General features: G+C 40.4%; 1 protein-coding gene across 1 annotated transcript; it reads left to right on the forward strand.

Moving 5' to 3' along the window:
- The first annotated feature begins 22686 nt into the window (after positions 1-22686).
- Positions 22687-37014, forward strand: FCRL4 (Fc receptor like 4). The gene is made up of 8 exons (XM_012935343.2): positions 22687-22690; positions 24744-24995; positions 27094-27366; positions 27703-27987; positions 32300-32336; positions 34897-34979; positions 35193-35261; positions 36887-37014. Exons 1-8 carry the CDS (start codon positions 22687-22689, stop codon positions 37012-37014), a joined length of 1131 nt encoding a protein of 376 aa, XP_012790797.2.
- The last annotated feature ends 21351 nt before the right edge of the window (positions 37015-58365 follow it).

A 58365-nucleotide genomic window follows, 5' to 3' on the forward strand; every position in this document is an offset into this window, starting at 1 on the left:
CATTGTGAGACTTGTTACTGTTTTTAGCATATCGAATATGCCATGACTTGCCAGACTCTGCCGTGCGGGCAGGATACTCTTGGTAGCTTGCTGGGCTCTCCAAGAGGGATGGAAGAATTAAACCCAGGTTGGCCTTATGCAAGACAAATGCCCTACCTGCTGTGCAATCGCTCCAGTCCATTTCACAGTATGATAAAATATTAAATCATTACATCACACACAAATAAGTGAAATTAATATTTCATATGTCAAATATAGTGCAATAAAAATAACAGTAAACAGTAAATGTTGCTTGTCATGTATCCCAAACTATTATCCTTTTTTAGCAAACATTAACAATTTAGTCTTAATTTGAGAGGTAATATCCCTAGTTTTGCTGCCCATACTTTACAGATTCAGAAATAAAGACACAGGAAGGTTATTTAACTTACCTAAAAGGAATAGAAGCAGGCTAAGGAGATGGTGCTCAAATCTCACACTCTGATGCATCACCTTAAAGACACCAAGATTGACAGAAGTTGAGTGGCTCACTTAGATAACTCAGCCAGAGAGATCATTGAATTTTCCAAGGAGAAAGCACCTGCTATATGCCCTTGAAAAGACAGGCATTTCACATTTTTCATTTATTCCACTAACATATATTGAACACTGAGTCTGTTCTATGTACCATGCCAGAAATGAGAGAAACACTGGGCAGACTCAGAAACCTACTGCCGAAGAGACCATATGTCCTGTGTCCTGTGAAATATGCTTATCTGAATTGTCAACCTCTGAGCAGGGGGCCTTTCAAAGCTTAATCTACCGCTACCTCATATAAGTGGGCTCATTATATCCTAAACCTATTCTAGAGTTTCCTCTTGACTGACACTAATTCTTAGCATTTCAGGAAAACATGGTGGAGTTAACTCCACAGGCAAGGCCTTTTATCTTACCTGCATCTACATGTTGGCCCATTCATTCAACATTAATTGTACATGTACAATGTGTTAAGAAATTTTGCATTTTGGCTTACTTATAACTCAAAATGAAAAACTTGAGAATGACTCAATAAAATTTTAGGCAAGTCACATTCTACTCCCCTTTCTTGGGATTAAGTATATTCTGACATTTAATTCCCACTTTGTCAAATTTTAGCTTAAATATCATTATCTCTGAAAAATCTCACTGGTCTCTATTTTATCTCACCTGCAGAAATAACCATAAAAAAACACAATTTCTGGTAATACTAACAGTTAATCCTTAACATAAAATTGCTATGTACTAGCCACTGTTCTAAGTGAAAACCGATTGTCTACTTATAAAAGAAATGACACAGAAGGGTAAAAACATTAGCAAAGGTGACACATCTAGTTTTGAACCCAGAATCTATTAAAAATGTCACATACGTACATATATATGTATGAGAGCAAGTGAGTGAGTGAGAGAGAGAGAAGGAGAGAGAGAGAAAGAGAGAGAGAGAATTGGTGTGTATATGCTTTTGAACTCCCAAGTTGTTATCAGAGAGCCCTAGGTCACTTTCTGTGAGTCTTAGCCAACCAGCCCATCAGTTCAATGTAAGGATGCTTCTCCAGCCCTGTGGCACTAGGGAATACCTGGGCCACTCTGTGGTACTCAGGAGGTCATGTGTTGCTTTGGTCCAGGTTTGTCACCTGCCCTGACCCCTATACTAAATCCCTGTGCCCTAGAACTATATATATATATAGTTTTATATATATATATAAAAGCAATATATATATATATATTGCTTTTCAGGTCACACCTGAGGATACATAGGGATTACTCCTGGCTCTGCACTCAAGAATTACCCCTGGCGGTGCTCAGGGGACCATATGGGATGCTGGAAATAGAACCTAGGTTGACCGCGATCAAGGCAAACGCCTTACCTGCTGTGCTATTGCTCCAGCCCCTAGAACAATATTTATGATGTATTTTGGGATACGAAAAGAGTATACTACATTAAATACATAACAAAAATTCATGTTAATTAATGTATATGCACCTAATTGTATCCCATTTTTTTCCTGGTGGTGTAAACCTTCTTTCACTCAGAGTTGGAATCTCCTTCAAACCTTCTTGGCTAGCAGCAATATACAAAGACATCTTTGAATCTGACAATATAATTTCAAGGCATGTCAGAATACAAGCTTTATTTAGAGTCCACGTTTGATTAAACTAGGTGTAATAGAATCTTTATATTATAAAAATATTCTAATACATGAAGGAATCTAAGAGCATAAAGATGTTCTTTGTATTATTATCAATTTTCAAAGAATCAAATAAAATGTATAAAAAATTAACATTTAAATTTTTTCAGGGCCAGAGTGATAGTACAGTGAGTAGGACATTTGCCTTGCCAACCCTGATTCAATCTTGGCATCCCATATGGTCCCCTGAGCACTGTCAAGAGTAGTTCCTGAGTGCAGAGCCAGGAATAACTCCTGAACAACACTGGGTGTGACCAAAAAAGTCATCATGATCATGATCATGATCATCGTCATTATCATCATCATCATCATCATCATCCAATTGATCATTGAATTTCTCAAGTGATCTCAGTAACGTCGCCATTTGTCCTAGCCCTGAGATTTTACAAGCCTCTCTTTACTCATCCTTCCCAACGATGCCACATTGGAGGCCCTTTCAGGGCCAGGGGAATGAGATCCAGCATTGTTACGGGTTTTGGCATATGAATACACCATGGGGAGTTTGCGAGGCTCTCCCATGTGGGCAGGAAACTCCTGGTGGCTTGCCAGGTTCTCCAAGAGGGAGGACTAGGCTATAAGATGTCATGGCCGCACGCTTCTGGGAGCTTGGTTTTAAGTCTCTGGATGTTGGCCATTGGTGGGATTACACGGCACCAGGGGCAGTCCCTGGGTGTGACCACCTAGCTACTGGAAAATGGGAAATCTGGGTGGAAGAGGCCCAGTCCTGATCCGAGCAGACTTGGAGGTCTCAGCCCAGGTTCCCACACACCTGGGTTCCTTTGCTGGTACCTTCATGCGTGAGGCTCGTCCGAACGTGTGGAGAGGGGCCTTGAACATGGCTGTGGCTAGGCTCCGGAGGTCTTTGGCTGAGGGAGCTCTGCTTGAGGTGGGAGGGAAACTGGAGCCCACCCCCTCCAAGGGGCCCCTGGAAAGAAAGCAAGAGACTCTTGCCCAAAAAAGTAAAAAAAATATATTTTTATTCAAAGTATCAGTGTGGGGAGAGGAGAGATAAGACAGTTGATAAAGAACTTGTCTTATAGGCTGGTTTGATCTTGGTTTGATCTTCAGCACCACCAAAGTAGGAGTAGTCTTTGAGCATAGAGCTAGGAGTAATTTCTACATACTGCCAGATATAAACAAAAAATGCCAAATGAAAATAGAGTTTCAGTGTAGATTTGTGTTGGCCTATAGAGCTAATAACTGGTGAAAATCTTCAGAGCCTGGTTTTAGACTTCTGATCTGGTATCTGATATTTTTCATCCCCTGACAGAATTGTTTTAGGGATCTGTGGATCTGGCATTGGGCAAACTTAAGAGATGTGATTTTGTTCTGACTTGGCCAGGTTTTGAGCAAAACAATCTGTATGTTCAGAAAGACAGAAGAGTAAGATTTTGGCTATTGTGAACAGTGCTGCAAAGAACATTTAGGTACAGATGTCATTTCTACTGTTCTTTTTTTCATCCTTGGGATACATTCCCAGAAGTGGTATTGCGGGGTCATATGGAAGCTCAATTTATAGTTTTTGAAGGACTGTCCATATTGTTTTCCAGAAAGGCTGGACTAATTGGTATTCCCACCAACAGTGAAAGAGCATCTCTTTTTCCCCACATCCATGCCAGCACCGGTTGCTTTTGTTATTTTGAATGTATGCCAATCTCTGTGGTGTGAGATGATACCTCCTTGTTGTTTTGATTTGCATCTCCCTGATGATTAGAGATGTGGAGCATTTTTTCATGTGCCTTTTGGCCATTTGTATTTCTTTTTTGAGGAAATTTCTGTTCATTTCTTCTCCCCATTTTTTGAAGCTAAAAGCATCCTTAAGGATGAAACAGCACTGACTAAGCAAGTGGAAACAAACATAAAAAATGAGAGTACATCAAACTAAGAAGCTTCTGCACTTCAAAAGAAACAGGGACCAAAATACAGAAAGAGCCCACAGAATGGGAAAGAATATTTACCCAATACCCACCTGATAAGGGATTAATATCCAGGATATACAAGACACTAGTAGAATTGTATATTTTCCCTTTCTGAAGTCACTCTCAAGACCACCAATCTTAAAGAACCCCTAATGGAAGAAGTTGGAATAATTTGAGAAACAGAATCAGGTAATGTTGAATTATATTGGATAGTTATTCAAAGAATAAAACAAATATTGAACTTAGGATAAGCTAATGGGATATTGGCATAGAGTGATTGAGATGTCCACAGTGTTTTTCAAAGAAATAGGTTGTACAGATTACGATTTAAAAAGAAGTAACGTGCAGTCGCCGCTTCTGCAGACTGGTTCAGCCCTTTTGGAAAACAATATGAACGTTTCTCAAAAAATTAGAAAGTGAGCTCCCATTTGACCCAGCAATACCATCTCTGGGGATATATCCCGGAGAAGAAAAAAGTATAGTTGAAATGACATCTGCACTTATATGTTCATCGCAGCACTGTTTACAATAGCCAGAATCTGGAAAAATCCCGAGTGACCGAGAACAGATGACTGGTTAAAGAAACTTTGGTACATCTAAACAATGGAATACTATGCAGCTGTTAGAAAACATGAAGTCATGAACTTTGCATATAAGTGGATCAATATGGAAAGTATGCTAAGTGAAATGACTCAGAAAGAGAGAGATAGACATAGAAAGATTGCACTCATCTGTGGAATATAAAATAACAGAGTAGGAGACTAGCACCCAAGAATAGTAAAAATAAGTACCAGGACATTGGCTCCATGGCTTGGAAGCTGGCCTCACATGCTGGGGGAAAAGGCAGCTCAGTTAGAGAAGGGAACACCAAGTAAAATGGGGTTGGAGGACCCGCTCGGGAAGGGAGATGTGTGCTAAAAGTAGACTATAGATTGAACACGATGGCCACTCAGCACCCCTGTTGAACCACAACACCCAAAAGGAAAGAGAGAACAAAGGGGAATGCCCTGCCACAGAGGCAGGGTGGAGCGGGAGGGGGGGAATGGGTTTGGGGGGTGGGAGGGATACTGGGTTCATTGGTGGTGGAGAATGGACACTGGTGGAGGGATGGGTGCTCAAACATTGTATGAGGGAAACACAAGCACGAAAATGTATAAATCTGTGACTGTACCCTCATGGTGATTCACTAATTAAAAAATAAATGAATTCAATAAAAAAAGAATAAAACAAATATGCATGAATCCAAAGTGATATAAAAGGAAGGAAGGAAGGAAGGAAGGAAGGAAGGAAGGAAGGAAGGAAGGAAGGAAGGAAGGAAGGAAGGAAGGAAGGAAGAAAGGAAGGAAGGAAGGAAGGAAGGAAGGAAGGAAGGGAGGGAGGGAGGGAGGGAAGAAGGAAGTGAGGGAGGAAGGGAGGGAAGAAGGAAGTGAGGGAGGAAGGGAGGGAGGGAGGAAGGAAGTGTGGGAGGGAGATGTGCACAAGCTCATGGGAAATTTAATAAAGAAGTAAGTGAGTAGAGCGGATACCTCCTTACAGAGGTGAAACTTCCTGAATGTGGCAGGGCTTAGTGAAATACTTCCAAACCACAGGATATGGAAGGACATAGAAACTTACAATTCATAATGCTGCAAGTTCTGCTTTAGCTAAGTGATCAAGAGAAAAAGTACTTGTAAAGAGTGATGGGGCTACTACTAACTCTTGACACAATATGATCAGAAATACAATCCACTTATGTTCTTTCTGAAAACCCATTGCTACAGTCCAATCATGAGAAAAACAACAAACTCAGATGGAAGATATCACAAAAATATCCTACCAGTGCCCTTCAAAAGGTCATGAAAACCAGCAAAGTCGGAGAACTTGTCACAGACCAGAGAAAGTAAGGAGAGGAATGTGAGGAGAGGGAGGCAAGTGTAATCAGGTATTTTACATGGGATATTGAGAGAGAAAAATTATATTCATGAGAAAATTGGTGAACTCTGAATAAAATAAGGACTTAGTGATCAATCTTAGTTTTTGAATTTTGGCAAATGTAACACTATGATATGAAATGAGGAAACTGACATTGAGGAAATTGACATTGAGGAATTAAAGTTAGGAAGTACTTAGAAATCTAGATTATTTTAGCACTTTGTCTATAATCTAGTTATTTTGAAATTTAAATTCTGAAATACAGAGCTTTAAATGCTTTTCTTCATATATGAAAAAGATTTTTCATTTTTTTATTGTCACTACATATGAGTATTATTTTACCCGATTAATTGAAAATCTGAACATTGTCCCTGATCCCTGACAAGTCAAGCAGTAAACTGTGGTATTTTCTATTTATAGCTGGAAGGAACCAGTTTTGAGAACAAACTACAGTTCTGACACCAGTCACTGAGACAGTGATGTGACTTAAATGCAGCAATAAAATTTCTAAGCATCATATACACTATTAAAATTTTTATGCAGTGGTTGTAAACATAACTTTTTTGTGTGTTTAACATAATATATAATAACATAAATTTAAACTTGTTCTTTGGTAATTTGAATTCATTCATCAACAAAATTGATTCTCAGAACAAGGAAATATAAAACATGGTTTTAACTTTCCTGCAACCCTTAGTTATTATTTTAGTTATTAACATATATGAAACACTCTTGGTAATAGAATACTGCATCAGTAATAAAATATGTTCCAGTTCATAATCATAAAATAAAAATAGAGACTTATTGAGTTCTTATTCTGTACCATGAGTACATAGGCAAAGCTACGATTCCTAAGTCATTCATAAGCACATTGAGATCTCCTTAAAGTACATAGTATTTTTACCACCTGTTTTCACCAGTGATGAGGCTAAGGCATCAAGAAGCCAAACACCTGACTGAAATCTCATAATCAAGAAGAAGCAGTGTCATCAACATAACGCCTTGTTCTTGAGGTAGCTGAAAAGAGAGAGGTTGCCAGACCAGGTGACAAAGTACCTAGGTGTTATTGACACTATACCTAGGTGTACTAGATTGTGCCCAGGTCCACGATGATCCTTAACATATATGAGAGTCTTGAAAGGAAATGTGTTTTATTCATCTTATTCTGCTACTAAAGCATGGGCATTTCTTGCAACTTATTTGATGTTCAATCCCTAGAAAATGAAAGAGACTATAATGAATCTATAGAAAATGGTTGTTATATAAATATAAATAAATAAAGGCCACAAGACTCAAAACTCTTCCGTGCCTGTTCCCCTCCCCACCCTGGGAGGATCCAGGGTCATTTTTTCACAGCTGAGGTGAGGATGGTATTGTTGAGGATAACGTTCTATTTCTGGGGGCTGAAGACATAGTAAGTACAGTGGGTAGGCTGCTTACCTTGCATGGTTCAATTCCTGACACCCCATATGATCCCCCAAGCCTTACCAGGAGAAATCCCTGAGCACAGAGTACTGATGGATGTGCCTTCCTCTCAAACAAAATAAAACTTTCTACTTCTGTCCGTGCATGTCTCTCATTCCTGAAATAATATATTTTCAACTTGACTGAGTTTCCCCAGGAGAACCTCTCCTGGTTCCCCAGAGCAGGGTCAGAGTTTCCTCCTGTAAAAAGGGACTGGCAGGCCCTTTTTACCTTGTTTTGGGCTTCCTCTTGATTCTTTAATCTATCCCACCAAAATGATAGTTTATTGATTCTGGCTGACCATGATACACCTTGCACTGGGAATGCGTCTTTTTTAAAAAAAAAAATTTTTTTTTTATTGAGGCAATGTGTCTTACATAGTTGTAGAGTCAGTATGTATTATCAAGATATTCTTGAAGAAATTTAAAATTTTACATTTAAGTTCTAGTACCCTAATATTTTTATGATTCATTTTCCAGTAAAACCCTGCCGGGGCTATAACATACTCATCAATACGTCTCCTACTCAGATCAAAGCTTGTCTTTTCCTCCGTGACAGATGAGTCAAGTTATTTTCATAAGTGCTAGACAGGTTATGTGATGTGTTACGGGTCAGTGAGTTCATACTATATAGTCTCCTGGAGATGGTAGGGACCAGAACACAGCTCTTCTGCATTGGACTAGAAGGTCTCCAACTCTGGAGTGGTTCAGATACATCCTTGGATTGTGTGAGTATCGACAGGATTGTGGCCTTGCCTGAAATCTAGAGGGAGAAAATCATCATATTATTGTGGTCTGGTATAGATTGTGGTTTCCTAGAATGATAGAGGCTATAAGCTTCTGAAAATATAAAGACTAATGTCACCAGGAGCTATTCAACATATGAAGATGTCAGACCAGTAATTAAATAACTCCATAAATATGGACTTTTATCACTGGGGATTCTCTTACTGTGGGTAACAGGCTACTAGGCATTTAAAGATTCTTCTACTTCCCCTTTAACTTCATTAAGGTGGCCAGCTACACTCATAGAAACATTTTACTGAACTTTTCAGCACTGGCAACCGTCCTGAATCCAGAGAAATGCATCCTTGCAGTCTACCAAAGCAGGATTCAATGCTACTATGGGTGTCCTTGCTGACCCTAGGTAAGTACGGGAGCCTTTGCTCTAGAACCCTGAAATTACTCAAGCCAAAGGTGTTTTTATGTGGGCTGCTGGACAAATACACATCATTTTCATGTACTAACAGTAGAAAAATTAGCACAGAGGGAAAAATGTTATTTAAAGTCATGGTGGGAGGGGATGATTTGTAAACATATATTCTTCATTTGCTTTTTAACAGCCTAGGGAAAGTTCTTCCCCAACACTCCCCTGCCCCCCAATGCCCCAACCTGGCCCCACAATGGACTTGTTCTTTCAAGTCAAAAAATGCAGTTAGATTCAATTAACTCTCTTATTGCACATCATGAAGACCTGAAGTAAAATACAAACTGGTCCTTTGCAAAATGACCAGGTCCAAATTGTGAGCTGATGTAGAAATGATCTGCTGAAATAGTTATTTCACTGTATTCTAAGATCCAAACTGCTTTGATTTTTTTCAAGAGGCATTTGAAGGGAAGAAATAAGTTTTGCTTTCCCCCCACCCCACTGTTTCTCTGCTACTTGTCAATATTTATCCAAATTGGGCATCATTTCCCAATACCTCATGACAGGGAAGTAAAGACCAGTGAGTTATTTTTAGACTAAGTATTAATAACACTTGTCTAGTTTCCATTTGTCTCCTGTGGCATATCAAATTTAGTAAATCTTGAGTGAATGGCTCTGTTGGGAAGAGCACAGTGTTGGGCATTCCAGAGGAGACAGGGACAGAAGGCATTGGTTCTGCCTTCAAAGAGCAGAAAAGCAAAGCACAAATGCAAGAAAAGTTGACTTGATGATACAACAAACCTACTTCAGGGGCCGGAGAGATAGCACAGCCGGTAGGGCGTTTGCCTTGCATGCGGCTGACCTGGATTCGATTCCCAACATCCCATATGGTCCCCCAAGCACTGCCAGGAGTAATTCCTGAGTGCAAAACCAGGAGTAACCCCTGAGCATCGCTGGGTGTGACCCAAAAAGCAAAAAAAAAAAGAAAGAAAGAAAGAAAGAAAGAAACCTACTTCACAATGGGTTGTAGAACAATGTGTGATGATACTAATTAATACATGCTGAATACTGTGTAAGATCACTGTCACTGTCACTGTCATCCCATTGCTCATCGATTTGCTCAAGCGGGCACCAGTAACATCTCCATTGTGAGACTTGTTGATACTGTTTTTGGCATATCGTGCGGGTGAGATACTCTCGATAAGCTTGCCGGGATCTCCGAGAGGGGTGGAGGAATTGAACCTGGGTCAGCTTTGTGCAAGACAAACGCCCTACCCGCTGTGCTATCACTCCAGCCCCTACTGTGTAAGATACTCTTATAAAAATATATCATGTATTAATTTATTTAAACTTTTAACAATAAAGGATTGTCACTGTTGTAAATCCCATTTTACAGATAAGGAAACTAAGATACAGAGTTGATTTCTTGCCACAAGTTTTATTCAGTGCTACAGTGGCAGAATCAGAATTCAAAGCCACAAATGTTAAAGATATACTTGTAATTGCCTCATTCTGCATATTCAGTGATGAGTCATAAAATGAAAATTGTGTTTGTTTATTTGTTTTATGAGGGACATACCAAGAAGAGCTCAGTGTGGCTCTGGTTGGGGCCAACCAACCTTTCCCTAATTCTGGGGATCAGGTGGTACAAAGGATCAAAACCTCTTGCTTTACACATGTTAGGTATTTGTTTTACCAGTTGAGCTATCCACCCTGCTCGTGTGGTAAATGTTTGAGTATAGAGAAAAGGGAAGAGACTAAACAAGGATGCTTCAACCTAGAAGCATGCAAAAGACTACCTGAATGAGCTAGGATTTCATCTGAACCTTAATGCCTGGATGCGACTTTACTGAAAAAAGAGAATTAAGTATTTTTGGTGTAAAGAGACCAAACTCAAATCCCAGCATTGTAACATTGCATTTTTTAAATTTGCAGTAGGGACCAGGAAGAGAGCACAGACTTGGGGCACATGCGTAACAGGCATAAGATAGGGATTCGATTTCTGTCACTACCTGGTGTTCAGAGCACAACTGGGTGCATCCCTAGGAGTCTCAAAGGACCACCTGGGCTGGCACCACAGAGCCCACAAAACATTACAACCTTAGGCCCTGGCAATAAGTTGTCAGTGTGATTGACAAGAAATTACCCCCGTACCCTCCAAGAGCACTGCTTGAGCTCCCAACCTCAGGGGAAAAAATTGAAGCAAAAACCATTATCAGAGAATTAATTATTTAATTAATTAAAAGACTGGGTACAGAAAAATAGTGGATAGAGTGCTTCCATTGCATTCTATCAACCTGGTTCAATCTGTGGCATCCCATTCAGTTCCCTGAGCTCTGCCTGGGGTGATCTCTGAGCACAAATCCAGAATAACTCTGGGGCTGGAGCAATAGCACAGTGGGTAGAGCATTTGCCTTGCATGCGGCCGACCCGAGTTTGATTCCTAGCATCCCATATGGTCCCCTGAGCACCGCCAGGAGTGATTCCTGAGTGCAGAGCCAGGAGTAACCCCTGTGCATTGCCGGGTGTGACCCAAAAAGCAAAAAAAAAAAAAAAAAACAAAAAAACAAAAAAAAAATCTAGAATAACTCTGAGCATTGCCAGCTGTGCCCCATCCCAATAAATAAATATATATATATTTTTTCTTGTTGGATCATACCCAGTGATGCTCAGGGGTTACTCCTGGCTCTGCACTCAGGTAGCATTACTCCTAGCGGTGCTTAGGAGACCCTACGGGATGCCAGGGATTGAAGCCGGGTCAGCCGTATGCAAGGCAAACTCCGTACCTGCTGTACTATCACTCCAGCCCCTAAATAAATGTTTTAAATTAAGAATCTGGGGGTACTTTTCCAGTTCCAAGTTAACATATGACAAAACAAAGTCTTGGAGGTTTTGTACAGCTTGTCTATGGTCACATAGCTAAACGTTTTTTAAAACGTTATTTAAAACTCACCCACAGCCTGAACTTTTGGCCACAGTCTTAGCTTGCTTTTCCATGGTTGGGGAAATGGGACGTGTTTCTCTTCCTAACTGGAAGTCAAACGTGAGTGGGGCATTATCAGGGTGGGATGGGTCAGGAGTCCTCGCCTCATGCTGACGCCTGGTTCTCCACTCTCTTGCAGCTGCACTCTGCGAACATTTTGGTAAGTCTCTCCTTCCTTTTTGCTTTTTTTGCTATCTTCTTCTCACATAAGAAATGGTCTTGTTTCTTCATCCCATTCCTGGGACGTCAAGCATGGGAAACTTCACTCAAATTGACTCTGACTGTAAGAGTTTGTAGACTCTCTTACGTCATACCTGCCATTGTTCTGAAAGTCCTTAGAGATACAAAAGTACCAAGCATGGAATTCAAGGGGGACTTTAGCCAACCTGACAGATGCATTGAATCCTAGGGAATGATAGACATAAGCTCTTATCTTGGGAAAACTAGAGAGTTTGTTTCCTTCCCTATGTTTCTTAACTCCACCTTCAGAGAACACTCCCCTGCATAGTTTATGCCGAATATCAGTCCAATTGCTTTGAGAGATATCTTTTTTTGTTCATAGTTCTAATCATCTGAGATCCCAGCCTACTGGTCAATCAAAAGCCCAAGCCTATTATTGGACAACTGCCTGCAGGTGTTTGAAAATTGTTTCACAATTCTGCTTGAGTCTGTCCTGAGGGCTATAAGCTGTTACCCAAAGTCAGTCAGTCAAAGCTACTGACTCTGGGTGTCCACTTGGACTGCTCTTTCTAGATTTGCATTGCCTTCCTTCAGTGCTGTAGGCCCAGGCCATTACCCACAAATCCCTGTCTAAATAGGATTGCATTTCATCAGGAGTTGTGTAAGGGCTTAGGGAAGGAAGCATAATACAGATTGTGCCTTACCTCGCTGCTAAACTCAGAGGGCCAGAGTTCAGTCCCTGATAGGGTATCACGTCATCACTGTCATCACTGTCATCCCGTTGTTCATCAATTTGCTTGAGCAGGTGTCAGTAACATCTCCATTTGTCCCTGTCCCATGCTAATGTAGCCCAATGGCATCTGCTTGCTCCAGGAACATGAAGAGCTTAAGATTTTGGCAGCCTTAAGTGAAATGAGTCAGAAAGAGAGGGACAGACATAGAAGGACTGCACTCATTTGTGGAGTATAGAATAACATCACATGAGGCTGACACCCAAAGACAGTAGATACAAGGGCCAGGAGGATCGCCCCATAGCTGGAAGACTGCTTCATGAGCAGAGGGGAGAAGGCAGATAGAATAGAGAAGGGATCACAAGAAAATGATGGCTGCAGGAACCAGTTGGGATGGGAGATGCATGCCAAAAGTAGATAATGGACCAAACATAATGACCTTTCAGTGTCTGTGTTACAGGCCATAATGCCCAAAAGTAGAGAGAGAGTATAGGGAATATTGTCTGCCTTAGAGGCAGGGGGAGGGTGGGAAAGGGGGGGTATACCCAGGATATTGGTGGTGGGGAATGTGCACTGGTGGAGGGATGGGTGTTTGATCATTGTGAGATTGTAACCCAAACATGAAAGCTTGTAACTATCTCACGGTGATTCAATAAAATTAAAAAAAAAAAAAGATTTTAGCAGTCCTTACTATTTTCGCACTCCTTACTAGTCCTTCCCAACGCTGCCGCATCAGGGGCTCTTTCAGGGTCAGGGGAATGAGGCCCGTTATTGTTACTGTTTTGGGCATATTGAATACGTCACAGGTAGCTTGCCAGGCTCTGCCATGTGGACGGGGTACTCTCAGTAGCTTGCCAGGTTGTCAGAGAGGAAAAACTGTGTCGCTCTGTTCCGAGAGCTTTGTTTTATAATCTCTGGATCTTGGCCTCGGATGAGATTACATGGTACTAGGGGCAGTTTGTGGGTGTGACTAACTACTGGAAAATGGGGACCTGGGTGGAGGAGGCCCAGTCCTGATCCGAGCAGGCCTGGAGATCTCAACCCCAGGTCCCGCATACTTGGGTTCCTCTACCAGTTCCTTCATGTGTGAGGAGAGTGGCCTTGAGAATGACTATAGCTGAGTTCTGGAGGTTTTCAGCTGCTGGGGTTCTGCTTGGGGCAGGGAGAGAGACTCAAGCCACCCCCCTCCGAGGGACCCCAGTGGAGACATCGGGGGCAGGAGATTCCCTATCAGGGTCAGAGTTGCCTTGCACGTGGCCAACCCTGATAGGGTGTTCCCCCCAAACTAGCAGGCCCTGCACCAACATAAAGATCATTGCCAGCAGCGGCAGGGCAACTCTTTCCTCTACTCCCCAGCTCCCATTCCCTACTGCCAGCACCACTGCAGCGGCCCCTATACATTTAAAACAATCCCTGTCTCCTCCTGAAGTCACCACCACACAGCAAAGAATTCTGCTGCATGAAAATTTTTACTTCACATAAAATACACCACCCTATAAAGTTCCCTTCCAGGAGGAAGCAAAATAGTCACACAAAAAAGTTTTTATTAAATGAGGAGAGATAAAGAGATGGAAATGCATATTCAAGAGAGAGCACGGGCTTGAGAGGACAAGAGTGCTGAAAGGATTTCTGGAGCTTTAACACAATTTCTCCAGATGGCTTTTCTCTGAAGTTTTGTAGACATAGAAATTAACAAGGGTGTCATCACAGGAAAGCCTTGCACTGTTGATGGTCTTCTCATAATCTTATCTCTTGCACTGTAGATCTCTCTCTGGGTGCAGTCTTGGATTTCTGCATCTGAGTAGTGCCTTAGTTGTGCTCTCTAAAGAGTTCATGATTTGCATGTCAAAGGGGTGTGGTCTTCATGCCTTTGGGCTACTTCAGGACTGGGCATTTTGTTTGTTTGTTTATGAAAGTTTATTTATTTATTTAAGATCATGTAGCTTTTTAAAAATTGAATCACTATGAGATAGACCCTTTAAATTGAATCACTATGAGATAGACCCTTACAAAGCTGTTCATGATTAGATTTCAGCCATACAGTGTTCCAACATCCATCCCTCCACCATTGTACATTTTCCAGCGCTGGTGTCCCCACATTCCCTCCCATAAGCCCCATCTCCCACCTGCCAGCCAGCCTCTATGGCAGGCACTTTTCTCCTCTCCCTCTCTCTCTTTCTCTCTCTCTCCTCCCCCTCCTTTTGGGCATTGTGGTTTGCAAAAATAATACTGAAAGGTTATTAAGAATACCCCATTGTTCTGCGTGATCACTCCCAGACACTATTGTTATAATGGTCTCTTCTCTATCTTACCTACCCTCCACTCCACATACACTGTGGTTGATTCCCACCATTGATCATAGTTCTCATAGGAGATCATAGTTTTCCTAGCCCCTGTTTTACCTGACCTATGGATATTAGTCATCTACTATAATTTTTTATATACCACAAATGAATGCAGTTATTATATATCTGTCCCTCTCCTTCTGACTCATTTCACTCAGCATGATACTCTCCATGTCCAACCATTTGTAGGCAAATGTCATGACTTCATCTCTCCTAACAGCTTCATAGTATTCCATTGTGTAGATATGCCATAGTTTCTTTATCCATTCATTTGTTCTTGGGCACCAGGTTGTTTCCAGTTTCTGGATATGATGAATAGTGTTGTAATGAACATAGGTGTGCAAATGGTGCCTCTTCTGTGTGTTTTTAGGTCCCCAGAAGTGGTATTGCTGGGTCAAATGGGAGCTCAATTTCTAGTTTTTGAAGGACTGTCCATATTGTTTTCCAAAAAGGCCGAACCAGTCGGCATTCCCACCAACAATGAAAGAGAATCCCTTTCTCCCCACATCCATGCCAGCACTGGTTGCTCGTGCCAATCTCTGTGGTATGAGATGATATCTCATTGTTGTTTTGATCTTCATCTTTCTGATGATTAGTTATGAAGAACATTTTATTATGTGCCTTTTGACCATTTGAATTTCTTTTTTGAGAAAGTTTCTGTTCATTTCATTGCCCCATTTTTTGATAGGGTTGGATGGTTTATTTTTTTTCTTGTAGAGTTCAACCAGTGTCTTGTATATCCTTGATAGTAACCCCTTATTAGAGGGGTTTGGGCGAATAACTTTTCCTGTTCTGTAGGCTCTTTGTATCTTGGTCACTGTTTCTACTGAGGCACAGAAGTTTCTTAGTTTAAGGTAGTCTAATTTGTTTATCTTTACTTCTACTTGCATGGTCAGTGGCATTTAATCTTTGAAGATATTTTTAGCTTCAATATTGTGGAGAATTTTGTCGATCCTTTCTTCAATGTGCCTTATGGATTCTGGTCTGATGTTGAGATCTTTAATTTACTTTGATCTGACTTTTTTGCATGGTGTTAGAGGTCTGAGCGCTCCCACCCTTTTTTTTTTTTGCATATAGCTTTTCAGTTTTATCAGCACCACTTGTTAAAGATGTTTTCCTTGCTCCACTTCATATTTCTTGCTCCCTTATCAAAGATTAAATTGTTGCATATTTGAGGGCGTATGTCAGGATATTCAACCCTATTCCATTGGTCTGCAGGTCTGTCTTTATTCCAATACCATGTTATTTTAATTATTACTTCTTTGAAGTACAGTTTGAAGTTGGGGAGGTAATGCCTCCCATCGTTTCCCCCCCCAAGATTTACTTTAGCTATTCGTGGGGGTTTATTGTTCCGTATGAATTTCAGAGTGTTTGATCAAATTTTTTGAAAAAAACATAAAGGGTATCCTTATAAGGATCACATTGAATCTGTATAATGTTTTGGGGAATCTTGTCATTTTGACAATGTTAATTCTCATTAACATTGCCATGAGTAAGGGATGTGTTTCCATGCCCTCATGTTCTCTTTTATTTCTTGAAGTAGCATTTAGTAGCTTTCTTTGTACAGGTCCCTCACCTCCTTAGTTAAGCTGATTCCAAGGTACTTGATTTTCTGAGGCATGATTGTGAATGGAATTGTTTTTTTCATATCACTTTCTTCTCTTTCATTATTTGCATATAGGAAAGCCATGGGCTTTTGGGAATTGATTTTGTAGCCTGACACTTTACTATATAACTCTATTGTTTTTAGGAGCTTCAAAGTAAAGGCTTCAGGATTCTCTAAGTATAGTATCATATCATCTGCAAATAGTGAGAGTTTGATTTCTTCCTTTCCTCTCTGGCTGTCCTTAATATCTCCCTCATCCCACCCCAATTGCTGTGGCAAGTGCTTTCAATACTATAATGAATAGAAGTAGCAAGAGTGGGCATCCTTGTTTTGTCCCGGATCTTGGAAAGACTTTTCATTTATTCCGCATTAATAATAATGCTGGGACCCTCCACCGAGATGTGATCCGGGGAGCCGCACATGTGTGGCCTCACCGCAGCTGCACAAGCATGATTCCAGAGGCCAGCTAAACTACTTTTGATACCGGCAGCTCCTTGCAAAATGTCTCCAGACTGAGAACTAAACCTCAGCCCCATGCCTGCCCAGGAGGGGGAAAGGTTTTTCTCTCTCACGCCTTTTCCTTGCGGGGGTGAGGGGAGAAGGGTGTGGCGACTGCCATATTATGAGTGAGGACCACAGGACCACAGACGAGAGTTACAAGCTTGCAATGATGCAATTTCTGGAAGAAATTTCCCTGGACTTAGTTGCTAAAATACAGAAATCCAAAACCTCATTTCTCTTCACATCAGGTCTGACTCTAGTGGGGAACTCCTAACAATAACAGTGAGTATTTTTTTTAATATTTAATGTAACCAAAGTAAAGAGAAAGTAAAGTGAAATTTATCAGTTACACAGGTGGAATGGGGGGTTGGAGGGATGGGAGGTATACTGGGGTTTTTTTTGGCGGTGGAATATGTGCGCTGGTGAAGTGATGGTTGTGTTAGCATTGTATAACTGAGACTTAAGCCTGAAAGCATTGTTATCTTCCACGTGGTGATTCAATTAAAAAAAAATTCAAATGAGAAGAATACCCACTCCTCTCCCTCTGACAAATTCTATATAATTATTTTAAATTATTGATTTACAAATAGAAGCCAAAAGGTAAAAAAAATAACAATAATGCTGGGCCCTGGGCTTGTGGTAGATGATTTTTTGACTCATCTTCATGCTCACTGATTCTGTCTTTGTCTGTTGTCATTCTACTGTTGAGAGCACACACTGAATTTTTTTTTTATTTCATCTACCATTTTCTATTAGTGACACTTCTGTTTGTACTTTTCTTATTTCTGCTCTCATTTCTTCCGGTTGACTGTTCATTCCACTGTTTCTTTTATATCCTCCTGTATTTTATTAGGTGTCTATCCCACTGTTTCTTTGAACTCATTGACCATCATCACCATTTCATCTCTGAATTCTTTATCAGAGAGATTGTATATGTGGGTACTCCATGTTGAGGCTTCAAGGCTCTTATCTTCATCTACTCCTTGCAGTGGGGACCTTCACTCTTTCCCCATGTTGCTGTAGTAGTATGGAGGTGGATCCAACAGTGTCCCCCTCTCACTGCCATGGAAAACTCTGATGAGCTCCGTCAATGGTGGTCTCTTTCCCCTTCAAAGAATTACCTTCCTCTTTGGTACTCCTGTGTGACTTATGTGGGGCTTCTAGTGCAGCTTCAGGGAATGTGTTCTTTTAGATTAAGTTTGAACAGATTCTTGTGTTCATTGTTATTTTGGTGAGTTTGGGGAGTATTTTGATTGGAATAGGTGGGTGTGAACTGTTGGCCTAATGTGGTTGGGGTAGCCAAGCTGCCCTCGTAAAAGTTAGGTAAAGGAGGTGAGATATGAGTCCAATGCACTATGAAAGAGAAGGTTGTTTTTGTTTTTTGTTTTTATCCTGAGGATCCATCTAGATGCCTTTGAAATGGTTCACAACAGCTTGCTCTAAAATATGCTCTTGTTATTTCTGCATAGTAACAGAAGTTCTGCCTGCTTTAAAAGTTTTCATGTAACACTTGATCCTAAAATTATATGGAACAGGCCATCTCCTTTTAGCTTTTATTATTTTCCCAAAGTACATTTACCAGGGGGCTGGAGCAATAGCACAGTGGGTAGGGTATTTGCCTTGCACACGGCCAACCTGGGTTCAATTCCTCTGTCCCTCTCAGAGAGCCCGACAAGCTACAGAGAGTATCCCGCCTGCACAGCAGAGTCTGGCAAGCTACCCATGGTGTATTCAATATGCCAAAAACAGTAACAACAAGTTTCACAATGGAGACATTACTGGTACTCATTCAAGCAAACTGAAAAACAACGGGACGACAGTGCTACAGTGCTACATTTACCAGGATACTCCTACTTATCTGCCTGCAACAGGAGTATTACCTTTACTTTTGGGTGTAACTAAATGATTTACCAGGCAATTCTTTCAGAAAAAAAAAAGAGTATTTTAAGTTTTGAACTTGAGTCTCTTGCCCCCGCGTCTGGCTGTCTTCACTGGGGCCCCTTGGAGAGGGTGGGTTGAGTCTCTCTCCTCACCCCGAGCAGAGCCCCGGCAGCCAAAGCCCTGTGGAGCCCAGCCACAGCCATACTCAAGGCCACTCTCCACATGCTTGGATGAGCCTCACGCATGAAGGAACTAACAGAGGAACCCAGGTGTGCGGGACCAGGGCCTGAGATCTCCAAGCTTGCTCGGATTGGGACTGGGCCTCTTCTGCCCAGATCCCCCATTTTCTAGTAGCTAGGCGGTAACATCCACAAACTCCTCCCAGTGCCATATAATCCCATAAACAGCCAACATCCAGAGACTAGAAAAACCAATAAATTTTTTTAAAAAAACAAACAAACAAAAAAATACCACAACAAGCTCGCAGAAGCTAAGCAGCTGTGTGACCTCTTATAGCCTAGTTCTCCCTCTCAGAGAACCTGGCAAGCTATTGAGAGCTTCCTGCCCACACTGGAGAGCCTGGCAAGATCCCTGTGGTGTATTCATATGCCAAATACAGTAACAATGATGGGTCTCATTCTCCTGACCCTGAAAGAGCCTCTAATGCGGCACCATTGGGAAGGAGGAGTAAAGTTGAGGCTGCTAAAATCTCAGAGCCAGGATGAATGGAGAACTTACTGGGCCTGCTCGAGCAAATCGACAATCAATGGGATGATAGTGATAGTGATAGTGAACTTAATAAAAGCTAAATACACCTCAGCTCTAAAATGTGGATGAGGGCCAGAGCGATAATATAGCAGGAGGGCATTTGCCTTCTGTGCTGCTGACCCAGGTTCCATCCCCAGCATCTCATATGGTCCCCTGAGCACCACCAGGAAAAATTCCTGAGTTCACAGCCAGGAGCAATCCCTGGGCATTTTTTGGGTGCGACCCAAAAAGCAAAAGATATAATAAAATAAAATATGGGCGAGGAGCTAGAGTGATAGTACAGCTGGTAGAATCTTTGCCTTGCAGGATGCCAACCTGGGTTAGATTCAGGCATCCCATGATTCAGGCATCCCATGAGTCCTGCCAGGAGTAATCCCTGAGCTCAGAGCCAGAAGAAAGCCCTGAACACAGCTGGGTGTGGCCTCAAAGCAAAAAATAAAAATGTGGACAATACTCTTTTCTTGAGCATAAAGGTCCTCAGAAGGGAAGAAAAAAGCCACTTAAAATGGTACTATACTTTAAAAAATTATATTAAATTTCACACAAAATTGAGATTTTTATTTTTAAAGTGTAAAACAACACAAGGAGAAGTGATATGCTTTATGCTCTATCTTGCAGAATTAAAATCACCACAGGCAAATTATAGAACAAAACATAGACCTAATATTGACTTTTTAAACTGGGGAATCTGGGTGCAGTAAAAAAATAAATAAATAAAAGTGAAATGTGGATTTCAGTCTAAGTGACTGTGCTTGGGGCAGAAATTGGAGAGATTTGTGAAAAAGGATTTTCAACTCCCTCCTTTCCACCTTTTCAATTCTCTTTTCTTATCTCACTCTAAATTAAAAAGGCCTTCCCCAACCTTATCTTCCCTTAATCTACTTCTAGCTTCAAAACTTTGGAATACCTTGCCCTGAACTGACTCGTGTTGAGGAGTGCGTGGACTAACTTTCAGAAACCAAGCAAGTGTTCTCCCTGTCACTGATTTCCCTTCAGTGCTTGACAGACCTTGCTCTCTTACACTGGTCGGAGTTTGTGAGATGGCCGAGTCCCCCAGAACTTTTACCTGCTTCGTGAGTTGGTGCCACCTCCTGCAATCTGAAATACCATGTTGTCATTTATTTTCATTGTATGCCAGTGAAAGAACGGCCTGTTAAATCACTTGCCTTTCAGAAGATTGGATAGTAGCATTAAAGGAGGAAGATTTCCAATAAAAAGATGGATATTTACAAGTGAATAATTTGGGTTGAATTACTTTGGTTGTGTCAGGGAAGATAAACTTTCCCTTTCTAGTCTAGGTTATAATGGGGACTTACAAATTCTACTAATAGAACTCAGTAGAAAGAGAAAATCAGCTGCACTACCTAGTGAGCTGCATAGAAAAATGTGACTAGAGGAGGCAGTTGAAATTTGGGGTTGATATACCATCTGAAGGGGAAATGGGAAGGAAGAAGGCACTGATAGTAAAGAACGAGACTTCTAAGTAAACAGGTCATTGGAAAATAAAAGCCACGATAGTTATTTGACATGTGTGTTTATTTCATTGTGGCATATATTTCAGGCTCTGGTGACGAGAGGCAATTTTCTGCTTGCTCGGAGGAACATCATTTTATAACTATTGAATTTTGGGGGGAAGCCCAGTTTTTAGGAGGTCAGCATAAAAGAACAAGCACTAACATGACTGACATGCCCACAGCAATCTGGTGAGACTGTAAAACAGAAAAAAAAAAAAGCTTACACATTTATAGAGACAAGATATAACTGACTACAAACTTGTTTAGAGATTAAACCTTAACTAATCTTAAGAGAACTTGAAGGTATATTGGTTATAATTACTTCATCCTAACTTTAATATTATTTAAAGAGAACATCCATGTTAGGTAATAATATTTTGTTTGTTTTACTTGTTTTAAATTTTTTAATTGCTAGAAGTTTTATAATTTAAATATTGATAACTATAATTTCCCATGTACATAATTGTAACACCACAGCCATTACCAGTGTACCTACTTACCTGCCACTCGAACCCAAAGTCCCTCCCTTCCAATGCTGCACCCCACCCCCAGCACCAATCAATTCAGTTTTGTGGATCAGTTCTCTCATTGTGTTGCCTTTAGCCCTTTATTGCTACATTAGGTCCCACATATGAGAGAGAGAGAAAGAGAGAGAGAGAGAAAGAGAGAGAGAGAGAGAGAGAGAGAGAAAAGAAAAGGTATAAAACTACCATACAAACCAAAGACACCACTTCTTGGTATCTATCCCCAAAATACAAAAACATGAATTTAAAGGGATATTTGCAAACCTACATTTATTGCAGCACTTAGTAGTCAAGTACCAAATGTCAACTAGGAAATTGTTGTTATTGGTTTTTTTTTTGGGGGGGGCCACACCCGGCAATGCACAAGGGTTTCTCCTGGCTCTGCACTCAGGAATTACTCCTGGCGGTGCTCAGGAGATCTTATAAGATGCTGGGATTCAAACCTGGGTTGGCTGTATGCAAGGCAAACGTCCTACCCTCTGTGCTATCGCTCCAGTCTCTGTTTTGTTTGTGTTTTTTTTAATTGAATCACCATGAGAACACTTACAAAGCTTTTCAGTCTAAGTTTCGGTCATACAATGATCAAACACCCATCCCCTCACCAGTGCACACCCTCCACCACCAAGAACCCCAGTATACCCCCCATCCCACCCCTCCCCTGCTTTGCGGCAGATGATTTCCACTTTACTCTCTCTCCTCTTTGATCACATTCAATATTTATAATAAGTCTGGAGGGATTTCTGCCAAAAGCTGAGATTGCTTTGTGTGCCTCTGGGATCATGGCCATTCAGGAGCAAGGAGCCATTCATGGGCGGCAACTCAGGGCCTCGTCCAGGCCGGGAGAGGGGCCTGTTCCACCCCCCATCCTGTGAGGCCCCATGTGTCACCACTCTCTAGTTTGGGGCAGAGGCAGACACTAAGTCATTTATTTTCCATTGCTCACTTTGCATATCAGGAAAGGTCATTCCGCCGCTTCGGAGGAATAGTCCTGTAGCCACATATCGGAGCCATGCGTACAGAAGCTCATGGTCACCGGAATTCCATCTGGAGAAGGCGGGGAGACTGCACCTGCTCCATCTGGGGGTCCCGGAGATATTGGCTCAGTATGGAGTCCGAAGAATTCTCTGGTGTGGTGCCCGCCGGTTTTCTTCACTGCTGAGAGCAGCCTGTAGTTGTTTTTAAGTCCTCAGCAGGATTTTTTTTTTTTTTTTGCTTTTTGGGTCACACCTGGCGATGCACAGGGGTTACTCCCGGCTCTGCACTCAGGAATTACCCTGGCCGTGCTCAGGGGACCACATGGGATGCTGGGATTTGAACCCGGGTCGGCCGCGTGCAAGGCAAACGCCCTACCCGCTGTGCTATCGCTCCAGCCCTGGATTTTTTTTTTTAATTTTTAAAGGCACCATGATTTACAACATTTAATGATAGGATTTTACTACTCAAAAAAACATTTGTGGTCCTCTGTTCATTGCAGAACTATCTACAATAGCCCAAATCTGGAAACAACACATGTCAAAAACCAGAAAAATGAGTTAAAAAAACTATAGCATATATACATAATAGAATAATTATGAGAAAGACAAAATCATGCGATTTGTTGCTACATAGATGGATCTAGAGAGTATCATGATGAATTAAATTAGTCAGAAGGAGAGAGAGATAGAAAACTATCTCTCTCATATGCAAGATACAAAGAAAGATAGTAAGGAAATATCAGTTGGTCAAAGGAAATAGAGAACTAGTCTACAGAACTGGCTTACAATGGTGGGGGAATAGGGAAGGAAAAGGGTCATTTTGAAAAAAGTGTTTTAAAAGATTAATGAGAAGGGCATTCTGATGAAGGTTGTGATATTGAAATGTTGAATCCATGAAACCCTATCATTTTCAAAAAAAATTCCTTTTTTTAAATTTTAAACACTGTGGTTTATAGTACTGCTAATTACAGTGTTATGCATACAATGTTCCAACACCACACTCCCCACCAGAGGGTCCATTTCCCTCTCACTGTCTCCCCATCCCCTTGCCATGGAAACTCAGTACTGTAGATCAGTTCTAAGTAATGGACTTTTATCCAGAGAGGAAATAAGCTTCTCAGATTTTCAGACCAGCGGTGGTTATTTAGCATTTTGGGACAAGGTTCCCACCTAAGTCAGACTCTTCTCCTTCACAGATATTGGGACATATCCTTTAGAAAACAATGCTTTTTCAGTTTGTTTGCTTTTGTTTGGGGGCCATACCATGGTGCTCTAGGCTTACTGCTGGCGCTGAGGTCAGGGATTGATCCTGGCAGGCTTGAGGGGCCATATGGGGAGGCAAGGATCAATTCTGGGTCAGCTGCATGCAAGGTAAGCACCCTACTGATTGGACTATCTCTCTGGCACAGACCTTCCATCTTAAGAAAGACTTCCCTGAGCTGTGAGGATAGAAGAGACTGACTTTGCCATTTGGGGGATATATCTGAAAGGGACAGAGAAAAAAATTCTAAATATCAACAAAGAAAGAGAGAAAGAGAAATAGTTTTCAATCTATTGATACTATTAAGAATAGAGAAATAGGCTTCATTTTAATTTGTTCTTATCTTTCCATCTTTCAATTCCTGCCCATCAATGTTTCAAATGTAGGAGACAGCACTTTATGTGTGACCCATATTTTATCATTATGCAAGAATGTATTTGAAATTTGGACAATTAATTGAGGAAATTATTTACTGCAGCATTCTCTCACTTTAGATATCAGTCTGCTCACCTCTACCTATTTCTTGTCAGTAAAAATACAATTCAGATCCTCATGTAAAATTTAAATCAATTATTATACTCCCTCTATTTACAACTTCACTCCCACACATCCAGGCCACACAAATGTTCACCTTAGAGGGGTGCCAATAACATAAGGAATTCAAGGGGAATCTACTTTTGGACTTGGGCCACCTTTAAAGGTAAGGAAGCTGCGAGTGTCCCATCCCTGATCTTCCATGGGGAGTTGTGTTACTGGGGTTGCACATGGTAAGGCCAATTGTTCCTGCACTCAGGCATCTCCACTTTAGACTCATTTCTCTTCTCTCCTTAGCCACTGCACATCAATCAGTGATCTCCATCCGTCCACCATGGACCACCTTCTTCCAAGGAAAAACAGTGAAGATGATTTGCAATGGATCTCATGATTATGTTGCAGGACAAACACAATATTATTGGCATTTTCAGAAAAATACACTAAGTGTAACCACAGAAAACAACCTCAAGGTTCGTAAATCTGGAACGTACAGATGCCAGGCTCCAGGCTCACTCCCAAGTAATCCTGTGAACGTGCTGTTTTATTCAGGTGAGAAAAAGTAATTAGTTAAAACTTTGGAGATGGTTGAGGAACATCTTAGCTTTCTAGAGTTTCTAAGAACTGAGGTCCTTCATTCCACTTGACCTTAGCTATTTTCAGCTTCATCACTCACTTTGTAAATGTCTCTCAAACTGCTACTGATATTAAAGTTTAAATGTCTAATATTGGGGCTGGGGTGAAGACTCAAGGGACTGAATTTCATGCTTTGCTTTGCAGGACACCCAAGTTTTATCTTCGTATCACACGCTGCCTCAAGTAGCATGTGCCCCCTGAGCACTGAGCTGCAGGCAGTCCCTGAGCTTTTCTGGGTGTGGTCAAAATAACCAAAACAATGAAAGAAATGTCTAATATTAAGCAGTGGATGTTCTTTGTTAAAATTATTTTATTTATTTTAATGTAAAAAAGCCATAACTGTTGATATAATTCTAAAATTAAAATTTATTAGATAACAAAGTTGCAATATAAAAAAGTCAGTGGATATAAAAAATTAATTTATATGAGAATTATTATATCTCATCACAGAGATGTTAAAACCTTTTATAAGAATTTATTAAGCTGCGGGGCTGGAGTGATAGCACAGCGGATAGGGTGTTTGCCTTGCATGCGGCTAACCCGGGTTTGAATCCCAGCATCCCATATGGTCCCCTGAGCACCAGGGGTGGTTCCTGAGTGCTCAGCCAGGAGTAATCCCTGTGCATCGCCAGGTGTGACCCAAAAAGCAAAAAATTAAAAAATAAAAAAATAATAAAAGAATTTATTAAGCTGCTTGTTGCTTTAGGAGGTGTCGTGGCCATGTTTGTGACTTTGTGGGCCAGAAACTTCAGAATCTAAGGTCTGGGCCAATGAGTTGACTTGGCAGTGGCTATGGCAGATGGATGTGGCTTCTGGGGATTTTGGAAATACAGAGAGAATGTTGTGGGCTGGGGAGGTAAGGCTACCCACCCCGACTTGGAAAAAAAAATTCAAAGCGCCAGTCTGGACATCGGGTACCTGAAACAATTTACAGAATATTTGTAAAGCAGCGGAGTTGAGACATTTGAGTCAACATGGCTGCAGCCTGTGAGAGGTGGGTCCAACAAATGTTCTTACACACTTATGGACAGCAATTGAAGGAATGAGTTAGTATAAAGGGATTCAAAATAAAACTGTCTTAAATCCTACCCTTAAGAATTTATAGATCCCTGGGGCTGGAGAGATAGCACAGCGGGTAGGGCGTTTGCTTTGCAGGCGGCCGACCCGGGTTCTATTCCCAGCTTCCCATATGGTCCCCTGAGCACCGCCAGGAGTAATTCCTGAGTGCAGAGCCAGGAGTAACCCCTGAGCATCGCTGGGTGTGACCCAAAAAGCAAACAAAAAAAAAAGAATTTATAGATCCCAAAGGGAGAAATTATACCTACACGAATGTTATGAGGTGAAAATGCCATAAACCACGAGTTCACTAGTAAGTAATCTCCAACCTCATGCATGGAACCTAGGTTCTGTCCTTTTTCTATATCTATTCTTCTCTCTAATTTGAACGAGCTTTTCATTTTTCCTTTCTACTTTTGCCAACTTTAGAGATAGACGCCATGGGCATTGCTCTAGAGAAAGAGGCACAGTGACATGAAGGACAGCCTTGACCTATAATTAGAATCTGAGGAGCATGAGAATTTCCATGGAGGACCATATTCACCAACCCTCACTGTGTACTTGTGTCTCTGTTAAGTATGCCATTACACTTTCCAGGATATTTCTCTAGAGCTTCTTCTTAGGTGAACCTTGCTCTGAGACAGGTGAGAGTTATTGATCTTCTCCATATTCTGTGACAATAAGGTTATGATCACGTTCCATCCCATCCATTACTCTCCATTTCAAAATCAATATATTTTGAGTTTGTTTAGAAAACTTAAAGATATGTGCTAGAGGTTTATTTAAGAGTCGCATCTAAAGCCTGACATACTTATTTAGAAGAAAATAAGGGATCAGGGAGCAGGAGACTAAACTCTGTAGACAAAAGTAAAAAGAACACAAAACCTTTGAAATCCATGACACTCAGAGGGAGGAAGGGCACCATAAATGGCATGTCTTATTTCCCTGTGTTTTTCAGGTCCCCTTATCCTTCAGACCCCAAGCTCTATGTTTGAAGGTGACAGGTTAGTTCTGAAATGCAAGAAAAGAGGAAGAGGAAGAAGAGAAGAGTTGACTGCTATGAAATACACCCGGAATGGGGAAGTGTTACACCGTATTTCTAATTTTAACAACAGCTTGGAACTTGTAATACCTCAAGCAAGGTTAAATGACAGTGGTGCCTACCAGTGCTTTGGAACTGTGAATAAAATGTATACATATAAATCAAATTTAAAAATTATTAAAATTCAAGGTAAGTACTTTGTTTCACATGGATTTACTTAGTAATGTCAGGGTGGGGAAATAGGTTATGTAAGGGGCAATTTATATATCAACATCAAAAATATTTTTTTCAAATATATGTTAATAGTTATATAAATTCCATAAACGAGAGGACTAAGGTCTATAGGAAGCATAGAAAATCGAGTGACTAGGACTTAAGTAACTTTAGAAGAAAAACATGACAGAGGGGTGGATATGTTGGTCTTGCTATGTGTGTGAAATTTTCTAGGACTGAGTATTATTAAGCGTATTTTTACCAGATTTGAGTACCATTGTACTGAAAATGTCATTTACCTCCTCTTTCTAGAACTATTTCCACATCCAACACTGACTATCACAGACCCCCAGCCTGAAGAGGGGAGCTCAGTCACACTGGTCTGTCAAGTACAGCTTCCTCCAGAAAGACAGGACACTCTGCTCCACTTCATCTTCTACAGAGACAATGGGGTTGTCTTGTCAAAGTGGAGCAGGTCCCCAGAATTCCAGATCCCCAACATCTGGAGAAAAGACTCTGGAGCTTATTGGTGTGGCGCTGAAACTGTGCTCAACAGCATCTATAAGCACAGTCCCCCAAGAGAGATCCACGTGCAAAGTGAGCACTGGGGGCCAGGCTTGCTGGGATTGGGTTGTGGCTACCCCATCCCTATCTGCTGCTTCTGGTCCTATGTGGGTGGGGACAGTCCTCTGCAGATGGAGTCTGTCAATCAGGCATAGACCAAGAAGAAGAGAGGGAGTGTAATAAAAAAAAATGCAGGATTTCGATCTTAATTGCCCTAAGAATATAGTCTTCCTCTGAAATTCTGTTCCTGGAAATGATAGAGTTGACTCATGTGTAAGTTATAAATAAGAGTGAGGAAGAACAGTATGCTACCGTTGGGTCGATGAATTCCAGAATGTTGGATTCTGGGGCAAATATTCAGAAGGTAAGAATTTTCCTATTCTTGTTCAGTAATGGGCAACAATGAATGCCTCTGGTGTGCAAAAACCAGGAAAGGCATATATGCAATGAGAAATACAGTAAATATCACTTCGTAGGTACTAAAGTAGGACTTTTGGAAATGAGTATGGCCCGTCTAGTACCACTGTTGTCACTATTGCTATCAACCATTACTGAAAACAATTTAAACTACCAGTAAGGATGTCAGACACAAAGATTTCTTCAGGAATAATAAAGTTTCCTTTTCTGAAGTCCATATATTATGATGTTAAGTTTATTACACTTGAGGTGTCATAGTTTTCCATAGTGGGTGCACAACTTAATTTCTATCAGACAGTGCACAAAGGTTCTCTTTTCTTTATATTCTCACCAATGTTTGCTATTTCTGTTTTTTTTTGAATAAGCATCCTAACAGGTGTGTAGTGAAAGCACTCTGTGGTTTTAATTTGCATTACTCTGACAATTAGTGATATTTAGCACCTTTGTCAGTACCTCTTGACGATCTCTATGTCTTCTTTTGGAAAAAAAAACTCTGTCCAGTTCCGTTGCCTTTTGCCCATTTTTGAAATTAAATTATTTACTGTTGTAGCTCCTATTTTAAGAATAATCCCTTAGCAATTTATAATTTTCAAACATCTTCTCTGTTCCATAGATTGCTTTTTCTTTTCTTCTCTCTCTCTCTCTGTCCTTTTTTTGCTTTTAAGAAAGATTTTACTTTATAATCTCATTTGCTTTTTTCCTCCTGTTTTCTGAGTTATGGTATAAGATTCATAATAGCATTATAAAATCTATATCAAGGAATTTTTGCAAATATTTTTCCAGTTTCATTTTCAGGTAGTTATACATAACACAGCAAGTAAGGCGTTTGCTTAGCCTTCGATTCCTCTGTTCCTCTCGGAGAGCCCGGCAAGCTGCCGAGAGTATCTCGCCCCTACAGCAGAGCCTAACAAGCTACCTGTGGCATATTCCATATGCCAAAAGCAGTAACAAGTCTCACAAAGGAGACTGGTGCCTGCTCGAGCAAACCAATGAACAATGGTGCATATTTAAATCTTCAACTCATTTTGAGTTAAGTTTTTTGAGTACTTACAATAGATATCCAGTTCATTCTTTCACATTTGAATATCTAGTTTTCCCAGTACTATACACTAAAGATATTATCTCTTTCCAAGAACTTCTCCAAGAAATGTTTGGCTCTCTTATTAAATATTAATTGACTATATGTACGTGGTAAATTTCTGGCATCTTGATTCTATTTCACTGGACGATGTACTAGTACTACTCTATTTTAATTGCTAGAGCATGTAATATAGTTTGAAATCAGAAAGTATAATGTGTCATGCTTTATTCATTTATCTTAGGAATACAAAGGGTATTTGGGATCTTTAAAGTTCCATGCAAATTTTAAGATAAAAACAAAAACTTGTATAAGAATGCCATTGGATGAGATGAGAGCTATAGTACAGCTGGTAAGGCTATAAACCTTGCATTAAGCCAATCTGTGTTCCACCCCCTTCCCTTCAACCCTGCCCCCCCCCCACACACACACATCTCATATAATCCTCCAGTCACTACCAAGATTGTTTCCTGAGTGCAGTAATTCCTGGGCATCACAGGGTGTGGCCCCCAAACAAACAAACAAACAAACAAGAATGCCATCAGAATTGTGTTAGGGTTACATTGAATCTATGAAGAACTTCACATGGGAATTTAAACTGTCTGAGCAGTGCAATATCGTTCTTTTTCTCTCTTTAATGTTCCACAATGCCATTATGATGTGAGAGACATCTTTGGAAATTTGACTCCAACACAAGAAAAATGACTGCCAAGATAAACAATCTGGACCACTTTAAATTGAAAAGCTTCTGTACAACTCCCCCCCCCACCCCCACACACACCCAAAGAAAAAGAACAGAAAGACAGTCTACTGAATTGGAGAAGATATTTGTACACTATGCCTATGACTGGGGGCTAACTAATATCCTATGTAGATAAAGAACTCATACAAGTTAACTCCACACACCAAACTCAATAAAAATATAGACAGAAAAAATATATATAGACAGAAAATTTGAATATATACCTCTCTTAGAGGGAGTACTGGTAGCTGACACATAAAAAGATGTCCAGTATCACTGATTACCAGGTTTTTAAGTCTTTATTTTATTATTATGTTTTTATTAGGGGGGGGCAGATCACATCATGCAGTGCTTGGGGGTTACTCCTGGATCTGTGTACAGGGATAACTCCTGGTGGGTCTCGGGGACCATATGGGATCTCAGGGATCCAAACTGGATAGGCTGCATGTAAGGCAAACACCCTATCCCTGTACTGTTACTCCAGCCCCAGACTTTTCTCTCCCATCTTTACCATTTCATGCTGAGTCACTCGCTGTTAGACACAGGGTTGGGCTGCCCTGTAAAAGCCACTGCCTGTGCCACCCCAACCAAACCTATTTCTCAAGGATGTTCAAAATATTGACCCTTTTACTTTCCTCTTCTCCCAGGCCCTAGCCTTAGGACCAAGCTGAGGAAATCCTAGGGCATCATATAATTCCAGGTCCAACCCTTTTCTGCTGGAGCTCAAGTAGGTTCTTTCCTTTAGGGAAGAATGGAAGTACCGCCAGGAGGATTGCCAACAGTAGAAGTACCGCCATTGCTGTGGGAGTCACTTGGGGACTGTTTACCTTTCTTCTCCTGACGTTGGCTCTGCTGTTTTACTGCTGGCACCAGAGGAAGTCAGGTTTGTGCCCTTTCTCATCTCCCTGGAGCCGTGTCCTGTTCTGATTCAGATATGGCGATTCATTACAACCTCAACCTCTGCCGTAACACTGTCTTCTACCTTTCCACCTGAATTTCCACACAATTTTCTACAATTTTTAAACACTTTGCTGTGGATCAAGTTGTTTACATCCAGTCTGTTTTTTTAAGTCCGAAGTGGGAGAGAGTGAGGAAGCAAAAATTTTCAAATAAAGTTACAAAAACTTTATAGTTACCTCTAGTATTTTCTTTAGCTCTAATTAAAGTTAATGACATACTTCAGGTTATCTTAAATCCCCCATAAATGGACAACAAAACACACTGAGAGGTTCTGTGATGGAAAGACAGAACCGGCGTTTGACCAATCATCCTTCCTTCTCCTCAGAAACTTCACTGAAGCAAACCCAAACCTCTTGCCCTGTGCTCCACAGGCCGGTCCCTCCAAATGCTTTTGACTTACTTCAGGTCAGGATAGTTTCAGGTGTCATAAGAGCATTTGCCTTGCACGGCAAGCTACTGAGAGTATCTTGCCCACATGGCAGAGCCTGGCAAACTACTGTGGCGTATTTGATATGCCAAAAACAGTAACAACAAGTCTCACAATGGAGACCTTACTGGTGCCCACTAAAGCAAATCGATGAGCAACGGGATGACAGTGATACAGTAATATAGTGATGCTGAACACATATCCAAACTCTTTTGTATTTGCAACAATTATCCACACATTTCAAGTCTGTCTCTTATTTCAGTTCACTTCGGTTTACTAGCTCTCTGAGTGCACCTCTGTACCTGACCTGCCCCGGATGTGGAGCACTTTGGGCATTTGGCTATTAGTCTCCTTAGCCATCCTGAGTCGGAGCCTGAACTCTGCCTGTGCTTAACCACAGATGGACTTGAGATCAGCCTGTTTCAGCCCCTCACTACTTTGCTAGGAAACAACTTGTTTTTATTGGATATTTCCAAGGTAGCAACACATCCTTGAGCAATTGCATATTCATGCAGGAAGTGTACTTTTGCCTCTAGCAAGCTAAGTGTTTTGTTCAATCCTATTTTGCATCATTCTTTTGGGAATCCAGAGCTAGGCTAGGTTTTAATTGACTTCCCATGCACCCCCACCCACCCCTCTGACCTCTCTCAGGCAACTCTCTTCTGTGAGGTTTTTGGGAAAGCTTCCTCTGCAGACACAACTACCTGTGCTTGTTTTACAGGAGCTGGTATTCCCGAAGACACTGGAGACACGGCAAGGTGAGGACTCAGGTCTCTGGCCTCAAAATAAATAAATTTAAAAATGCTGAACACTTGCATAGAATGTGTCAGTTTGATGTGAATAATTTCAAATGTTGATTGCAAAAGATTAAACAGTAGTATTTTTTAAGCAGTAGAGATTTTTATTCTCTTTCTATGAATTGCTTAATTTTATTTGTTTTTGTTTTTTTGCTTTTTGGGTCACACTTGACGATGCACAGGGGTTACTCCTGGCAGTGCTCAGGGGACCATATGGGATAATGGGAATCAAACCCGGGTCGGCCACATGCAAGGCAAACGCCCTACGTGCTGTGCTATCACTCCAGCCCCCTGAATTGCTTAATTTTAAAAAGAGAATGAAGTGCAGCTTAATATATGCTATTATTTAATGGTTTATATACATTTATGCAAATTGCAATGTTGAGTTTTATTTTCATATTCTTTGTGGTATGGGGTGTTTTTTATATGATTTCATGGACTTGTATCTTAAGATAGATATTGAACATATTGTCATAGGAATAATTTTCTGTGGAATAGTTTGCAATTTAAGTCAGCAGTTGTAGTAATAAAGCAAGCACACCATGAAGACAAACAAAAAAAAATGCTGAACAGTGAGCTTGTAAAACTAGATCAAGATAGTCTTCTACAATTTAGTCCTATCCTAAGTTCCTTTTACTCTCTTTTACTTTCCAATAAACTTTTCTACTTTCCAAATAAAAATCATTTTCTAATATAGCTAAATTATCTCAATTTCGTATTTCTTGAAATGATAAAAATCATAATTTCCTAAAATTGTTCCAAAAGTTTGGATAATAGATTTGATCCCTGCCCCATTTTGAGGCAACATAATTTACAATACTGTTAATGATAGAGTTTCATGCATCCATTGTTCTAGCACTACAACCACCACCAGAGAGTCCGTTTCCCTCCACCAATGTCCCTATCCAATCCGTTTCCACTTCCACTCCCTACTTCTTTAATAAACCAACTCTCAGTTTCTGTTGTCTTTGGTCATTTATTCTTACCTTAACAAGTTACTTTATAACCCATATATGAGAGGAATCAGTCTCTATTTGATTTTCTCCATATGACTGATTTCACCAACTTGATACCCACTAGGAAAAAATTAAAAAGTTTGATATTTCTTAACCTTTCCTGTAGCTGAGTAGTAGAGTCCAGTTTGTGTGTCTAGGTATTTTCTTTATCCAGTCATTTGTTGTTGGACACTTGAGTTGTTCCCTATTTTTGACTATTGTGAATAGTGCTAAAATGAACTAGAAAAACATTATCTTTCAAAACACTACTTTTGGGCTCTTGGTATAGATTCCCAAGATGTAGAATTGCTGGGTCTTATGAAAGTCAATTCTTAACTTTTTTAGTAATCTCCATATTGTTTTTTCTTTTTTTTTTCTCTTTTTTTGGTCACACCCGGCGATGCTCAGGGGTGACTCCTGGCTCTGCACTCAGGACTTACCTCTGGCGATGCTCAGGGGACCATATGGGATGCTGGGAATCAAACCTGGGTTGGCCGCGTGCAAGGCAAACGCCCTACCTGTTGTGCTATTGCTCCAGCCCCTCTATATTGCTTTTTAAAGAGGCTGAACCAGTCAACATTCCCACCAACAGTGAGCAAGTGAACAAGGGTTTCTTTTTCCTCATTATGTTCCAACACTGATTGTTTCTATACTTTTTTTTTTTTGGGTCACACCCAGCAATGCTCACTCCTGGCTCTGCACTCAGGAATTACCCCTGGCCATGTTCAGGGGACCATATGGGATGCTGGGAATCGAACCTGGGTCGGCTGCGTGTAAGGCAAATAAATGCCCTTCCCGCTGTGCTATCACTCCAGCCCCCTATTCTTTTTGATAGTATATATTTTACATAAATTTGTATCAGTTTCTTATTTGAAAATGCACTCATGCATCTAAATGATTATATCTAGATTAAAGACTTTCTAGGTCAGCACAAAATATTTCTTGTGAGAATAATATTAGAGACAATTTTTGTGCTGAGATTGTGTTAATGAACATTTGTTCTAGATTGTCTAGAGAATTTTCTCCTTCCGTCCTTCCTTCCTTTCATGTATAATCACCAGATTATGTGCTTAAAACTTTGGTTAAAAAAGAAATCTTACACTTTTCTTTGAATTATAGAAACATTTTTTGTTAAGTCATGGCCACAGGGCTGGAGAAATGATGATGTTTAATCCCTTCTTTAATTTTCCAGAGTGATGTAAAGATACTAAACTACTACCTAGTGATATAAAGAGTCTAGTTTTTATTGTTTTTAAAAAGTTGAGAGTGATCATTTGGTCTAAAGATGATTGTCAGGGACACTCTGGTCTTGATTCCAGATTGCCAGTCCAAACCCTCCTGTCCAGAATTTCTAACAAACCAATAATCTGATTCCAAATAGATCTAATAAAACTTCATTTAAACCATTCAGGATTTTCAGTTCTCAACAACTGTTGTAATACCCACCTTCTCCTCCATTCTCTCTGTCTCCCCCACTCATTGTTTATCATAGTCCAGGAATAATCATGTATTTCTGTATTTTACAGCAGCTCTCCCACACCAAGACCAAAAGAGTCACCTCAACCCATGTGTCCTGATGCCATGGAGTTACAACCAGTGGATGGCTATGGTGAGGATACCCAGGCAGCAATGCGTTCCTGATCTGATCCAGGGGAATAAGATGTGTTTTGTGGCTGAGCAAAGGCCCCTGACCTCCCAAACTAACCCAAACTCAGAAACTCCCCATATATAATTGCTTCATCTATACTCAATAATAGACTGCTAAAGAATTTACAAGGGACACTGACTGGAGCAGACTAGAAAGTGTTTCTTTTCTTTCCAGCACACCTCAAAGAGGGAAATATGGTGTACTCAGAGATCCAGACGATTTGTGTCAAAGAAGAAGGAAATGGTAAGTTACTGGAGAGATTCTGGCTGCAAACATAATTTTCTGTTTCTTCCTCATTACATATTACTAAGTACTTCCTATGTAGTAAGTATATTTCAAGTGCAGAGTCAATCAGTGAGAAAAACCAATAAAATCCCTACTATGCTGTGCTTAAATTCTTCTTTTAAATTTAATTTTTAATGTAGGAGTACTGCTATTTATTCAGCCATTGATTAAGCTGATTGAATTGGACATGAACTCCGCGTTACTTTTTTTTATTCAGTATGTTAATCTTATTTTCTTAAATTTTTTTATTATTTTAATTTTTAATCACTGTGCAATACAGTTACAAAACTTTTCTGTTTGAGCTTCAGTCATACAATAATTAATCACCCAACCCTCCTCCAGTGCACATCTTCCACTACCAAGGTTCCCAGTATCCTTCCCCATCCCATCCCTCCCCCTGCCTCTATGGCAAACAATCTCCACCATACTTTCTTTTATATTGCTTGTTATGAATAGCATAAGATGTTGTGTAGCTGCAAGAGTGACCATGTGCTCCTGGAGTTCTAAAATTTTAGATAATTAGGGTCTGGAAAAATCTCTGCAGTGAGCTGCTCAGTTCAGAGAATCTTTTGTATGTCTCTGAATCATGGCCGTTAAAGAGCTTAAGTAGCAGTCTGGGGGAAGTTTGTGGGTTCATGGGTTCCATGGGGCCCTGCACTTTTCATTGGGTTCTGAAAGTTGGTGGCCACCGGGGGTTTTTAGGGGACAGGTGGAGGGATGACGCCTACCCCCTTGTGAGGCACCCCAATGAAGTTGGCCTGACTTAAAGTCTGGAGGCATCTCTGCAGGAAGCTGCTTGGTTCAGAGATTCTTTTGTGTGTCTTTGGATCATGGCTCTTGTTTCAATCGTTTCCAGAGAAATAAACTATTGCATAAGCCCCATAGGGCATGCCTGCTCACCTTTAGCACATCGCTGGCCCTGACTGTGGCTTTTGATCTCTTTCGAGATTTATGGGATTCTAAAATAAGGCCAATAAACGAGTTTGTGTAGCTGAGCCAGAGGTAAGACAGAGACAGAGACAAAGACACACAGAGAGAGAGAACAATAGACAGAGAGAACATCTAAAAGATTTTCCTCATGGAGCATACACATGGCGAACTCTCACAGTAGCTTGAAAAATAATCAGGGAAGAACTGGAATGAAGGTCCTGTAAATTAAAAAAGGCAAGAGTTAAAACTTGGAGGAAAATTATGTCTCAATATCTGTTAATGAAAGGAACAAGCTTTCTTGATGTGACATTATATGAAGACTTTAAAGATGGGGTGTGAAAATAGCTTGCAGGAGGCTGGGTTAAGAAATGGTAAAACAGAAATGTATATGCATTGTAGGATATCTTGCAGGTTTAGGGTTGGAAAAAACATGGCAATCAATGGAAAGACCTCAAATGTTTCAGGTTCAGTCGTACCCAGTCTCTGAAAAACAGTCAAAAAGACTTGACTCTGGGAGAATTCTAATAAGCCTGATTCAACGTTTCTCTTTTTCTCCAACAGTTAGCTTCACAACATCTCCAGAGAATACAGTGAGTATTATTTCTTACTATTTTCTCTCCCACTTTTTATCTATGTCTTGTCTCTTTTTCCAGTACCTCTTTATTTCTTTCCACCCCAGCAGACTGCAGTTATCTACTCGGAGGTGAAGAATTCACAACTCCCAGAGGAGTCATCAGAAAAGATCTCCTCTAAGGATGAAAACCCCACAGAAAGTTCCTAGGAATGTCTTGCTTGTGACTTGCCCCTAATACAAAGCAGCCATTCAGAGAAGTTTTCAAGGTCCTTGAAGTGATCAACCAGTTCCAGATTTCTTCTTTTTTGCCCATGTACATTTATTCCCAAGACTTCCCTTTTTTGTTTGTTTGTTTTTGGTTTTGGTTTTGGTTTGGGGGCCACACCTGGTGGTGCTCAGGGATTATTCCTGACCCTGCACTCAGTAGTTACTCCTGGTGGTGCTCAGGGGACAATATGGGGTTCTGGGAATCAAACCTCAGTTGGCCACATGCAAGGCAAGTGCCATTCCCAAGACTTCTGACTCGTCCACTCTGACTTAGTGATTGAATGTTCAATTGAAAGACTGAACAGGGATTTTAGAGAAACAAATTACAAAGGAGAAGGACTGTAGTAAATCAAATGCACTAATTTTGGTGAATTGGTATTTACACATACAAAAGACTGAGTGGGTCTTATCTCTGTCAACAATTGCTTCTCCCACCGGGGATCAGCTGCGTCTACTGGCTTGATGAATCACAGCAAAGATATAGGTCATTCCCTCTCACTTACACTGTTCACACCAGCAATATTCAACTACAAGGTCTTGAACCAGTGCAGTTCCAAAGTTGTAAAAATGTTGAAAATCACTGGTCAACCAGGTGACAGAGTATAGGTGAAAAAGGTTGAAGAAAGCTGGTTTACACCCTCTCAGCATAGTTACAGGTAAAAGTATTTGCTCTAAATGGTTTACAGAAAAAATAATTTAAAGTAGGATATTAAGTACTTTACTAGGTAATCAAAATAATCAGAGAATCATGCTATAGGATGAGCTTCCAAAATTTAAACATAATCATGCTGTTTTAGAGAAAAAATACAAATATAAAATCTTAAAGTTAAGTAACATAAAGAAATAAAATTGAGTTGAAAATATCAGTACATAAACTGATAATGAACTTTCCCTTTTTGAAAGAGCTATTTATGTAAATTATGTCCTTAGTCTGTGCAATAAAAATATTGGAATAATTTTCAACCCATAAGCAATGAATACCTTAGCATAGACTAGTATCTCAATACTATTTCTCACTAAAAGGACAAAGAACTACCTTTCCTAAATAATTGGTGTGAGAATTCTTTTTGTAGATTAAGAAAGAATATAATGGGCCAGAGTGATAGTTCAGCGGGTAGAGTGTTTGCCTTGTATGTGGCTGACCGGGGTTCAATCCTAGGTATCTCATACGACCCGAAGCACCGCCAGGAGTAATTCCTGAGTCAGGAGTAACTCCTGAGCATCGCTGGGTGTGACCCAAAAAACCAGAAAGAAAGAAATGGAAAGAAAGAAAGAAAGAAAGAAAGAAAGAAAGAAAGAAAGAAAGAAAGAAAGAAAGAAAGAAAGAAAGAAAGAAAGAAAGAAAGAAAGAAAGAAAGAAAGAAAGAAAGAAAGAAGCAAGCCACAATTTTGAATGGGGGATGCTTCATGTTCCACCTACTAGTTAGGTAAATAGAAAATATATAGCCTCAGCTTGGAGGGCTGAGACCTCCAAGCCTGCTCAGATCGGGACTGGGCCTCTTCCTCCCAGATTTCCCATTTTCCAGTAGCTAGGGGGTCACACCAGGGACTGCCCCCAGCCCTGTAATCCCATCAATGGCCAACATCCAGAGACTTAAAAGCAAGCTCCCAGAAGGGATCGACGCAGTCTCTGGCCCAAGCGCCTGGCTTTCTTCCCTGGGGCCCCTCGGAGGGAAGCTCCAGCTTCCCTCCCCACCCCGAGCAGAGCTGCCAAAGACCTCCAGAGACTTAGCCACAGCCATGCTCAAGGTCCCTCTCCACACGTTCGGACGAGCCTTACGCATGAAGGTACCAGCAGAGGAACCCAGGTGTGTGGGACCCGGGGCTGAGAACTCAAAGCCTGCTCTGATCAGGGAGTGAATATATTAAATGGGATTTGCTCATAACATAACAATCAGCAACATCGAAACTATGGGAAATTTCTGTAAGACAAATGCCCTGGTTTCTTCAGTAAATAAATGTTAAATGAAGGAGAAAGCAACAAAGAAAGAAGATAGGAAGAAATGAAAGAGGAAGGAAATACTTAGAAATTAAATGAGATCTGTTAAATGGACAGAACTTGTTTTTATATTGATACAAGCAAATACAATTAGGAAAAAAAATCACATGAAATACTAAGTGAAACTTGCGCATTGATATAGTAAGAAATTTTGTGTTTAGGATATAACTAATAACATTGTTGCTTTAAAGAAGTATTTCTCTTTTAAAACTCAATTGAAAAGGTTTATAGATGAAATTATATAGTTTGCCAAAAATAATGCAATAAGGGGAGGTGAGGGCGATCTGGCTGTGACATCTGTCACTGCCTTGATTCGACCAGGGTTGATTCGGCTGTTTTGGCTGGCGAGACGGGTGTCCCCTTACTCCCTCACTGCTGCTTGTGCATCCCTCAGAAGCTGCGCTCAGATGGCCTTCCAGAAAAGAGGCAGAGAGACGACCATTCTTCTGTTGAGGGTTTGCAAGTAGCTGCACTCCTTTGCTAGAACCTTCACACAACCTCTCACAAATAATGCAATAAAAACATGAGGGAAGTGGCTAAGATATAGTGAAATAGGATTGGTTATGTTTACATAATTTCTGAACTTAATGGGTATTTTGTGAGAGAAAGAAGGGCTTATATTAGCTTATGCTTTGTATGTTTTTAATTTTCCACAATAAACTTTCAATAATAACTTCACTTTATCACTTCTTGTGTCTCCATCGTCTCCCTACTTTGACAGTCATGAATCCCTTATGTGTCTTCCTCCCTTCACCCACTTCTTAGTACTTCAGTCATGGTGCTTTTATCTTCCTGTAGAAAAAGCCAGAGTCAATCTACATCACCACAGAGTTTCTACATAAATTTTCTTCTGTTGCCTTCCTAACATCACCTGCTGCTAATTTCCTTTTTGCCACTTAGCTGTAGGCATTCTGCAAACTCCAAACAATATTCAAATAATGTCTTTGCCTGGGTTGCTCTTTCAGAATATATTCCTACCAGATACTCATCAAGACTGTGAAGCCCACCTCAAACCTCTGTAACATGCATAAACTTGGAACTTGCTTTCAAACTCCTTTACCTTTTTCAGCACTTTATTTCCCTTATTCTTTTTTGTTTTATACTCCATAGTACTTAACACATAAAACATAATGAAAAATTTACTGCTATTATGTATTATTGCACATCACTTCCTCTGGGATGCAAGTTTTCTTATTCCTTTTATTTTGGAAACCACATTCAGTGGTGCTTAGGGGTGATTCCCAGAAGTACTCAGGGGACCGTGCCATGCCAGGGATGAAACCCAGGGGACCCACATGCAAATGATGTCCAGCCTTTTGAGCCACCTCCTAGTCCTAGAAAGTAAGTATCTTAAGGGCAATAACCTCTGCCTCTTTATTCACTGACAAATCCCAAGCAACTGTGCCAGGTACCAAGTGCTTAATAAGCACTTTCAAATTAATGTTACCTGTTTCATTGAGAAAAATTACTCATTACTCATTTCTTTTGTGTCCTTACACAGGCAATCTGCTGTAAGTGGCAAGCTGCTCCTTACCAGGAGTTTGTCGAAAGCTTGAATCTGTCAGACACTCATTATGCATCAAGAGAACACTCCTCTCCACCTATAGCATCGAAAGTAAAGTGGTGATGAACACCCAAGTATTTCTTAAAGCATAGTAGAAAGGGAGTTCAGGGACAAAAGGAATGACACTATTCTAAAATGGACTCTGATTATGATAGAGTCCCAGGATAACAAAGATAAAAGTTTTTAAAGGTTGTTATCTCATAATGTGTTAGATTATACTAAACTATATTGTATTCTATCATAGCTACTAGAATATAAGGCAAGATGCCATATTTGTCATCAGGATAATACAGGAGCAAGGTGATATAAAATAATTGGTATCTTCTATTTATATATATATATAATTGATGTACAATTGGAAACTCAATATTGCAGTATCTCACATAATTCCTTTTTTTTTCTTTTTGGGTCACACCCAGCGATGCTCAGGGGTTACTCCTGGCTTTGCACTCAGGAATTACTCCTGGCAGTGCTTGGGGGACCATATGGGATGCCGGGGATCAAACCCGGGTTGGCCGCGTGCAAGGCAAACGCCCTACCCGCGGTGCTATCGCTCCGGTCCCATAATTCCTCTTAATGTTGCATTTTAATGCCAGGATTTAATCCTCCACAATTGCTCCCAATGATCTTTTAGAAATGTATAAATCTTTATTGGCTTTCTCTCTCTGTGGCAAATCCCTTTATATTTGTTTGCTTGTTTTAAAGTCCTACCTTTGATTATTTTATTTTGTTTATCATGTATATTTGTCACTTTGACTAAGAACTTTATTCTTGAATCAAGGCAGAAGCCTAACTACATGGCCTCTATGATCCCCCAGTTCATATTTTTGATGATCCTACTCTGTATATCACCAGCCTTCAGTTCACATCAGCTCTGTCCTAGTTGCTTGCCACTTTGCATAATGAAATCTCTGAAGCTGTGTGTGAACTTGAGATACGGATGCAAAAATAGTTACCACACAAAAGTCAGTTCAAGAATCTCAGAAAGAGGAACCCCATATAGACATATCATTTATGCATAGGCAAATGCACATTTTGACTTCCAAGAGACATGGGAAAAAAATAACATCCTAAATTTACATAAATTAGAAAGGCCAGGGGAAAACTTCAAACCAGTGGTGTCTATAAAAATGAGCACTTTCATTCTGAAGGGAAGTCAGCTTGTTTGCCCTGCTACCCTGAGAGCATAAGAAGCCAAATTTCTCTGCAGGAAGCTGCTTGCCCATAACCACAAAGCAGAAAATAGAGGTAGGCACAGAATGCTACTCTCAGGACTCAGAGAAGAAGGACTCTTTTTTCAAAAGCAGTCTTTTTTTTAAAAAGCTATCAACATATTAGAATATAAAGCTTTGTTCTGTTTTCATGGCTCTTACTTTGATGTCTTTTTCAAAAATATGCTACTTAATATACAAAAAACTTAAAATTTCAATTATTAGCATAAATTTTATTGTCCATTTTGCAATGTCAACTTTAGCTACAAATATATAAAGCATTTTACTCTTGTTGGAAAAACTGAAAAAAGAAATAATATTTTACAGGCTGTACATGCATATGAACTGTATCCTTAAGAGAGTATGAAAATGCTGGGGCTGGAGAGATTGTATAATGGGTTAGGCTTGGTGGACATGGACAGTACCTGGGATTGAACTAGCATTGGACAAGTACAAGGCAAGTGCCTTAACCTTTGTACTATGTCTCGGGCCCAACATTGCCTTATCTTTTCTTTTCTCTTTTTCTTTTTTCTTTTTTGGTCTTGTCTTTTCTCCTTTTCTTTCCTTTGCTTTTCTTCTCTTCCCTTCCCCCTTCCTTTTCTTTTCTTGCCCTTTCTTTCTGTTTTTTCCTTTCCTTTTATTTCCCTTTCCTTCCTTTCCTTTTCCTTCCTTTCCCCTTTTCTTTCTTTTTCTCCCTTTCCCTTTCCCTTCCCTTCCCTTCCCTTCCCTTCCCTTCCCTTCCCTTCCCTTCCCTTCCCTTCCCTTCCCTTCCCTTCCCTTCCCTTCCCTTCCCTTCCCTTCCCTTCCTTTCCCTTCCCTTCCCTTCCCTCCCTTCACCTCCCCTCACGTCCCCTCCCCTCCCCTCCCCTCCCTTTCCTTCCATTCCCCTCCCCTCCTTTCCCTTCCCTTATCTTTTATTTTTATTTGGGGCCACTCCTGGCAGTGCTCAAGGCTTACTCCTAGCTTAGGCTCAAGAATCACCCCCGACAGATTCAAGGGACCATTTGGGGTGTCAGGAATTGGAACCTGGGTCTGCTGCATGCAAGTCAAGCCCCCTACTGTTGTATTATCTCTCCTGTTCAACACAGTCATTTCTTAATGTGGGAACATTCTACCTACACATCCTACCTTTGAATTACTGAAAACTGAAAAAAAAATTACTGAAAAGTAAAGGGACTCTCAATTGCTATGTGTTTCCATTTCCTTCTATGTTAGTTTCAGCATAGTTAGCTAATACAGGGGGGAAATTGAATATTGTTCCTAGTTAAATTTTTATGGCATTCTTACTACTCTGGAAGCAAATCTACAGAAGAAAAAGTAGATTAAACAGAAAAATATAAGATTCATAATCTGCAGCTTAGTTTAATATGTGGTAGGAAAGGAAGAGTGATTCAAGATGCGTGTCAACTTTTTATTTGGTAATTTTAATTTCTTTTTTGAGGGGGGCCACACTCAGCAATGCTTAGGGTTTCCTGGCTCTGAACTCAGGAATTACCCCTGGTGATGCTCAAGGGACCAGGTAGGATGCTAGGAACTGAAAATGGGTCAGCTGCATGCAAGGAAAATGTCTATCCACTGTACTATATCTCTGGCCTTCATATTTGGAAATTTTAAATATTGTATTGCAGTGATAAAACATGACAATTTCCATTGAAATTTTATCTTTAATAATTATTGAATAAGTATGCAATCACCGAGAGCTTTTTCATAATTTTTCATTACAAGAAAAGGTAATTTGGTAGAAGGACTGGAGAATAAAAGGAAAATAGAACTTTGAAAGAACAAGAGGTTTTTGTGTAGTACCTTCCCAATTTTTAATATGCTAACTCCTTTGGTTTCTCACACCAATATTATCAGGTTTTAGTTATTTATCAATGCCAGCCAGCTTTAAGTGGCTGAGCTATGACGTCTCTGGAGATGGGGCTTGGGTTCCTTCACCTCTTTGTCATGATAGCACATTGGGCGCAACTTACCCTCCAGAAAAATGACTCCATAGTTATCAGGATGGTCATGTGAGATGATAAATACAAAAACTAATTAAAAGAGAGGGGGACCCGATAGCACAGCAGATAAGGTATTTGATTTGCAAGCAGCCTAGTCAGAGTCTACCTCTGGCACCCCAGTTGGTCCCCCAAACCCTGCCAGGAGTGAACCTTGAGATCTAAACCCTGAGCACATACTGCTGTGACCCCCAAAATTAAACAAACAAAAATTCCCTAATACAAAGTGGGTAAAAGACATATAGTAGGCCTCAAAATGTAAAATACATGACAGAAAATACATATGATACAGTCCAAGAATCTCAAGGGTACAGATCTTTGCAGACTCATCTCTGAAGCAAGGGAAACAAAAGCAAGAAGAAAAAAATGTGAACACGTCACTTAAAAGCTTTTAACTTTTAAAAGCAGTTGTCACAAAAACAAAGAGCAACATGGCCAACAGGAGAATATATTTGAACTTCGTACATCTGACAAAGGGTTAATATCTAAAATATACAGTGAACTCACACAACTGACCAATGGCCACAAACAAAGCAACTCAATTTTTTAAAAACCTGGCAGGAAAAAAACCCTGAATAACCGATTACCCAAAGAATATATTCGGATGTCTCACAGACACATAAAGTTGTTGAATATCATTATTAGGGAAAAACAAATCAAAGCACAATGAGTTTACTTTAGATTCATGAAAATAGCCAATATTCCAAAATTTAGAAACAGGAACTGAAAAGTATGTGGAGAAAATGGTCAATTGATACTTGTGGTAACCTAATTTGGTGCAACATAATGGAAAATGGCATAGCGATTCCTTAGAAAGCTAAGAGATGAAAATTCTGTATGATCCAGTAATACTGCTTTAGGCAATTATCCAATAGGTATGAGAATATTAACTTTAAAGGATATTTATACCCCTGTACTGATACCAGCTTTATTCGAAAGAACCAAAGGTTAATGGAATTAATCAAACTACCCATAAACAGATGATTGGATAAAAAGCTATGATATTTATGCTAACATTAAAAAAGATTTGAGGGGCTGGAGTGATACCACAGTGGGTAGGGCATTTGCCTTGCACGCGGCCGACCTGGGTTCGATTCCTAGCATCCCATATGGTCCCCTGAGCACCACCAGGGTAATTTCTGAGTGCAAAGCCAGGAGTAACCACTGTGCACTGATGTGACCCAAGAAGCAAAAAAAAAAAAAAAAAAAGATTTGAGTCATGTCTTTTGGAACAAAACTAATGGAAGTGATTATGTAAGTAAAATAAGTAAGGAAGTAAAAATACAATTATTGGATGGTTCCACTCATATCTGAATTGTGTATAAATGAAGCAAATGAGTGGCAGGAAAAAAATTTAATTAACTCTTCGACTTTACAAAATCTATGGTGATTACCAGAGGGAAGAAATGAAAAAGAGGGAGGAATGATGAGAGGGATATTTTTGTGGGGGGGGGGTTTCTGGTGGAGCAAGAAGGGACAACTACACACATAAAGATGTGTGACGTTAACCCTTTAAAGTTTTATAAATTGTAAACCAATGATGTCAATAAAAAAAAGAAATTAAATTATAAGTTCGTTCAGATGTTTTTATGCTGCCAAGACTCCTATTTATCTGTTGTTTCAGTTCCAGCACTATACCGGCCAGTTGCAGGGTTGAGGTGTGAGGGGCATGACCGCTGTCTGTAGAGCTCAGCCTTTTCAGATCTTTCTTTACCTCTACAACACTCTCTGTGTACTATGGTATGAGACTTTTCACTTTCACTTGTGGTCCAATAAGCTTAGAGATACTGTCTCTCTTCCTGTTTATTGGCAAGAGCACCACTGGTCATAAGATGGCTGTGACTAATTCCCATCTTCTTATTTTACATGTTTCTTCTTTCATTCTTCAAAAATCTTTGGTTTTAAACTACTCATCCTATAAACAGTTTGATATTTATTTGTAAACTGCAGAGCACCAGGTTTCCATTTCTTTTTTTTAATTTTTAAAATTTTATTGAATCACTGTGAGATAGTTGCAAGCTTTCATGTTTGGGTTACAATCTCACAATGATCAAACACTCGTCCCTCCACCAGTGCACATTCCCCACCACCAATATTCCAGGTATAACCCCCTTTCCCACCCTCCCCCTGCCTCCATGGCAGACAATATTCCCCATACTCTCTCTCTACTTTTGGGCATTATGGCCTGTAACACAGACACTGAGAGGTCATTATGTTTGGTCCATTATCTACTTTCGGCATGCCTCTCCCATCCCGACTGATTCCTCCAGCCATCATTTTCTTAGTGATCCCTTCTCTATTCCAGCTGCCTTCTCCCCCCCCCCCCCCCGCCCCGCTCATGAAGCAGTCTTCCAGCTATGGAGCAATCCCCCTGGCCCTTGTATCTACTGTCCGTGGGTGTCAGCCTCATGCGATGTTATTCTACACTCCACAAATGAGTGCAGTCCTTCTATGTCTGTTCCTCTCTTTCTGCCTCATTTCACTTAGCATGATACTCTCCATATCTATCCATTTATAAGCAAATTTCATGACTTCATCTCTCCTAACAGTTGCATAGTATTCCATTGTGTAGATGTACCAAAGTTTCTTTAGCCAGTCATCTGTTTTAGGGCACTCGGGTTGTTTCCATATTTTGGCTATTATGAACAGTGCTTCAATGAATATATAGGTACAGATGTCATTTCTACTGTGCTTTTTTGCATCCTCGGGATATATTCCCAGAAGTGGTATTGCAGAGTCATATGGAAGCTCAATTTCTAGTTTTGAAGGACTGTCCATCCTTCACTGTTGGTGGGAATGCCGACTGGTCCAGCCTTTCTGGAAAACAATATGGACAAGTTTCCATTTCTTACCACAAACATCCCAGAATAATTGTTTTATAATACAATCAATTTGACTATGGAAACTTCTAGTTGCAGCTGACTTTGAAGCAGTATTTGAAACTGTGACTGTTGAGTGTCCTTATTGAATTTGCTAGATGCATGATGATATAGCTCTGAATTACTATCCTACTTCACCACATCTCTGTGGTTCTTTAGATTTAGATTTAGTTTTCTTTTTATCAACTTAACGAAATAAAGATATTTTAATATCCTGTAAGAGCATTGAAAAAATTTCATTTCTCTATTTTTTTGGTGTTGGTACAAAAATTAAATAACATGATGCTATTTAAGTAATTAAATAACAACTACTTCTCCACACTCAGTATCTGGTGTGGAGAAGTAATTAGAGTTAGCGTTAATGTATAGTGGGCTGGAGCGATAGAATAGTGATAGGGCGTTTGCCTTGCATGTGGCCAGTCTGGGCTGGATTCCTCCGCCCCTCTCAGAGATGGCATACTCAGTATGCTCAAAACAGTAACAACGAGTCTCAAAATGGAGATGTTACTGGTGCCTGCTTGAGCAAATCGATGAGCAACGGGATAAGAGTGACAGTGATTGATGTATAGTAGATATTGTGATAATAATCTCTTATATCAGGATAAAAGATTATTACCACAGTCTACTTTTTGAAGCAAACCACTAATTACTGTAAGAATGGAAAACAAACTACAAGTTTAACAAACTTTTGAGAAGTGACATCCCATACTCAGAGACTATAAAGAATAGGACCATAATGAAATGCAAACTTTAATTTCAAAACTAAATCAAAGAAAGAAAGTCATAACCCTTAGACATACCTCTAAGATGAATTCCAAAATAATACAGAAAATCCTAAAGATCCAATGCCTCTAACAAACCATCATGAACAACTTTGTAAACCACAGTCTTTAAATAAAGTGGGGTGCAGGGGAGAAAGTCCTGATGATTCAAACCAGGAATAACTTACTTGAAAGCAGTATTTGGAGAGCACACAGATAGTAGACACATTCCTGAGTTCCACTGATGTACTCAAAATCAACAGTCTGAATCACTCAGTGGATGGGGATGGATAGATGGATGGATGGATGGATGGATGGATGGATGGATGGATGGATGGATGGATGGATGGATGGATTACTCCACAAACATGGGAAGAAAAGATAGAATATATTGCTTCCACAGGAGCAAACATTGTCTACTGAAGAGAAATGTATGCTAAATCCCTACACAGGACTTCTGTGAAGTCAGAGAGGGGTTTTACTTGAAGTCAGAAATACCTTCTTTATTACCAAGATAGAGTACAGCTATGTCCCGAGACAATTTACATAGTGCAAGTCGGATAATACCATCTTTCATATCCTTTAATCGTTTTACACACTATTCTTCTGTTAACAAATACCTAGTAAAGTATGACAGTCATTCAGAGATTTCTCTGTCACTGTCATCCCGTTGCTCATTGATTTTTTCGAGGGGCACCAGTAACGTCTCTCATTGAGAGACTTATTGTTACTGTTTTTGGCATATCCAATACGCACGGGTAGCTTGCCAGGCTCTGCCGCGCGGGCTCAATACTCTCATTAGCTTGCCAGGCTCTCGGAAAGGGGCGGAGGAATCGAACACGGGCCGGCCGCGTGAAAGGCGAATGCCAAACCGCTGTGCTATTGCTCCAGCCCCATTCAGAGATATTATAATCAAATTATTATTTGTGTGGGATTTAGGCAATGGTATAGCATGAATAAAAGTTTTTTAACAAAAGATATTTTGATAGTGCATCACTAGGTGCACATATATTTTGGGGTATGAGGTCTTCTTGATGTATAAGTCCTTTGGTTATCATGAAATGATTGTCCCTTATGGTCTTTTAAATTTAAATTCTGTGTTGTCTAAGCAGATGGCTACCTCTACTCTTTTAAAGGAGTTGTTTACTGTAAGATTATTTTCTAGCCTTTGGCTTTGAGCCCTGACTCTTCATATGTGTCTCTTGTATACAGCAGAGACTTGGGTTCAGTCTTCTAAAAATCTTGCCACTCAGTGCGGTGAGTTCAGTCCATTGACACTGAGTGAGATACTGAGATAAAGTAAAATAATTATAATTCTTTTATAGTAGTTTTATGATACATAAAGTGTATCTTCTTTTTAAAAAGTCTCTTTAATACCTCTTACAAAACTGGTCTAGAGGCTATGAAGTTCCTAAGCTTGTCGATTAAGGTTTGTATCATTCCTATAAACCTGAATGATAATTGACCCGTGTAAACTATTCTTGGTGAGGTTATCATGTAGTTGAAGTTTTAAACATTTCTTCATAGTATATCTCAATTTTATTCTTATCCAGAGGGTATCACTTGATATATCTGCATTGAATCTTAAGTGATTTATTTTGTTTAAGTTACTTCTTTAAAATCTCACTGCCTTCAATATTCTACCTCTGACTCTGACTTGTCATTCTAATTACTATGTATCCTGAAGTAGTTTTATTTAGGTCTGTTTGGGCTGGGATCCTTAGGACTTCTTGGATCAGGGTGCATGCATTGCTCAGCTCTGGGAAATTTTCCTTTATGAATTTTTTGAATTGTGGTTTGGAAATAAATATAGACTCTCAGAATAGAGTCAATAGAATTGATAACACAGAGAGAAACACTATAATTTATGGGTAATTATTCTTTGACAATGTAGCTGGATTCATGAAGCACAGCAAGAAAGCTTCTTCAACAAATTATATTTGGAAAACTAGTCACAGGAAAAAAGTTAAATTGGACATATATCTCACATCATTTACAAAGTTTAATTCAAAGCGGATTGAAGACCCTTATATTAGCTCAGAATCCATAAAACACATTAAGAAAACAGACAGACTCCTCAGAATATGAACCTCAGAGTTGCCTTCAATGACTTAACTCTAATGGTGTGTCTCTGGATCGTGGCCATGTGTGAGCTTAAGAAGATGGAGGGCAGGGGCCGGAGCGATAGCACAGCGGGTAGGGCGTTTGCCTTGCACGCGGCTGACCTGGGTTCGATCCCTGGCATCCCATATGGTCCCCCAAGCACCGCCAGGAGTAATTCCTGAGTGCAAAGTCAGGAGTAACCCCTGAGCATCGCTGGGTGTGACCCAAAAAGCAAAAAAAAAAAAAAAAAGAAACAAAAAACAAACCAAGAAGATGGAGAGCAGATGTGGTGTCATCTCAGCGTCCCATCCGGCTGAGGGGAAGGAGGAGGGCCCACTCCTCCTCTGTCCCTTGAGACTTGGGATTTTGCCATCACTGCAACTCATACTTGGAGCTTCTTGCTGGCTTCTAGAAAATGACAGCCACCAGGGCTCTTAGAGGGGAGGCGGAGGGATGATACCTGCCCCTGTCTGGAGCAGCCCCACGGAGAAGGCCTATTGCCAAGACCTGGGCCATCTTTGCTGCAAGTTTCTTGGGTTTGAAATTTGTTTTTGTGTCACAACAATTTTTTTGGGGGGTCACACCTGACATGCACAGGGGTTACTCCTGGCTCTGCACTCAGGAATTACTCCTGGCGGTGCTCAGGGGACCATATGGGGTGCGGGGAATTGAACCCGGGTCAGCCACATGCAAGGCAAATGCCCTACCTGCTGTGCTATCACTCCAGCCCCACAAAAAATTTTTTTTAATGTAAGTACAAATTCAAACATTTTTGAATGGCAAAGAAAACCTGGGGTAAAATTAAGAGACACTCTACTGACTTATGAGGATATGTTTGCACAATATATATCAACTAAAGGACTAATATTTGAAGTATATAATACACTCACAAATCTTAATAACAACAAAAAGATAATAATTACATCAAAAATGAAGAAAGGATATAAACAGACATTCCCGAAAGAAGGCCTGCAGGTAGCCAGTAGATATAGAAAAGCACTCATTGTTACTTATTACCGGGGAAATACAATCAAAACGTTAATGAAATATCTCACACCAGTAAGAATATCAAAAAAAGACTAGAAATAGTAGGGCTTATAGTGATTTTCTGTTGGTGGAAATGTCGTGTTTTTCAGCCTTTGTGCAAAATATGAGACTGGAGCGAAAGTACATCAGGTAGGGCACTTGCCTTGCATGTGGCGGACCCAGGTTTGATCCCACAGACTGATTATGGTTTCCCAACTACAAGCAGGGGAGATCTCTGAGCATAGAGAAGGCCCTGAACACAAATGGCTGTGCCTGTGCCTCGCTTCCTATCCTCCCCCAAAAGAACAAAATGTTAAGAGATTACTCTGAAAAAGTAATACAGAAAGTCCTTATGACCCAGCAATTTCACTTCTTGCTTTTTTTCTATCTGTCCAAACAGAAAAATAAAACATTCATTAAAAAATGCATATGCACACGTACACTCAATCAAGTACTTCAGACAATATCCATGATATGGAAAAAAAACTAAATGACCAAGGACATATGTGTGAGTGAAGAAGTTGTGGTATTTATACACAACAGAATACTCTGAAACTGAGAAAAGATGAAATCATGCAGTTCACTGCTTTGTGGATAGAATTGGAGGGTCAAACGTTGAACTAGATAAGTTGAGGGCAAGGGGAGTAGGACAAATACCAATGATCTAACTCATCTGTGTTGTACAGAAAGACGAAACATGGGAGTAGACATTATAGGGCTGGAGTGATAGCACCGAAGGTAGGGCATTTACCTTGCACGCAGCCGACCTGGGTTCGATTCCTCCACCACTCTTGGAGAGCCCGTCAAGCTACTGAGAGTATCTCACCCACACTGCAGAGCCTGGCAAGCTACCTGTGGCGTATTTGATGTGCCAAAAACAGTAACAACAAGTTTCACAATGGAGAGACATTACTGGTGCCCGCGCAAGCAAATCGATGAGCAACGGGATGACAGTGACTGTGACAGACAGACATTATAGAAAGAAACCTTTGGCTTTAGACTACAAATATCCAACTATGAAGCAGGACATGGGACTATATGAGGGAAATAAATAGGCCATTAGAGGAGACAAGGATAGCGGTGGAGGGTCTTGGGAACTTTGGATCATAGGGTAAAATTTGGCAGCTACCAAGTAACAATCACACAAATGAATACAAGGGTAGTATAGTCTTATAGTAAATTTTTCTTAACTGTTGAAGAACAGATTATTCCAGACATATGCAAAAAAATGTGAAACACAACAAAAATTAGAAGGGTCATCCCTCAATTACATAACTTAGACCGGAATCCAGATTTAAATATATTGAGGAACACTAACATGATTCTCTTAAGGCTGGAGAAGAGCATGGCAATTTAGAACTGTTTCAGTGGGAGATCCCTCTATCTGGGAAGGATAGTTTTGCAGTGGTGACATACAATTGCAAAACTTGATGACTTAACATGTACAAGTTTATTTTTTATTTAAGTTACATGTCTAATGTGTGTTGGCAGCAGACATGGCCTATCTGGTTCTTGAAACAAGGGAAGTGGTGTATGGCTATTTCACACCAGTCTTTATATATTTCACATCAATCTATATATTTCATCCTGGAACTGACATACATTTAGTATATATATCTCTAATTCCAAGGTCCTCTACTACACAGGATAACAGAAATGAGGAGGATAGGGCTTCTGAGTTATATCCAATGATACAGAAACAAGAGACAAAGTGTGAAATAAGAATTGAAAAGAGCGCGGACCTGAGAAACTGTCCCCCAAGGCGGCTTCCTGCCGGCTTGGGCTTCTCTGCATCCTCTTCCACCTTGCCGCGGCAGCCAACCCAGACCAGCGCCCTCCCATCTCCCGCGTCTTGAACAGGTGAGGACTGACCGGGAAACGCTTCCCTGCGCTGCGTGGACCTGCGAGAAACTGCGACCCCGCCAGGAAGATTCTGGGGGCGTGGCCTGTATTTCAGTGGGCGTGGTCTCGATGCGGGCTTGGCCTTCTGTCCAAGCAGCGGCTGCTAACTTGGCCGCAGATATTATCTCCACAGATATTATCTCTGACCTTAGCACACTAGGTATTGCCTATTTCTTTGAAAATCACTTTAATCATCTCAATCACCTATGTAAAATACCCACTAGCTTAGTCTAAATTTATACAACCTATCACTGAATAAGGGAAGCTTAGCACAAACAGAAAACCTCCTTCCCACAACAAGAGGGAACAGGAATAAAGAACCACAAAGCTCAGACTCTACACTACCATATCAAGATGAAGAAGCAGCGAAAATCCCCTCCACCAAGAGAAGGAAATGAAAATATTCCAGAAACATCATCAGGGGCTACTCACATCTACGACCTCTCAGATAAGCAATTCAGAGAGGAAATCTGGAGGAGAGTCGACCTATTACAAGCAACCATGGAACAGACATCCAATAAGTTACAGGAGGAGATGAATGAAGCACTGCAACAGTCTACCAAGAAAATGCAGGAAGAAATGAGAGCAGAAATTTCAAACCTATGAACGGAAGTCACACAAATAAAGGAATCAGTAGATGAACTAAAAATCTCATTAGATGGCCTCAACAGTAGAATGACTACAGCCGAAGACAGAATCAGCGACCTAGAAGATGAGCTACAGAAAGCTTATAGACAACAACAAATCATGGCCAAAGACCTCAAAATGGCTATAGAACGAATCAGAGCCCTGGGGGATGACTTTAAGAGGAACAACATTAGAATCATTGGAGTACCAGAACCACAGGGAAGTAACCCCAATGAAAAAAACACAGTCAAAGACATCATTGCTAAGAAATTCCCAGAGCTGGAGAAGGCAGGCATCCAGATACAAGGAGTCCGAAGAGTACCAGCAAAAAGAGACCCAAATAAAAAGACTCCAAGGCATATCATAGTCAGAATGACGGATGCTATGGATAGAGACACAATTCTGCAAGCAGCAAGGTCAAAGAAGGAAATCACATACAAAGGAGCACCCCTCAGATTTACAGCAGACCCGTCAGAGGAAACCCTCCGAGCCCGAAGACAATGGTGGAACATAGTGAAAAAACTCAATGAAATGAATGCCTCACCTAGAATACTTTATCCAGCTAAACTCTCACTCAAACTCGAAGGAAACATACACTACTTCTCGGACAAACAACAGCTCAGGAATTTCATAGACTCAAAACCAAACTTGAAAGAAGGTCTAAAGGGGCTACTGTGAGACAAGTAGGAGCCCCATAAGAACAACAAATCCCACAGAAAGATGACACAAAACCCCATCACAATAATCTCTCTCAATGTTAACGGCCTAAATGCACCTATCAAGAGACACAGAGTGGCAAAATGGATCCAGAAATTAAACCCAACATTCTGTTGCCTGCAAGAAACTCACCTGAACAAACAGAGTAAGCATAGACTCAAAGTCAAAGGATGGAAAACAATCCTGCAAGCAAACAATCCCCTTAAAAAAGCTGGAGTGGCCATCCTAATATCCGACAACATAGATTTCAGGTTGAAAAAGATTAAAAGGGATAGCGAAGGTCATTTTCTGTTTATCAAGGGATATGTACAACAGGAAGAAATCACACTCTTAAACATATATGCACCTAATGAGCGACCAGCTAAATATTTAAAACAACTCCTAACAGACTTCAATAGTAGTCTGAGGACATCACTAACAGCACAATAGTAGTCGGAGACTTCAATACAGCCTTATCGCCTCTAGATAGATCCACAAGAACAAAACTCAACAAGGAAACACTGACTCTGAAAGAAGAAACTGAAGAGAGAGGCCTAATAGACTTATACAGGGCCTTACACCCCAAAAAGAAAGAATACACATTCTTTTCCAGTGCACATGGAACATTTTCAAAAATAGACCATGTACTGGGCCCCAGAACATACCTCAATCGAATCGGAAAAATAGAAATTGTATCAACCATCTTTTCAGACCACGATGCGCTGAAGATAGAAGCTAACCACCCACAAATACGGAAAATCAAAACAAACACCTGGAAATTAAACAATTCCATGTTGAACAATGAGTGGGTCAAGAAGGAAATCAAGGAAGAAATCAAAAGATACTTAGAAACAAATGAGAATGAAGACACGAGATACCAAAACCTATGGGACGCAGCTAAAGCCGTGTTAAGGGGAAAATTTATAGCTCTCCAAGCATTCCTCAGGAAGGAAGAAAGGACCCATATAGATAGCTTGACTTCACGACTCAAGACCCTAGAAAAGGACCAGAGAAAGGACCCCAAACCAGACCGAAGGAAAGAAATAATAAAAATTAGAGCAGAAATTAATGACATCGAAACCAAAAAAACAATCCGAAAGATCAATGAAACAAAGAGTTGGTTCTTTGAGAAAATAAATAAGATTGATAAACCGCTAGCAAGTCTCACAAAGAAAGAAAGAGAGAAAACTCTAATAAATCGAATCAGAAATGAAAAGGGGGACATCATAACAGAAACCAGTGAGATTCAAAAGATCATTAGAGACTACTTTGAAAGTCTATATGCCACAAAACAGGAGAACCTAAAAGAAATGGACGGATTCCTCGATTCCTACATCTCCCAAGACTGAACAAAGAAGACTTGGAATACCTGAATAGACCCATCAATATTAAGGAAATTGAAACTGTAATCAAAAACCTCCCCCAAAACAAAAGCCCAGGCCCAGATGGTTTCACTGGCGAATTCTTCCAAACATTTAAAGAAGACCTGTTGCCTGTTTTCCTCAAACTTTTCCAGGAAATTGAAAAAACAGGAACTCTCCCAAACAGTTTCTATGAAGCACACATTTCCCTAATACCAAAAGCAAACAAAGACACCACTAAGAAAGAAAATTACAGGCCAATATCCCTGATGAACACCGATGTGAAGATCCTCAACAAAATACTAGCAAATAGGATCCAACAACTCATCAAAAAGATCATACATCACGACCAAGTGGGATTCATCCCGGGGATGCAAGGATGGTTTAACATTCGGAAATAAATCAACATAATCCACCATATCAACAAAAGTAAAGATAAAAACCATATGATCATATCAATAGATGCAGAGAAAGCATTTGACAAGATCCAACATCCTTTCATGATGAAAACCCTCGCCAAAATGGGGTTTGGAGGAATTTGCCTCAAGATAGTCGAAGCCATCTATCACAAGCCTACGGCAAGCATTATCCTCAGCGGGGAAAAACTAAAGGCCTTTCCTCTCAGATCAGGCACAAGACAAGGATGCCCACTCTCACCACTCCTCTTCAATATAGTACTGGAAGTACTTGCGATAGCTATTAGACAAGAAAAAGAGATTAAGGGCATCCAGATAGGAAAGAAGAAATCAAACTCTCACTATTTGCAGACGATATGATACTATATCTAGAGAAGCCTAAAGCCTCTACTAAGAAACTCTTAGAAACAATAGATTTATACAGTAAAGTTGCAGGCTACAAAATCAATACCCAAAAATCCATGGCCTTCATATATGCAAACAATGAGGCAGAAGAAAGGGTCATGAAAAAAGCAATCCCATTCACAATCGTGCCCCAGAAAATCAAGTACCTCGGAATAAGCTTAACCAAGGAAGTAAAAGACCTCTACAAAGGAAACTACAAAACGCTACTCCATGAAATCAAAGAAGACATGAGGAAATGGAAATATATACCCTGCTCGTGGATAGGGAGAACCAATGTTGTCAAAATGGCAATACTCCCCAAAGCATTATATAGATTCAACACGATCCCTATAAGGATACCCATGACATTCTTCAAAGAAATGGATCAAGCAATCTTAAAATTCATATGGAACAACAAACGTCCAAGGATAGCTAAAACAATTCTTGGGAAAAAGATGATGGGAGGCATCACCCTCCCCAACCTCAAACTTTACTGCAAAGCAGTAACAATTAAAACAGCATGGTACTGGAACAAAGGCAGAGCCGTAGACCAATGGAACAGGGTGGAATATCCCTACACACAACCCCAAATGTATGATCATCTAATCTTCGATAAGGGAGCAAGAGATGTGAAGTGGAGCAGGAAAGCCTCTTTAACAAATGGTGCTGGCACAACTGGACAACCACGTGCAAAAAAATGGGTTAGACCTTGACCTGACACCATGCACAAAAGTCAGATCAAAATGGATTAAAGACCTCAACATTAGACCACAAACCATAAGGTACATTGAAGACAAGGTCGGCAAAACCCTCCACGATATTGAAGATAAAGGTATCTTCAAAGGTGACACGGAACTAAGCAATCTAGTAAAAACAGAGATCAACAAATGGGACTACATTAAACTAAAAAGCTTCTGCACCGCAAAAGATACAGTGACCAGAATACAAAGACTATCCACAGAATGGGAAAGGATATTTACACAATACCCATCAGATAAGGGGTTAATATCAATGGTATATAAGGCACTGGTTGATCTCTACAAGAATAGGGGCTGGAGAGATAGCACAGCGGGTAGGGCATTTGCCTTGCACGCGGCCAACCCGGGTTCAAATCCCAGCATCCCATATGGTCCCCTGAGCACGGCCAGGGGTAATTCCTGAGTGCAGAGCCAGGAGTAACCCCTGTGCATCGCCAGGTGTGACCCAAAAAGCCAAAAAAAAAAAAGAAGAAGAAAACATCCAACCCCATCAAAAAATGGGGCGAAGAAATGAACAGAAACTTTACCAAGGAAGAAATATGAATGGCCAAAAGGCACATGAAAAAGTGCTCTACATCACTAATCATCAGAGAGATGCAGATCAAAACAACCATGAGATACCACCTCACACCACAGGTGGAAATAAGCTACTCCATAAAATAGATAAAGTAGATCAAAATCAGTAAGGATGTCGATTTGAATGACTAAATTAACAAATTTGGTGACTAAATTAACAAAATGAACATTGACTTATTAAGCACTATTATGGACAAATGGATTACTAATGATAAAGATAATATTTCTTCTTTTTTGGTTTGGCTTTGGTTCTGGCTCATACTCTGCTATGTTCAGGGTTTACTCCTTGCTCTGCACTGAAAAATTACTCCTGCTGGTGTTTGAGGGACCATATGGGATGCCAGGGATCAAACCTAGGTCAGCTGCATGTAAGGTCAATGCCCTACCTGCTGCATTATTGCTATGTCCCCTAAAGAAAATATTTCTAAGGATGACACAATAAAACCATCTCAAGCCTGCCGCAGCTGCACAAGTGTGACCCCAGACGCCAGCTAAATTGTTCAGCATGGGCAGCTCCTCGAAGAATGTCTCCAGACTGAGAACTAAACCTTGGCCCCAAGCCCGCCCAGGAGGGGAAAGGTATTTTTCTCTCTCTCGCCTCTTCCTTGCCGGGGGTGAAGGGCGTGGTGACCGCCATATTATGACTACCACAGGACCACAGATGGGGTTTACAAGCTTGCAATGATCCAATATCTGGAAGAAATCTCCCTGGACTTAGTTGCTAAAGTACAGAAATCTAAAACCGACCTCATATCTCTTCACAACAGGTCTAACTCTAGTGGGGTACTCCTAACAATAATAGTGAGGTTTGTGTTGAAATATTGAATGTAACCAAAGTAAATAGAAAGTAAAGTGAAATTTATCAGTTACAAGGCGGGGGGGGGGTGGGAGGTGTACTGTGTGTTTTTTTTTTTTTTTTGGTGGTGGGATATGGGCACTGGTGAAGGGATGGTTGTTTCAGCATTGTATAACTGAGACTTAAGCCTGATAGCATTGTAATTTTCCACATGGTGATTCAATAAAATAAA

The sequence above is a fragment of the Sorex araneus genome, chromosome 5 (genome assembly GCF_027595985.1).
Source record: "Sorex araneus isolate mSorAra2 chromosome 5, mSorAra2.pri, whole genome shotgun sequence".
NCBI classification, from domain to species: domain Eukaryota; kingdom Metazoa; phylum Chordata; class Mammalia; order Eulipotyphla; family Soricidae; genus Sorex; species Sorex araneus.

Excerpts from the sequence above, each read along its gene's own strand:
- FCRL4 (XM_012935343.2), top strand. Across the intron at positions 24,996-27,093 it reads GAACGTGCTGTTTTATTCAG|GTCCCCTTATCCTTCAGACC; the intron begins GTGAGAAAAAGT and ends TGTGTTTTTCAG. Across the intron at positions 27,367-27,702 it reads AAAAATTATTAAAATTCAAG|AACTATTTCCACATCCAACA; the intron begins GTAAGTACTTTG and ends TCCTCTTTCTAG.